This window comes from Acomys minous (genome assembly GCF_964271855.1).
Source record: "Acomys minous genome assembly, chromosome: 15".
Taxonomy (NCBI): domain Eukaryota; kingdom Metazoa; phylum Chordata; class Mammalia; order Rodentia; family Muridae; genus Acomys; species Acomys minous.
Window position 1 is genome coordinate 192,405 of NC_140497.1, and position 53,758 is coordinate 246,162.

General features: G+C 39.1%; 2 protein-coding genes across 2 annotated transcripts; one reads left to right on the plus strand and one right to left on the minus strand.

The window, feature by feature from the left end:
* Positions 1 to 7,483: 7,483 nt before the first annotated feature.
* Positions 7,484 to 26,520, minus strand: SLC10A2 (solute carrier family 10 member 2; the record flags this gene model as incomplete). The annotated part of the gene is made up of 6 exons (XM_084759251.1): positions 7,484 to 7,976; positions 10,043 to 10,200; positions 12,628 to 12,803; positions 13,982 to 14,070; positions 17,547 to 17,665; positions 26,144 to 26,520. The coding sequence occupies 6 exons, from the start codon at positions 26,518 to 26,520 to the stop codon at positions 7,849 to 7,851; spliced, it is 1,047 nt and encodes a 348-aa protein (XP_084615377.1). The 3' UTR covers positions 7,484 to 7,848.
* A 4,398-nt stretch (positions 26,521 to 30,918) lies between these two features.
* On the plus strand, positions 30,919 to 33,229 carry LOC311583976 (dynactin subunit 4-like). The gene is given in 2 exon segments (XM_084757964.1): positions 30,919 to 31,070; positions 31,073 to 33,229. Coding segments are annotated over 2 exon segments (1,377 nt in total). The 5' UTR covers positions 30,919 to 30,934; the 3' UTR covers positions 32,314 to 33,229.
* The last annotated feature ends 20,529 nt before the right edge of the window (positions 33,230 to 53,758 follow it).

The following is a 53,758-nucleotide window of genomic DNA, read 5'->3' on the forward strand; positions in this document are numbered from 1 at the left end:
GTACCTCACTGTGATTTAGTTCACACTACTGCATTGGTTAATATCTTTCCATTGTTTGTCACTGAATCCAGTTGCCAGTATTTGATGAAAAATTTATTCAAATATTCTTATTAATTGTAAAATTAAAGTTGATTGTTTTTCTATTATTGAACGTTGGAGTTATTCCTTATTGTGTGAGTTTTGGTTTGATATATACTTGTGTGTGCACATGGGCACACTCCAAAGTCAGAGGATGATGTTGCTGACCTATTCTATCATTGTCCATCTTATGGTTTTGAGACAGTGTCTCTCAATGAGCCTGGAACTCACTTTTTTTTAAAAATCTAGGTTGTCTGGTCAGTGACTTCTCAAGATCAACCTGGTTTTGCTCCCCAGTGCTGGGGCTATAGGCATGTACGGCCATGTCCCACTTTTATGTGTGTGCTTAGAATTTGGATCCAGATCCCTATGGTTGTACAGCAAGTTCTCTTACCTACTGGGCAATTTACTTAGCCCCTTTATGTATTTTAGAACCATTATTCTGTAATGTTCTTTTTATGGTATCATATCTTTTCTTTCTTGACATAGTTGCATGCATTCCAGACTGACTCTGAACTCACTGTACAGCCCAGGCTCTCCAGGATCCACAGCAAGCCTCATTCCTTACCATGCAGCTCCTAGCATTCTTCACACAATACAATACATGGTTTTATATTATACTATTATATACACACACACACTCACTCTCATGCACACACACACACACACACACACACCCACACCACACTTACAACTGCAGATTGAGCTGCTTTAATTTGTGCTCTTTTCTGAAGAAAAGCCGAGGAGCTGTAAATCTTGGGGCAAGGGAAAGTGGGGAGAGATGGACAGAGGGGATGGAGGGAAGGCTGCCATCAAGATTTATTGTATAAGAATAAAGAAAATGAAAAGTATGAAAAGAATGTTTTGTATGTTTTTACAAAAATTATATTGGTATGTCTTTTACTAATTCAGATACTTTTTCTTCTATGAGCCCTTAAAAGTCTTGTCTATGGCATATACTTGAGAGTTATTTTATACTATGCCTATAGTTCATAAATTTGTTCTTTTCATGGTATCTCATGGTTTTTGCTTGTTCATTTAGTATGTTTCATATTTCTTGATTGAATGGCAGAATTCCTCTACTTTATCCTCAACACTGGTATTTTGTCTTTATTTACTCTACTGGAACATTTTTCCAAGTTTTCTAGTTGGATTATTGAGTCTTTACCCTTATATTTCCCTTTTCACAAATCAAGGGATCTTGTCAAAACAATTAGCCACATCATATCTTTCTAGCAGAAAAAAAATGAATTCCATCTTCAGTTAAAAAAAAAAAGTCCTCCCTCTGGCAATGGGCAAAAGACACATTGTTGTTGGTGGTGTTCTTATATCAGTCAGGGACAGAGCAGACAGCAGTCCTAGATTGATGCCTGGCCTGATGGTCAAAGCTGTCTTACGCCAAAGACTCATAAAAATCATACAAAATCAAATCCAGGCAGTACAGCACAGGAGAAGGAAGACAGTCAGAGACTTGGGGCTGCTGTACCGCCCACAGACCTGTCCTCCAGAGCATGGCACAGGTGAGCCCATAGACACCCACATGCAGGTGTAATGACCCCCCTCCACTTGACTACCAGTAGTACCTGGGAGAGCTGACTGGAACTATGAGAGCTGAAGAGTTAGAACTGCTCCCTCACTACCTGTAACAGTCAGGAGAGAGGGCTCCACACCTTGCCTTGGCAATACAACGGAGCTGACCCTGATAGCAAAGGGACATGTGAGCCAGCTCAGAGGGTGTGAGAGCAGGAGAGCTGACCCAGCTCCTCCCAGGCCACAGCACTTGGGGGAGTGGGCCTCAAACCTTAACTGGGCAGCACAGTGGAGCTGGCTCTAGAGGCATGAGTGCAGGTTAACTGGCCCTGAGGCTATGAGAGCAGGAGAGCTGACCCTGACTCCTGCCTATGATGGCATTGGTGGCTTAACCAGAGCAACGCTGCAGAGCTTGTCTTGGTCCGGCAGATAAGGAGTGCTCCCATGCTGACCAGCTCAGCTACCACCCAGGCCTAGATTCAGGCCTCTGAATTGGCCCACCCTGAAATCCATATCATCTATGAATGATTAGGATATGAGAAAGGGCCAGTCCTGCTGTTCCAAAGATGAGGATCTCCATGACACAGGGCAATAAGAGGATAACTGGGAAGAGTCCTGAGAAGGATCCATTATTGATGCTGTCACAGAAGCCAGAGATCTTGATCAGGCCAATGACTAATTGCAATGAATATCTGTGAGTGAAGATGTGTGAACAGATGGATATATTGTGGGGTAAACTGTGACATACTACAGCTTCTACGATGAGATTTTTAAAAATGCTCTTTTGTAGCAGTTTGTTACTGTGTCTCTTATTCTGCAGGGAGATTGCAAAGGCAAAGGGCAGAAGTGAGGGCATGTGGAGATGAGTGGAACTGGCAGGAATGATATGAAACTCAAAAAGAATAAAAAGTTAAAAAATGTGTCAGTGTAGGTCACAGTGATAAACACCTTAAATGTAAATGCTGATTTTAAGAGAGATAAGGCTCAGTCATTTATTTGTTTTGTGTCCAGTCCACATGTCTATTTTCAGTGTCTTGCTGATGATTCTGTATCTTTGGAGGATTACAGCAGGTAAGCTCTGAATGAGTGTCTTCTACATAGTAACCTGAAATAGAATGGTATGTTTGAAGAGCTAAATAAGGTTGAGACCCCGAGTTTCTTCTCATTTTTCTTTTTAATTTATTCACTTTACACCTCAATTGTAGCATCCTCCCTTGTCTCCACCTGGTCCCATCCTCCCTCCATCATCCCCCCTGCCCCTCCCCTAGTTCCAGGAAAAGGGGAGCCCTCCTCCTCTACCATCTGGCCCCAGCCTATCAAGTCTCATTTGGACTGCTTGCACCCTCTTCTTCTATGGCCTGGTAAGGCTGCCCAGAAGGAGGAAGTGATCGATGAGTGGGCACCAGAGTCCATGGTAGAGGCAGCCCCTGCTCCTCATATTATGGAACCCACAAGGAGACTTTACTGCCTATTGAGTACAATTGAGCAGGGAGTCTAGGTCCTCACCATGCATGATCCTTGGTTGGTGCATAAGTTTATGCATCAACCTCCCACTCAAATTTGTTGGCTCCTTTGGTGTCTTTGCAGACCTTCTGTCTCCTCCAGGTCCTTCTATGCCACAACTCTTCTATTAGACTCCCTGTGCTCCACCCCAAAGTTTGGCTTTTAGTCTCAGCATCTACTTTGAGATCAGCCCCCCTTGGAGACTTTCAGAGGGCCTCTATGGTAGGCTCCCATCCGGTTCCTTCTTTTCAACCACTTCTGGTGTCTATTCTATTTGCCCTTCTAAATGAAAATTAAGCATTCTCCCTAAGGTCTTTGATATTTAGCTTTTTAGGTCTGTGTATTACAGTGTGACTATTCTTTATTATGTGGGTAATATCCACTTATAAGTGAGTATATACCATGCATGTCTTACTGGGTCTGAGTGTAGTGGATATAAACATGTTATTGTTTTGATCTCAAGTGTGGGATATGGAACAGACTTGTGTGAGGACACACAGTGTTTATCCACTAAAAGAGAAACTGCCTCTTGTGGAGCATGATCTTTGCTGGCTGATAACCATCCTAGTACATGCTCCAACCAGAGGCTGGGCTTTTTGGTTTTGGTATTGCTTCCCACTGTTTGGCTGTTCATTGCTCTGCTTCAAGACATTCCTACAAAGAAATGCTCCAGAGAACGCTTTGAGGTACCAAGTTTCAGCTGCTGCAATGGATTCTGGCTGCTGCATTGTAGTTACCTTTGCTGAATTGTTGATTTGCTGTTTAATGGGTCTGCTGAAATCTTGACAATGAAGTGTGGACTTGCTCTGAGGAACTGAGTCTAAAACGGTCTACCTCTCCTGTTCCTATTAACCTCTTTTCTCTCCTATCTAGGGTAGGTGTGTTGGAAGGGAGATATAAGCATTAAAGAACTCTAAATAATGTAGGTTTGAAAAAAAAGCCTACACTCAGTTACCTCACTCAGAGTGATCTTTGCTAGTTCCATCTATTTGCCTACAAATTTCAAGATTTCCTTGTTTTTAATAGCCGAATATTATCCTATTGTGTAAATGGGATACCACAGTTTCTTTATTGATTCTTTGGTTAAGGGACATGTCAACAGAACAAAACGACAGCCTACAGACTGGGAAAAGATCTTCACCAACACTACATTAGAAAAAGGGCTAATATCCAAACATGAAATTAAACACTACCAAACCAAATAATCCAATTAAAAATGAGGTACAGAACTAAACAGAGAATTCTCAACACAGGAATATGAATGACCAAGAAACACTTCAATAAATTCTCAATGTTCTTAGTCATCAGGGAAACGCAAATCAAAACAACTTTGAGATTCCGTCTTACACCTGTCAGAATGGCTGAGATAAAAACCTCAAATGACAGTACGTGGTAGTGAGGATATAGAGAAAGGGGAACACTTCTTCATTGCTGTTGGGAGTGAAAACTTGTACAACCACTTTGGAAATCAATCTGCTGCTTTCTCAGAAAATTGGGAATAGTTCTACCTCAGGATCCAGGTATATACTACTCCTGGGCATATATCCAAAAGATACTCCACCATACAACAAGAACATTTGCTCAACTATGTTCATAGCAGCTTTATTCATAATTGATGAGATATTTTAATACATGAGTAATTGATCTGTGTCTCTCTGTCTCTGTCTGTCTCTGTGTCTCTGTCTCTGCATCTCTGTGTCTCTGTCTCATTCTCTCTCTCTCTCTCTCTCTCTCTCTCTCTCTCTCTCTCTCTCTCTCTCTCTCTCACACACACACACACACACACACACACACATGCATGCATCTATCTCCCAAGGGTGATGGTTTTATTAATGTCACCATGAAGTACTTTTACTTATTTTAAATTAGCCATCACTGTCACATTGCTTTTAAGAGCCTTTGATTAATGTTTCTCCTGCATCATTTTCTTTGGGGAAACCTCAATTGGTATCACTGGGAGACTCAATTATTAGTGTATTTAATTAAGAGTTTCTTTCAGCCACTTTTCAAAGATCAATTTAAGATCTCAGAAATTCCATCTTATTTATATCCCCAGGATTGTGTAGTGAGGACCTCTTGACAGTATTTACAAAGACTCCACTAGCCAGACATTAAAAGAATCATTTTCATTTAGTCACGTCTTTAAAAATTATGCATTTAATATGAAACAAAGGCAAGAATATACATGATTTAATGAGCTTTAAAAATAGAGATCTGTCATTTTAGAAAGCTTAGCTATTTTTCTTCCATCTAGAATACTAAGGGAGAAAGTAAACTCACAAGCTACTACATTTGTAAGAAAGCAGTATTTTACGTCACTCACATTATTTAATCAACAGGGAAGAAAACCTGCTGTTGCAGCTATTGCCTTCCAGGCCGTCAAGTTTGGCTGTGTTGAAAACTTGATAGAAATTCACAGGGTACCTTTAGTGCATCTGTTTTCTGCTTGATGAGGACAGTGTAAAAGATTTTTAACAGTTAGACTTCCTTTTGCATTCTTGGAAGTACTCGATATTCCCAAGAGGAAAATCCATTCTTTCCTCTCCCAATCAATGTCCAATGCCTTAAGACATTTCTAGTCCAACTTACTGTATTTAGCTATCGACGGAAAAATGCTCCAAGTTGTTTGTTTGTTTATTTTTGTATGTATGTATGTATATATGGTCAATATCAGGTGTCTGCCTTTTGTAGCTCTTTACTTTAGCTTCTGAGACATAGTTTCTTACAGAAGCCAGAGCTAATTTATTGGCTATACTGGCTGTGATCCTCCTGGCTCCCCCTTTCTAGCTCTTGGATTCCAGGTACACATTGTCATACCTGGCATTTTCATATGCATGTTGGTAGTAACCCTCAGGTCCTCATGCTGCCAGAGCAAACACTTTACAGACTGTGGCATCTCTCCAGCCAAAATGCTTTAACTCTACTCCTGGAAGCCCTTATCTTGCCATAGGAGTCGCTGAGTTCCTATAATCCTTTCATGCATTAGTTCCATTTGAAGTCAGATCACTCAAATGCAATATATTCTTTGGAGTCAACACATTATAAATTAAATGAGTCTGCAAGACTATGGGAATATTCAAAGTTGTCATGGGACTAGCCACTAAGGTCTAGTTAAAAATATGTATGTGCTTTGAAATGAAGAAAAGTAAATCAAGTTGGATCTTGTAGATCTAAATCAAGTAGAAAAGCCTATTCAACATCTATGGCAGCCATAAAATCTTGCTGACTTTTACCAAATATTATTTGGCTTCAGTCATTATACTCGTCTGCGACCTCTGAGGAATGCTCTTCTTGCTTTTTTCCTTAGGTACTTGTCGTCATCCTTAAATTTCATTTCCTGACCTGAATCTTCCTGTAGCTACTTTCTGCCACATATCAGATTGGCCATATTAAGTGTTTTGACCATATTTTTTTAAAATCTGTGCTTTTCTTTATCATTTTCCATCTCTCTCTCTCTTTGTTATAAGTCATTTTTTGGACTGATAGCCTTTTCCTTTTGTAACTTCTGACACCTCGCTGCTTATGATGGCTGCTATAGTAATTTATATAAGTGGAATAAGTATTGTATTGGTCCATTTGGACCTGCTTCATACAGGTAATCCTTGAATAAACTTCACCAGAGTTCCAAATACTAATTGCCAAATTCAAACTGTTCTAAATGAGCTCTGTCTTGAAAAATAAAGTGGGCATCAGTGGATCCTAGAGGTATGTATGTGGGTGTAGAATTGACTTTAAGCCAATTCTAATTTGTTACTGAATTAATTAGTAACATTTTCTCTCACTTCTACTTCTGGAATGCAATTGGATGAAGCTACTTTTCTAAAATACAAATGGATATACTTGTCAGCGTATAGTGTAAACATCACAAATAAATAGGTTGCAAAATTTCAAACTCATAAGTCAAATGTCAGTGGAACACATTTACTTACATCAATCTTTTTACTATCATAAACACTGAGGAAGACAAACATATTACAGTAATAATGTGTTATCTTTTAACATACAAAAGTGCTTGAGTCTGAGTTCAGCTTACATATGACAAAGTTTCCAATTTGACCTATATTTAGTTAGGTCTATAGATGTTTTCTGATAATATATTAATGATAATTATCTATCTATCTATCTATCTATCTATCTATCTATCTATCTATCATCTATCTATCCATCTACCATCTATCTACTGACCTACCTACCTACGTACTTACCTATTATCTGTCTATCATTTATTTATATAGTCTCTGCACATGCATTTGGCCTCCTAAGGAAAAGTTTGACATCTATGGTTGTAACCAACTATGGCCAAAAATATCTGGAAAAATGATGTATATACTGAACATAGAATATCACAGACTTAAAAAAAATTATTTCCTAAACTATACAGTGAAACAACTATCTACATAGCATTTACATCATATTAAATATTTTAAGTAGGCTAGTATCGATCTGAAGTATATGGGACATTAATGCAAACCCTTTCCCATTTTATGAATGAAACTTTAGCTTCTGTGAATTTGATGCCAAGGGATATCCAGTCTTTTGTGGATACTGAGAAATGACTGAGAAATTTACACACTAAAGAATGGGTCACCAGTCCATTTATACCAAAAATAATAAAATTTGAATTTGAATTTAACTTTTAACATTTTTTCCTGCTGATCATTCCACTGAAGGAAATAATTGTAGTTGTAGTTTAATGAGTTTTGTTCTGTAAGTTTTCTTTTCTTTTCTCTTCAGTGCCTACTTCTCCTCTGGTTGAAATCCTTTGTTTGTCTCATGAAATGATGACTTGGGGTCCATCTCACTGTCTGTTTTCTCTACAAACTCAGCATCAGTTTTTCCATGGCATTTCTTGTATGTGAAATAAACTGTGGGGGAAAAAAACAATACGAGGGAGGTCAAATAAATTTCAGAATGACACCTTGAAAAATTACTTTGAACAGTGATTGCATTATATAGCTCAGAAAGCATTTAGTATTTTTAACCGACTGAATATATTGTGAGAAACCATTTTTTAAAAAAGTTCTATAATCATCAGTATGGCATGAGTTCATGATGTTCTCATGGCTTCAGGCTGTTTATAGTACTGAACAGTAAAGAAAAAATAATGTATGTTGTATATGTCCTATCCCAGACCCTTTGTGTGTGTTTATGAATATGTGCACATGTATGTGTGTTATGTTATATGCAGGTACATGTGTGTATTCAGATGCATTTCTATGCGTGTGCATAAGTGTGGAGGTGAGGCATCAACCTGGGTGCTGCTCCTCAAGAGCCATCTATCTTGCTTGTTGAGACAGTGGCTTTCCTCTGGCCTGAAACTCACTGATGACTGGTTAGGCTAGGCTAGCTAACCAGAAACCTCAAGCCCTCTATTTATCTACAGTTCCTCAAGGCCAGACCTCTAATGGATCCATGTGATGTTCATGATATGAGACTCTTATACTGGAAAGGAGACTCTGCTTGGGAAAAATCACTGAGATACTAGTGTGATGTGCAGCCACAGGCACATGGATGCATATTAGAGCTGGGGAGAAAAATAATGCAAAGACAAGAGAAACTATCTCTGTGCATTTCATAACTTAATCTTCAGTATTTTTGCTATGCACTTTCACTTTTAATTTTCTATTAATGTATGATGAAACTTTAAAAGGAAGTTTCTCTGTTTTAAATAAGCCTTTAAAATGAGGCTTTGGATAGTCAAATGTAGGAAAAAGTTCAAATTTGGTGAAGGCCATCTGGTATGGACCAAATAAGGTAGAATGACATTATGCTGTAACAGCGTAAAATTAAGAAACAGGAAAAAAATGGCTGGGTAGTAGTGGAGCATGCCTTTAATCCCATCCCTTGGGAGGTGGAGGCAGGGGGATCTCTGTGAGTTCAAGGCCAGCCTCAACTACAATGCGAATTCCAGGACAGCTAGAAATGTTACACAGAGGAAACCCTGTCTTGAAAAACAAAACAAAACAAAACGAAAAAAAAAAAGAAAAGAAAAAAGAAAAAAAAAAGAATTAGACTATTGGACCCATGGATTCTCACAGAGACCACTAACCAAAGAGCGTGCAAGGACTGAACCTAGACCCCCTACACATATGTAGCAGATATGAAGCTTGCTCAACATGCAAGCTCCTTAACAATGAGAGTAGGGGCTGTCTCCAAGTCAGTTGCCTGCCACTGGACCCCCTTCCCCTAACTGGGCTGCCTTGTTAGGCCCCGAGGGGGAGAGGATGCACTTAGTTCTGCTGCAGATTGAGGTGCCAGGGATGGTTGATACCATTTGGGGGCTCCCTCTTCTCCAAGAAGGAAATTGAGGATTGGGGCGAGGAGGCATGAGAGTAGGACTGGGAGAAGAGAGACGGGGCTGGGATCATGTTGTAAAAAGAATAAATAAATAAATAAGTAGGAAAAAATTGGACTATCTATCTCTGGTATGTCTTTGCTTACTCTTCTTCAGTTATATAGATTTTAAAAACTGATATGCGTGAACTTACACATACATTCACCTTATGATTTTGCATGATAATGTGGCTTGCCATTTTTCTGATAAACAACCTATTTACAAAGCATATCAAGACAAAGCTTTGGGGGAAAATCACTAAAACCTAGTTCCTTGGAGGCATTTAGAAAGGTGCACAATAATACGTTTCTCAAAGGTTAATATGCCTCTCTTACTACTGGAGAAGAGACTGTCAGCAGCAAAGATACATCTCCTTTGCTTTTCTTTTTTAAAAAGGCCCATCAAGACTTATAATAAAATTATAGTTTTTACATCAGCATATATGAAGTTATGATAAGTGACTTCTGTGAATGCATTTTCTTCAAATGTACAATTCACTGCCAGGAATGGAGAATCTTTAAAAAATCTGTTTTTATCAAATCCAGGATTTATCCAAAAGCAACATCATAGTAGAAATTTATTAGCATTATTCCTTACTTCCTAAAAATATCGCTGCAAAGACGAGCTGGAAAACGGTATAGATGAGTGGGAAGGTGAAGACAAGGTTGAGTTCCTCGGGGCTGAAGGAGAGCTGTACAATAGTAGAACACAACTGTGTGTTCTGCAACCCAGTTTCCAAGGCAACTGTTCGGCACCTGAGAGTAAGATGTAAATGCTTTACATGTTATTTGGCTTATTATGATATAACACAAAGGGAAGGTATAATGAGAGCATGCACACAGACTGTTGGCACTTTTGTCTTTTGTCTTTCCTCTCTCCTTCCCTCCTTCCCTCCTTCCCTAGTTTCTCTTCCTTTCTTTATCTGTTCTTTCCTTTTCTATCTCTCCATACTTTATTTTTTCTTTTCCTTTCCTCCCCTCCTCCTCCCCTCTCTCCCTCTTTCTTGTTTTCCTTCTTTCCCTTGCCTTTCTTTTTCTTTCATTTCTTTCTTCTTCCTTTCTTCCTTTCATGTTCTCACCCTCCTTCCTCCCTGCCTCCCCTCCTCCTTCCTCCCTGCCTCCCCTCCTCCTTCCTCCCTGCCTCCCCTCCTCCTTCCTCCCTGCCTCCCCTCCTCCTTCCTCCCTGCCTCCCCTCCTCCTTCCTCCCTGCCTCCCCTCCTCCTTCCTCCCTACCTCCCCTCCTCCTTCCTCCCTGCCTCCCCTCCTTCCCCCTCTTCCCTTCTTTCATTTTATCTTTCGGATAGGCCTCACACTATGCAGTACAGTTTAGGTTGTCCTCTAACTTGTGACAATCCTCTTGCTTCAGTTTTCCTATTGATGAGATTACAAACATGTACCTAGATTTTATCTCTGCTTTTAACATGCATATTTAGTGTATGCTTTTTAACATATAAGTTTACGTTGAGTAAGTATATTAATATATAAAACAATCTATCATATATTGTTTTAAGCTTCATTTTATCTTTAATCTTGTATATTCATCTGGGCATATGCATGTGAGTACAGGTGCACACAGTGACCAGAGGCATTGGGTGCCCATGAAGCTGGAGGTTACATGTGGCTGTGAGCCACCCAATATGGATGCTAGGGTGAAGACTCAGCTTCTTTGGAAGAGTACATCCTCTTAACTACTGGGCCTTTCCTCTAGTTTCAATACATCTATAATGTGAGAGGTAGAATAATTTATAATAACATTCCATAGATCACAAAGGAGGTTCATTTCACCCATTTCAAGTTATTTCCTTAGTAAAAATATAAAAAGGATCAGGGATCAGAAAATATAGAAGCCATTTATCATTGGCATTTATTTTAAAATAGATTTTGTTTTGAATAAGTCTTGATTATAAATCTTCAAGATAAAATTCATGTTCTTAATCATCAATAAGGAGAACTAAGATAAAGTAAATGTGTAACCCAAGGTCACACTAACTCCAGTGAGTGAATGGTGGGTGTAGAATAAAGCTTGCATCTGCCTGGCTCAAGCATAATGTGCCCCATGCTGTTCAAGGTTGTTCATCTCTTTCTCAACTGCAAACTCATACGTGTTTCTATACCCTATTTCCTGCTTGTCTATTGATTTAGGTGGACCATTTGCAAAGAAATGTTTTTAGATGATGACAAGTATACTTTAGTGTTCATCACTTTTGGGTCCATTTGGTGCTTGTATATATATATATATACACACACAAGGCTAAATTGACTATTTTCATGAAACTTACTATGCTTATTATATAAAAGTACATAGCAAAGGGAAGGCTTTAATTCGTGGCATAGGGACAAATGGAGAAAAACATCAGGGAGTTGAGGATAAAGGCAGCCAGTTTTACATATGGAAGATTTATATAATTTATGAAAAAATGATGCTATTCAAATGTTGTAAATAGTGATTTAAGGAGAAGGATTTTGAATTTGGCATCAATATTTTCAGCTCCTATGGGTTGAGTATGTCTCTCACCCAAATTCAAATGTTGCCATCCTATATCTAGCCCTCAGTATCTAAGAATGTGATCTTAAGCGTAAACAGGGCTATTGTAGATATAATTAGTTAAGATGAGATCATTAGGGTAGCCTGTGATTTAATGTGACTTGTACTTATAAAGGGGGCTAATTTGAACTCAGAATCATGCACAGAAGAAATAAAATGTGATGAGGTACAAGGAGAAGATAGGCATTAAGAGCCAAAGCTAGAGACTTACAATAAATTCTCCTCCACAGACCTCAGAAGAAGCCAACTCCATGCTGCCTTAATAATTTATGACCCATGAAATGTAAGCATGTGCCTTTTTGTTACCAAAATGACCCACTTTGGAGTATTTTATTTTTTAATTAAATATTTATATGAATGGACATTTTGTCTGCATATATGCTTATGTGCCGCATGTGTGCCTGGGGCTTGCAGAATCCAGAAAACGGTGTTGGGTATGCTCGCACTAGTTACAGATGATTGTGACAGCTTTTGGATGCTGGGAAGAAAATTTGGGTCCTCCGGGAAAGCAGCTTGTACTTTTAATTGCTGAGCCATTTCTCTATTTCCTATGGTTGGTTTATAATGGCACCCCAGAATACTATCGCAACAGCTGTTATAAACTAAAATGCTCAATCCCATTAATCTAAACCTCATACCTGTACCAGGGTTGACCAGCTATTCTAGCCAGGAAAAACCCCAGGCTGTATCCAGCTATAGGAAATATAGTTCCTACAATCCACAGCTTAGGTTCTATGATCCAAGCACTTTGGTACAGTATTCCTCCAACCACAGCGATGAGCACTATGAGGATTGCACCTGCAATGGATCCAACCTGGAAGAAAAGGTACAAGTGAACCTATGTATGTTAAAATGAGTCCAGAGATGTTTGTTAGGGATATTCAAAGGTTGGGCAATATGTTTCTTTGGGAAAAAAAGAAGAGATAGAGTTTTCTATGTCCTTTGAGCTTCATGGGAAGAAAAAAGCTTCTCCTGTGTTCTAGAGACTAAGAAAACACCAGGAAAATGGGTTCATACTTATTTGGCCTAAGGAAAATTTATGAGCTTGCAAAAAAGCCTGTACTTCTTCACAAAAGGAAGAAAATCTATGCTAGCTAGATTCTAGCAGACCTATCTTTTCAATATTTCTTTTTTCCTATCATATACCCTTTAGTAAACTATGAGTTTTTCTCAATTTTGACTTATTTTCACTTGTTATTGTGGATAAAATTTTGCTTAAGTCTCATTTTATGCTTGTTTTAGTCATAAAAAATAGATTAAAGTTTAATAAAAGTCAAATAATATTAACCATAAGCCACTGTCATTATTTTATCCTTTTAAAATAGGTTTTATATTACCATGTGTATGTTCATGTGTACATATATGCACATAAGTGTTGGGGTCAACATAGTTCAGAAGAGGGCATTGGATCCCCTGGAGCTGGAGTTGCCAGTGGTTTTGCACAGCCTGGTGTATGTGCTTTGTAACAGTGGTAGACACTTTTAATGTCTGAGCAATCTCTCCAGATTCATTTTTTTCTTTTATTAAGCTTAAGATCATCTGGAGATGAGAACTTTGTGTTTTTTCCTATAAAATAAGAAATTCTAACTCTTATTCCTTCATATCCCACAAGCTAATATCTACCACTTTTTGAGCACTGAATTCTAGGTTGTTCTAGATACTAGAAATATATGCTATTCCTTCTCAGAAGGCTGCCTAGATATATTTTATATCATAATCTCAGCCTATATAGCAGCAAGGTCATTTGAGAATAGACAAAGGCCAATTGGTAATGCTTGAATTGGTGGCTTAAATGATGAATGGAAAATTTCCCCTCAGATAGGTTCAGAAAGGACATTCTCTAAGAAAGGACTTTATGACTGACATGGCCAATATGCAAGAAGGCAGATGGAATGAAAACAGCATAGCTGAGGAGATGGCTGGACCATTTCACTCTAGTTCTTACTGCAGAGCACTGAGTTGTGCAGTCTGTCCCATGCATGGGGTACTTACTTTAAGTATGATCTTCGCTTTTTGGGGCCATTTATGATTCACAAACATTCCAATGGAAACAGGAATAACAAGAGCAACCAGAGAAATGCCTAATAAAGATGAAAACAACATTATCACAAGGAATAGAAAATATAATTGGCTTGGAAAAAGCTTATCAGTGGTCTCTGTCTGTTTTCTTGAATATTAAAAACAGAATATAGAATTAAGTGCACACAGATACACACACACAGATACACAAATTTATACACCCACATGTATATTTCTATACACATCCATTTCTAACAGGTAAAAAAATTGTGATATAAATAATTTATTTAAATCCAGAGATGACTATTTTAGGGTTCCTTATATTACCAACCTACTTTCATCCTATTTGTCAAAAATTTTGCTTCTTTAGTTGATTAGATACTTATATTATTAGAAAAATATCTTCCCATAGTTTGTGTGTGCATGTGTGTATATGCTCTTGTAGTATAGCTAGGTGATATTTTACACTGGCCCATTACTTCAAGTTGGTAGAAAATAATATTTATAAATTTTAAAATGGAAGAAAATATAAAAAATTAATAATATCCAAAGAAAATTTGAAGGCTAAGAATCCCTAGTTAAAATTCATTTCAGTTATTCAAATTTATGATAGAGACATGGGAAAGTAAGATGAAAAACCATGTCCTAAATTTTCTATGAGATAATATATCTGGTGACCTCTCATGTAATTATAATTCTTTGTAGCTCAGCGTCCACTCAAAGAGATAAAATAGTCATACTTCAACTTCATGATCTTTATTTACTGCCTTTCCCAAGACATGCTATTTGTATCTCTATATACTTAATGCTTGTTTGCCAATAGTCCCTTTGTTTAACAGAGCACTAGCGACTTCGGATATCTCATGCGCTGTTTGTTTTTCAAGTACTATTTTAAAGTGGTGTGAGGAAGTGAAACTAAATATGAAATTCTGAGAGAAGATGTTGGCCTATTGTTGGATAGATTGACAGAGGTCTGGCCAACAGAGTGTAGATTTAAAGCATATACCTATTAAGTTAAAATGAATCTTATAACAATTTCTTAACTATGTCTTAGCTCTCTTGATAATGTATAATAGTTATTGTTGTTCCCAAATTGCTCAGCAGAATTAACATAATAACTAAGAGAAAGATAAGAGAAAATAAAGAAAAATAAAGAAAGGACAATAAGATATATAAAGACTGTGCATACTCGGGAGATAAGGATATAAGAAGAGTTATGAAAAAGAGGTAGGTTTAGTGGTCAAGTCTTCTAGAAAATCCCTTTGGTTTTTCCTGCATCCAAAATTTTGAAAAGATTCTCTTTTTTTATTTTTAGACCACACCATAAATTTTATTAAGTTTCTAGGCTTTGAACTAAAATTGTCTTGATACAACTGGTTTGCTCATTTGACCTGTAGTTCGCCCATATTGGGTGAGCCTAAGGTGACAGGGCAACATGAAGAGGACTTTGGAGTGACCATGGCAGAAGAATTTACTCTCTGGGCAAGGTAAAGCCAATGAAGGTTGTGACTTCAAGGACCATTCTCGTTCTTCTTCACACCTAGCAGTGTGGGCCTTTCCCGTGATGAGAAGGTGCTATAATATTCGCTCTCCAGTGGATGGGGGATCTGGCGCTCTTCTCTCCAGACTTCTCAATTTACTGACTTATTGCTGACTTATTGTCTATGCTCTCTATGTAAGATGCATGTCTGTACAGATATAAAAAGAGATGTTTACACATATCAAAATAGTATGCACTCTTTATTTAAGACTACATAGTGGGAAGAGGAGGAAAGAAAGTTAAGGAGAAGAGGAAGGATGAGAAGATGGTAACATGGATGGAAAGATGTGGCTTCCTTAGATTTCCCTATACAACTGGATAGAATGATGCCTGCTTCACTATGCTGTAGTGATATGCACAGTAATGTTGACATCAGGCACTCACTGCTGACACAGTTCAGCTTTAGTGGCTCAAGCAGCACAGGGACTGATTTTCAGCACATGTCAGCATTGTCAGGGTTCAGCAGCACAGTTAGAATGGGAGAGGCGCATTGAACAACGTGAGGCACAGTCCTGCAGGGTAGGCTGGAGAATCTTCCTGTAACTACTATTAACAGCTGCCCAGTAATATTGGGCAAATTGAATAATGACCCCAAGCCTCAACAACCTCATGTATAAGCGATGACAACATTTCATGAGACTCTCAGCTCATTTTATATTCATTAAAAGACTAGAAAGACAAACAGAAGAAAGGCCAGTTTGGAGAACAGCTTAGGCAGACATGAGCAAAGAATTAATTTTTCTGTTCAAAACTCCTTTTGTTTTCTTTATTTTTAACTTTCTGTTTTGCTATTCTTACTTTCTTTTGACCTCTTATAAGGTCATTCTCCATGGATGTACAATCCATTTCTCATTTTATCCTTTTTTCAAAATTTATTTGTCCTTCTTGGCACCATGACAGACACCTTTAGTCACAAAATTCAAGAGGCAGAGACAGGCAGAACTTTGAGTTTGAGGACAGCCTGGTCTACATAGCAAGTTCCAGGACACCCAGGACCGCACTGTAATATTTTGTTACAAAACAAAGCCCAACTCAACATTATTTGTTTTAAATTATATAGTAAAAGTCACCCACATAGTAGTTTGGATTTGTAAATACTCCCATAGAACATTTAAAGAAGGGACTGAATAAGAAAAGAAGAATATTTTAAGGCTTAAATTATTTGTTTTGGCACTGAATAATTTCCAATCAAAATTGCTTAGTCAGCCCACAGCTTCTCTGAGATGCCTACCGTAATGTTCACTCTTCAAACAGATGGTATTATTTAACTCATCTTCTACCATTTCTTTTATTCCTAAACCTTAAAAGAAACTTCTTCAAAATGAGGAGCATGTAGGAGTTGAAATGAATAGAGGAAGAATCATAACTAACAAATTTGATTTCTAGGACATGAAAATATGGAGAACACCATTAAATTGACTTTTGTATCAAGATGTGGCACACTGTTGAGGAAGGAGAATATATTTCATTCAGTAATGTTCTTTCTGATACTCATCCACAATCCTGAAATCATGTCCTCTCTCTCTCTCTCTCTCTCTCTCTCTCTCTCTCTCTCTCTCTCTCTCTCTGTGTGTGTGTGTGTGTGTGTGTGTGTCCGTGTGCATTTCTTCAATTTGAATGTGAGGCACAAAGACCCATTACCTGTATAGACCAAAGGAAAAGTGGTGCCTCCCATCTGCCAGCAACCTAATTATCCTCAAGCCAGACTGCTAGGCTAAGGCTGGATTTTTAAAGCTGTTTCTTTTCCATGTTAATTTGAACTGGGGAAAATTTAGCTTCTCTTCATGGAGTCAACTTTTAGAATTTATGTTGTATCAATACTCTTATAAGTTCCAAGGTCAATTCATAAAGAAATTATATCTGGGGGGAAAAGTCTAGCCCTAGTTTGAAGAGAAATGATGCTTAGGTGTGAGCTTGGAGCCTGACTTGAGATCTTAGCTGGAACTTTTGTAGAGAGCTTAAGGGTAATATGAAGCATCCTGCAGATAAATTACTTACCAATGCTATCATAGGGAATCACAATTGTTCCCGAGTCGACCCACATCTTGGTATAGATGAAGAGGCAAAGGGGCATCATTCCAAGGGCAAGCAGTGTGGAGCAAGTGGTCATGCTAACACTGGAATGAAACAAACAGCTTGAGGAGGCTACCTGTGTTTTCTAGGGAAGATGTTCTTTCAGTTTCAATTGACTCAACCACACATGAGTTTGTATAGTAGAAATACACATTGGTTATATTTTTAAAGGGGCTAGCTCTTGGCAGGGTCACCTGAACTTGGTGTCTTCTCATGTAGTCTGCACCATCCTTCATTGAATATCTGTTCTCAAAGGTCACAGAGGGTAGTCAGTGTTGCTTAAAAATAGTGATGGAAAGGGGTACCAGGAGTATGGGCTTGTGAACTGTTGCATAAAACTTTTTCCTTCAAGTATAATCTATCGTACTAGGTTGTCACTGAATAGAAATTACCTTGGCTTTGTAGCTATGACAATGAAATAAACAGAATAGTATGATGACACTTTCCCATAGCAAGGACATGGGGAGGGTCAAAGGAACCCATCTAGAATTCCAGTCTGAAACTCATTTCCTACAGGAAGTGGAAGGTTGACTTCAGGTGGGACTTTGACCATTATCAGTTGGACTTTATGGTGATGTATCTGTTTGGGGGTTATTGACACTTCTAGGCCTGACTTCTTCCCTGCGCTTTGTAAATAAGTTCAATAAGCTCACTGGTTCACAAAGTTGGACTTGGGTGAAATCCTTAGTTTTGTCTCTCTTTTTTAATTTACATTTTAAATTTTAACTTATTCATTTTACATACTGATTGTAGCACACTCCCTCATAGCTTCCAAGTCCGACCCTCCCTCCTGTAGCCTCCCTCCCCACTCCTCTAGTCCTCAGAAAGGAGGAACCCTCCTCCTTTATCATCTGACCCCAGCCTATCATGTCTCATCTGGACTGCTTTCATTCTCTGCCTCTGTGGCCTGGCAAGGCCAGCCCTCCAGGGGTAAGTGATCAACGAGTAGACACCAGAGTTCAAGTCTGAAGTAGCCCCTACTCCCCAGACTGTGTTACCTACTGACTCCATCTGAGCAGGGGATCTAGGGCCTCACAAAGCATGGTCCTTGGTTGTGGCATCAGTCTCTGCAGCCCCACCCCCTCCCAGACCCAGATTTGTTGGCTCCATTGGTCTCCTTGTGGAACTCCTGTCCTCTCCAAGTTCTTCTATCTATCCCTCAACTCTTCCATTAGAATCCCTGAAATCCACCCCAAAGTTTGGCTGTAAGTCTCAGCATCTGCTTCTATTCCCTGTTTGGTGGAGTCTTTCAGAGGACCTCTATGATAGGCTTCCATTCTGTTCCTTCTCTTAAGGGTCTTCCTTGTTATTTAGCTTCTTTAGCTCTGTGTATTGTAGTGTGGTTATCCTGTAGTATGTGTCTAATATCCAATTATAAGTGAGTATATACCAAGTGTTTCTTTCTGGGTCTGGGCTACCTCATTCAGGATGATCATTTTTAGTTCCATTCATTTGCCTGCAAATGTCAATATTTTCTTGTTTTTAATAGCTGAGAAGTATTCTATTATGTAAGTGTACCACAGTTTTTAAAAATCCGTTCTTCAGTTGAGGGTTATCTAGGTTGTTTCCAGATTCTGACTATTATTAATAAAGCTGCTATGAACATAGTTGAGCAAATGTCCTTATTGTACGGTGAAGCAGGATTTTGGTATATGCCCAGGAGTGGAGTAGCTGGGTCTTGAGGTAGCACTATTCCCAATTTTCTGAGAAAGCACCAGATCGATTTCCAAGTGGGTGTACAAGTTTGCATTCCCACCAGCAATGGAGGAGTATTCCTCTTTCTCCGTATTCAAGCCTCCATGTGCTGTCATTTGAATTTTTAATCTTAGCCATTCTTGGGTATAAAATGTAATCTTGGAAAAGATTTTCACCAGTCCTACATCTGACAGAGGGCTAATATCCAAAATAAATAATAAACTCAAGAAATTAAACATTGCCAAACCAAATAACCCAATTAAGAAATGGAGTATAGAGCTAAACACAGAATTCACAACAGAAGAATATCAATGCCTGAGAAACACCTAAAGAAATTCTCAAGATCCTTAGTCATTAGGGAAATGAAAATCAAAACAATTCTGAAATTACTCTTGTCTCTTACCAGGGTAAGTAGATGTTGTTCACATCTTCCCTGGGCAAGTTAATGTAACATTACTTGTTGAATCAACAGAGTGCCTGACTGAGTAGGAAGATTTTGGTTTTCTATCTGGAAGAATTTCTTAAATTAAATTATGCTATTTCTAGCACTATGACAGAGAATAAAAAAGAAGTTTTGAGCGTTGGTTCTTCCTGGACCTCTTCAAAATGATTTGGACATAGGGGTACCTTCTCTGCTTATAGAACAGAGGGGTTTAATACTTGTTCTCTGAAGGCTGAAACTGGATTGGAAGAATGTGATGTCCCTTTTTTTGTGGGTCTGAGCAATGCATTGGACTTCTTTTTGTCAATGTTAACTCACAGACTAAAAAGAATTAAACAGCCAACCAGTGGTTTCTAGAGCAGTACCAAAAGGAAAGTAAGTTGTAATTACCGTACATGTCCCCTCCTCCACAACAAATAACTACTGTAGTAAGCAAAGTACATGAAGATAAATGACTTTATCTCAACGCATCTGATAATAAATTTGCATAAATTTGGAAAAATAATGGGTATTAAGAAAGTCTTTACTTTTAGAAATATTTTTAAGTGAACAAACTTAAAATTAAGTTGAAAGATTATGATTAAAATATGTTAATAGAGTTAAAATACTATGACAGTAAACAAATACAAAAGATGCATTTAGTCAAGCAGGATGTCCAACTTTTAAGGCATCAGTCTCATAAACAAAAATGCATTTAAAAGACCTTTTGAAGGCAGGGAGAAGTGAAAGACTAATATCATATGCTCTTGCCAACATATAAAACCATCCCTGTCCATCTGTCTATCTGTCTGACTCTCTCTCTCTCTCTCTCTCTCTCTCTCTCTCTCTCTCTCTCTCTCTGTGTATGTATATACATATACATATAGTTTTAGACACAATGTATATATGTATATATAGTCTTACATACACACACACACACACACACACACACACACACACACACACACACACACAGTCTTAGACACAATGTAACCATTTCCCTCTTGAACTATCAGCATCTGTGATTACCAGAAGGAAACATGTATAAGATTGGGCCTATTAACTTTCTGTCATGGCTGGGTATGTGAACTCTCAAAACTGTTCACCTTCCATGGATTTATACAGCCACTGGTTGTTTGATGATGAGACATATTTTCTGTAGTAGGGTAGCTAGCCATGAATTGTACATCCTCCTGTAATTAACATTTCTCTCATTATCTTGTAACCCCAACTAAATTTGTTTGTTCATTAACCTAGATTTTTGAGTAATCATCTGTTTGTTTCTGTTGTTGGTGTCCTATCTATGGTGAGTAACTGTTTATTCACATCTCCTCAGAAAAATGTCACACAATGACATATAACAACCTGAAAGTAGAGGAGGACTAAGCACAACGAGGCAGGACAAAAGTGTCGGGAGGACATTGGGAAGTGAATCTTTTCTTTGGGGGAGGGGGTGGAGTTAATCTTAATGAAGCAAATAATAATGTATGAACTTAAGCATAATAAAATATGCTATTTTACATACTAACATCACCCTGTTTGTAACTAGTACACTGGAATTTGCATCCCCCTTTATTCTTTCATTGTTCTGACATTCTTTGTCTTAACCTGCTCCATAATAAAATCCCCTTGTTGCAGGGCATTTAGTTTATTCTCAGAGTGAAGAAGGAATTCAGGGGAACAGGATTCCTTGTCAGCTCATGATAAAGAGGAAGACGAAAATAGTTTTAACTTTAATCTACAAAACCAGATATTATAAGGAAGTCAGAATTTTTCTCTCTTGTTTTACTTTGAAATATCCTTGTACAAGTTTGTGTGAACCATTTGCTCACTTGATTTTTGACAAAGAAGCCAAATCTATTCAATGGAAAAATGATAGCATCTTCAATAAATGGTGCTGGTCTAACTGGATGTCTACATGTAGAAAAATGCAATTAGATGCTTATTTGTCACCATGCACAAAACTCAAGTCCAAGTGGATTAAAGACCTCAACTTAAAACCAGAGACATTAATTCAGTTAGAGGAAAAAGTGGGGAAAAGCCTGGGACACATAGGCACAGGAAACAACTTCCTAAACAGTACACCAACAGCCCAGGCCTTAATGTCAACAATTAATAAATGGGACCTCATGAGGCTGAGAAGCTTCTGTAAGGCAGGAGACACTGTCAGTAGAACAAAGCGACAGCCTACAGACTGGGAAAAGATCTTCACCAACCCTTCATCTGACAAAGGTCTAATATCCAAAATATGTAAAGAACTCAAGAAATTAAACACCACAAAACCAAACAACCCAATTGCGAAATGGGGCTTGGAACTTAACAGAGAATTCTCAACAGAGGAATATCAAATGGCCGAGAAACACTTAAAGAAACGCTCGTCCTCGTTAGTCATCAGAGAAATGCAAATCAAAACAACACTGAGATTCCATCTTACACCCATCAGAATGGCTAAGATCAAAAACTCAAATGACACCACATGTTGGTGAGGATGTGGAAAGAGAGGAACACTCCTTCATTGCTGGTGGGAATGCAAACTAGTACAACCACTTTGGAAAGCTATCTGGCGCTTTCTCAGAAAAATGGGAATAGAGCTTCCTCAAGACCCAGCTATCCCACTCCTGGGAATATACCCAGAAAATGCCCTACCACACAACAGGGACATATGCTCAACCATGTTCATAGCTGCTTTATACATAATAGCCAGATCATGGAAATAGCCTAAGTGTCCCTCAGTAGAAGAATGGACTAAGAAACTGTGGTACATTTACACTATGGAATACCACTCAGCTATTAAAAACAAGGAATTCCAGAAATTTGTGGACAAATGGATTGATCTAGAAATTATCATAATGAGTGAGTTCACCCAGAAGCAAAAAGAGACAAATGGTATATACTCACTTATATCAAAACACTAGTCCAAGGGATACGTACCATAAAAAACTTTACTTACCAGGAAAGTGGGTCAGAGGAGAGGACATCCTATTGAGATGTTAGGCGAGAGTAGCATGGAAGAATGGGAAAATAGTAGGACCCACAGGGTCCTGGAAATCTACAAGAAGAACTTTATGACAGGCAGATCTGGGTCCTGGGGTCCTCCTCAAACTAAGGCACCAGCCAAGGAGAATATAGGCAGTAAACTTCGAACCCCTACGAAGACCTAGCCGATGAACATGATATTCTCTACCATTGAATGGAGAGTGAGATCTGACTCTCACACGAACTCTGGTGCCCCTTTTCTGACCATGTCCCCTGGATGGGGAGGCCTGATGGCACTCAGAGGAGGGATAGCAAGTTACCAAGAAGAGACTCGATATCCTAAGAGCATATATAGGGGGAGGAGGTCTCCCTCAATCACAGACATAGGGGAGGGGAGAAGGGGGGAAGTGGGAGGGAGGGAAGAATGGGAGGAAACAGGGGAAGGGCTGACAATCGAGATGTAATACGAATAAATTAATAAAAAAAAGTTTGTGTGAACATTATTGTGCAACGTAAGAAATTGTATTTTGTCTTTAATCAGTTATTTATTTGTTTCATTTGTTTTATTAATATTGATTATTGAGTTGTACTTGAGAAATTTTGTAGTGAAACTTTATGGGAGAGAAAAGATGGAAGTTGAAAAATGAAAGGCTTTGTGAGAATCTTGAAAATAAGATATTGAGGCATAAGTGAAAAGGGCTAGAAGTTGCTGCTATCTTAGCTAATAAGAACAAAAAAAAAATCTGTTGAAATGGTTCATGGAGAAGTTTTTTTTTTTATAAACAAGGAGAACAATAACTTCACAAATCAAAATTGTATTTTATGTGAAAATTTTAAGTTCTTTAAAGGACACAGGTGTTGAAAATATAAATACTTCTGAGAGATCACATTGGAATGATAAAAATCTGCTTTATTCAAAAATTAAAATATAATTTGGCTTTAATTCTTCTCAAGTATGCCTATTAACTACTGAAAAAGTTTCATGTATATGGAGGAAAGACGTTCATAAGTGAAGATCTGGCACGTGTTGAGGAACTGAGTGGGTGTGTGAGTGACACTCAGGTCATACACAAACCAGAGAGTACTCTTAGCCGCCCCGGGACAGTTCTCTAGCTCCTAATGTTATTTTGCATTATAACATTACCACCTCTTTATGACAGAGGCCTATTATAATTACTGTGGTAGATCATGGTAATATCTTCTGCATTATACTATTGATTGACTTATCCTTAGAATAAGTGATATAGGGGAATTAATATGGTACCATATACAACTGATCTTATGCTTAGCAATAATACATGGCATTATGTTCAGGATTAGGTTGTACTGTTACAAGGTTATATTATTTAAAACTTACAAATATAAATAATAAGAAGCTGTTTAGTGTAGGTTCCAGGATCATTCCCTGAAGTCTGGTAGTTATGAGTTCCTGGAACTCAAACTCTATGATTGTGTGTGTGTGCGTGTGTGTGTGTGTGTGTGTGTGTGTGTGTGTGTGTGTGTGTGTGTATGTGCAGGTCATGGCCACAGAAGCCTAAAGAGTCCTGATTACTATATTGTGGTTCACAGATTAACTAAACAGCAATTATGCTTACCATCCTGTGCTCATTCACAGGTCTTTCCTTTAAGGGAAGGAATATCTGTTGCTAGGCAGTAATTCTATGTCCCAATGCAAAAGTGAACAATGCATATTCTTTGTTTTCTAAGGCATCAGGAAAATAGCACCAGGTGGGAGTTGATGGCTAGTTCCCAGCAGCTTATCAGGCAGAGCTGATGGCAGGTTGTTCATTATTAGTAAGCACCTGGTTCTGGATCAGCTCAATGCTTAGATGAAATGTATGTCTTTCACAAGAGAGGAGGAAAGTCACACTTGGCTATCCATCATTCAGCATCAAAACTCCTACATTAATCCTATAAATTTTTCTAGCTTCTGTTAGCTACCAGTCCTTTCTACCCAGTGCTAGTTCATATTGGCACAAGTAGGATTGGACAAACATTACACTTAAATTATTCTGTTGAAAAACAGAGAAATAATTTTGTCTTTATTTTATAAGAAAGTTAGTATAATTAAATAATACTGCTGAAGAATGTTTTTCCTTATAATTTCAGCAGAGATAAAATGAATTTATGAATTCTTTATTAGCTTTTTAACCAAGAAGTATTTTGTCCAAAGAACAGGCTCTTTGATGGGGTTTAAGATTTGATGAGAAAGTTGAGCTTGTATTTGCATTCAGAACACCTTGTCATCCACAAAAAGTTCATCCTATTCTGGGTAGGGGTTTAAGGTTTACCATCTGTATTGTCCTTGGCTGGTGCCTTAGTTTGAGCGGGACCCCTGTGCCCAAATCTGCCTATCATAATGTCCCAATAGACAGAACACTCTCCACAGTAGAGTGGAGAGTGGGATATTACTTTCTCACATACTCTGGTGCCTCACCTTTGACCATGTCCCCTGGAGGGGGAGACCTGGTGGCACTCAGAGGAAGGACAGCAGGTTACCAAGGAGACTTGATACCCTATGAGCATATACAGGGGGAGGTAATCCCCCTTAGGAACAGTCATAGGGGAGGGGAATAAGGGGAAAATGGGAGGGAGGGAAGAATGGGAGGATACAAGGGATGGGATAATCATTGAGATGTAACAAGAATAAATTAATAAAGGAAAAAAAAGTTCATCCTATTCCATTCCAACAAGACTTTCTCAGTTATGGCTTGTAGACTGGGGAAGAATTATTTAATGAAAAAACTTTGAATGTTTTCCCAGAAACAATAAATTTCTTGTTAACCAAATTAAAATTCAAAGTGCAAGCATGATAATCTTGACTATGAAAGACTGAAAGACACATATCAAGGCTTCCTCTCAGAGTCTGATCTTGATTTAAATCTATAGATACACACACACACACACACACACACACACACACACACACACACACACACACACGGGATGATAGAGAGGTAACTATCAGGGCAGAGTAGGAAGCTGCAAGGAAAGGAGGAAACAGAGAAGATAATGGAATGTATGTGATATGAAAGCAGGATAGGAAGTGGAGCAGCAGAAAGGAGAAGGGGACTAGGATGGTAATGAAAGATGATTAGGAACAAAGTATATATATACACATATACAAATGTCACACTAAACCAACTACTTCAAGTGCTAACTAAAAATATTAAAGATACAAAATTAAAATCTAAATTACTATTTTGTTTCAGAATGATAACTACAAAAATGCACAGGCACAAAATCAAAGTCCCCACTTCTAACAGCAAAACTACTGTCCCAAAAGACACATGGATGCACTTATTCTTCTAATTTAACTCCTTAGTCAGACATTTGGACAGTGCAGTAAATCAAATGGATGTTGGAAAAGATACAGGTTTTCAAGTTTAATTCCAGCTGACTGCAGGAGTTGCAGGTGCCTCTGTCTTACCTGAGGTCCATGTCTCCATCTACCCAATAGGCCAGGATATTGGAGCCAGTTCCACCAGGGCAACAACCCATAATTAGCACCACCACAGCCTGTAGAGGAAGGATACCAAAGGCCACAGACAGGATGAAGCCCGTGAGAGGCATGATTCCAAACTGACAGAGGAAGCCCACGAAGATACCCCATGGCCGCTTTATGTGTCCTAGGAACTTCTGGATTTCCACGTTGCATCCCATAGAAAACATCACCATGGCCAGAAGGATGGTGAGCACAGTACTGAGCACTGTACTGAGGGTGGCATTGTAGTTGCTCTCAGGTAGTAGGCAGGATTCACCTTCACAGAGAGTTGCGTTTGGGGAACAGACAGAGGAGCTATCCATCACTGTCTGTGCTGTGCAAACGGCCAAGTCCAAAGAAGCACCAGTCCTCTGGTTCTGTCTCTACTGCCAGCTGAATAACACCTTCAACACGTCAAACTTTTAAACTCTTTCTAAACATATGGTTCTTAGTGTCTCTTTCAAAAGCCACGTTAGAGAAGCAATAAAAAACAATAAATGCTAGTATGTCAGTTTCGAGAGGCTGGATTACAACCTAGCACAAATAATGAATCATAAAAGTTCATAAAAACTACTGGCCAAGACAGAAAGTTATAATTAATCATTTATTGGCATGATAATGAACAGTGTCACATAGAAATAGCCATGTTAATGTTTAATCCCAGGAATGTTTTCTGGGAATAACTTTAGTTAAATTGAGCTCTGAATTGCACAGAACATTCTAAGGCTTGAAGTGTAGAAAAATGTGTATTATTCCTAAGTATAGTGGGAAGGATTAGAGTTTTGAAAATTACACACAACACAAAAATCAATAACTCTGTAGCAAGCTACATTACAAATTGACAACAGACTGGCTGGATTTTCCAGCTTTCTTACAATAGCTCTCACATGGTCACTCTTTCTTATATGTACTATGGTGTTCATAAAACATATATGTGTTTCAGAAACTTCTAGGGATTGGAAGAAAACTTAGTGGAAGGTGATTAACACTTGAGGGTACAGAATGTTTTCTCTGGAGAGACTCTGTCATATGGAGCCATCTTCAACTAGTTATGCATGTAATTATGCATGTATTGCCATGGCAACAAAGTACATTATAGATAGAGACAATACAGTTATTTAGAAGTATGAACTCTAGATTAGGTCAAAGTGACAGTGTAATTTTTTGTGCTTAGAGTCAGGAATTAAAATTGTGTGTGTGTGTGTGTGTGTGTGTGTGTGTGTAAAATGGGAAGGATTCTAAGACATTATTGGAAGCATTAAGTAGTTACTTTTGTGATGGATGTACAGAACACTGTAGTTAGGTATATAGGAAGACCCAGAAATAGGCAGAGAAGAGATGATTCAATTCTCAGGTGTTTAAAACTCAACATTAGAATAGGCTGGGTTTTAACTCATGCCTGTAGTCTCAGGACTAAAGAGAATGAAGAATGGAATGTGAAGTTCAAGGCCCTCATGGACTTCAGAATGAAACCCTCTTTCCACCTGTCTTCCACAGGAAAACAAAGACACTAAAACAAACAAATAACTAGAACAGCTTCTTAGAATGCAGTGTGCTCAAGATCCTCAGGGGGATTGTTGAAATGCAGATTCTGACTCTGGGCAGAACTTGGTTTTCTATGGAGCTCACAGTTGATGGTACTGATGCTGAACAAGGCATCCCTCTGAGATTGGCCAGGGCTTTGACTGTGTCACCAGTTGTACCAGGATGGTAAATCCGACTACTCACACTCAGAAGCTGTCTGTGAAGAACAACTCTGGATAGGAAGGATGACCTCCTTATCACCACTGGGTCACCATAGCCCAGCAGTTGGGGGCTTGGGGACACTGTCTCTTCTGTCTATGATTGAGGTAATGCCATGGTCAGGGCCATTTCCATGACAGATAACTGATTAATTCTCCTTGTTGTAATAACTTCTGTCCTAGGAATATCCTCTTTATGTGTTATGTTGCTCTGTTTGTGTTTTCTCCCATGGGTGGTTTACAATTGGCTCTGCCAAATCCATCCCCAGATTGCTTTGACTGGATTTACTTGGCTAGAGGATAGTTTCTGGAAGATCCTTTCTTCTCTCTCACTACCTGCCCCACCTTGTGGCTAAATGATTAGTTAAGTTTTCCAGCAAGGCCTCTCCTCCCACTCCTGCTGTGCCTCTGCAATCACCTCCTGGGGAATGACCTCTGGTTCACTTCCTTACCAGGTTCCAGGCAGCCACAACACCTGTGAGTCAGGTGCACCTCCTGCTGCTGCTTCTCTCTGTGTACCTGTCAGCACTAGCTTCACTCCACCCTTGCCTTTCTGGCCTGCTTTACCTAAATCTTCAACTTAAGTAAAAGTCAGAAAGGTAACTTAGGGCTTGTTTCTATAATAGCCTACTTATTTCATCAGGAAGTGTCTACCAAGGAAAATTTGAGCCCTCAGCTGAAAAGATTTAGATTTGTAAATTTCTCCAAAATGGAAAAGCTTCATTATTAGGCCAAAGCACCTAATGTTCAGACCTCCTCCTTTGAATACCATGGCTAGCCAAGGTTGTGACATTGCTTGTGGCTTGGCTGGTCATCTGCAATCAACTCGCTCCTGATCTTTCTTCTCTTGTTATATAAATGTGTTTATTTAGCTTAATGACCATGTAAGAACAGACAGTTTATTTCTAATAAAGAAGCATTCTAACTGTGATTTGTTTTGATGGCTACACATTTGTCAATATACATACATATATATATATACATATATATATATATGTATATATATATTTTGGTTTTTTGAGACAGGGTCTCTCTGTGTAGCCTTGGCTGTCCTGGACTCACTTTGTAGACCAGTCTGGCCTCGAACTCACAGTGATCCACCTGCCTCTGCCTCCTGAGTGCTGGGACTAAAGGCGTGCGCCACCACGCCCGGCTTGTCAAAATATTTTTAATTGGTTCATATTTGTTGTCCATGCTGACAGGCTTCATAAAAACATTTCCTTTTAAGTAAATTAAGATCTTTGGTCCCACCACTCCCCTATCTTTTCTCAAATTTCTCTCAATCTTGCTTCTGTTTTTTTGTCATATAATTAAATGATTTTATGTATCTATATAGACTCTAGCATCTACAATGAGACAGAATATGTGATGTTTCTCTTTCTGAATCTGGATTATTTTGTTTAATATGATGATCTCTACTTGTATCTATTTCTGGAAAATATGTAATTTTATTCCTTCCTTTCTGCCTGAATAAAGCTCCAATGTGTAATTATACTACAGTTTCTTTATCCATTACTCTGATGATAGACACCTAGGCTAACCCATAACTGGGGTATTGTGGGTAATACTGCAATAATCATGGATGTGAAAATGTGGGGTGGTATTACTTGGAGTCCTCTGAATATCCACCCAGGAGTGACTAGCAGGGGCATAAGGGAGTTCTAATTCCTAGCTCTTGGAGGAAGTTCTCCACTGGTATTTTCAGCCACAGTGTTGGAAGCAGAGAAGAAAAAGTGAAGAGTGCAGAAAGCAGGACCAGAACAAAGCTGTTACCCAATTTGAGATGACTAGATGAGGGAATATTGAGTTTCCAGGGGTAGAATGCTTTGCATGTAGACAACTTGCAAATGAGCAATCTGTCTGACTAGACATAATGCTATAGTTCTGGCTTAAAAATGTGTCAGTGCATAAGTAATTTTCATATTGTTTTTACATAAATGTTCACATTAGGCTTGAGAGGCCTTATACTCAGGTGTTGGAATGATTCACAATTAATGAATATCTTTAATTTTAGAGACACTAAGTTACAAAGCACTGAAAATGTTTAAATACACAGAAATAACTGATTATGTACAGAATGAAGGGACAGGTATATACTTGACAGGGCAGGGTGGCACTGTTGAAGATTGGTTTTCCATTGCTATGATTCTCAGATTCCTCACATGAAGCTCAGTTTCCAATGATTTTAAAGAAAGCAGCACCTTGGGGGCATTGGGAAGGTGGTTTAGCAGTTAAAAGCCCTGGCTGGTCTTCCAGAGGATCTGAGTCCAATTCCCAGCACTGAAGTGGCAGTTTATAGCTGTCTGCAACTCCCATTCCAGCACATCTCAGGTCCTCTTTTGGCCTCTGTGGGTACTGCAGATGTGGTCCAGAGACATAATTGCCCGTACCCTTCCCCAACACGCACTACATACACACAAGAAAGGCAGCAGCATCCCACTGTCCTGGTGTCCTGAGTGAGGACCTAAGAGTTCCTGTTGGATCCATTCCCATGTGTCAGTTGACAGGGCCTGGGCTTTACACTGAGCGATCTCTGTATTACAACTACTCAGGAAGAAAAGGTAAAAAAAACCCTCAAGGTCAAAGGCTCAAAGCCTCTAGATTCAAAAGCTAAGGAGCTGAGGAGCTCAACAGCTAGAGAGTGGGGGGATAGCACTGAACGCACACTGTGCCTGACCAGCAGGACAGCAGTGGCTGCACAGTGACTCAACTGAGAACTACCAATCACCAGTGCTGGTTGTTCCCATGTGAGAGGGATCCACACTGTGTGGAGCACAGATGACTATGGCCCAAGGACACCCAGCTAATCCACAGAAAAGTCTCTGGGTCCCTGCAGGCTTGTGTGCAGTCTCCAAAGTCTAGCCACTCACCTACAAGCATATGGCAACTGCATTCTTTGGTTATCAGACTGAACTGAATGTGTGGAGCCATGCTAAATTCAGCGATGTTAGAAATCTGTGCTTAGGGCGCCGGCGTTGGCTCCTCCCTCCCCAAGATGGCGTCCCTGCTGCAGTCGGAGCGGGTTCTCTATCTCGTCCAAGGAGAAAAGAAGGTTCGGGCCCCGCTCTCGCAGCTCTATTTCTGCCGCTACTGCAGTGAGCTGCGATCGCTGGAATGTGTGTCTCACGAGGTGGACATTATTGTCCCAGCTGCTTAGAAAACATGCCATCAGCTGAAGCCAAATTAAAAAAGAATAGATGTGCCAACTGCTTTGACTGTCCTGGGTGCATGCACACCCTTTCCACCCGGGCAACAAGCATCTCCACACAGCTTCCAGATGACCCAGCCAAAACCACCATGAAGAAAGCCTATTATTTGGCCTGTGGATTTTGCCGGTGGACATCTAGAGATGTGGGCATGGCAGACAAATCTGTAGCTAGTGGTGGTTGGCAAGAATCAGAAAATCCTCACACACAACGGATGAACAAGTTGATTGAATATTACCAGCAGCTTGCTCAGAAAGAAAAGGTTGAACGAGATCGCAAGAAACTGGCACGGCGTAGAAACTATATGCCGTTGGCTTTTTTGGACAAATACAGTCTTGGAACCAGGCTTCAGCGACCACGCGCTGGCGCATCCATTAGTACGCTTGCTGGACTTTCCCTTAGGGAAGGAGAAGACCAGAAAGAGATAAAGATTGAACCAGCACAGGCCGTCACTGAAGTGGAGCCTCTGCCTGAAGACTACTACACGCGCCCGGTGAACCTCACAGAGGTGACCACCCTTCAGCAGCGCCTCCTTCAGCCTGACTTCCAGCCAGTCTCGGCTTCACAGCTCTATCCTCGACACAAGCACCTTTTGATCAAACGGTCCCTGCGCTGTCGGAAATGTGAACACAACTTGAGCAAGCCAGAATTTAATCCAACATCTATCAAATTCAAAATCCAGTTGGTTGCTGTCAATTATATTCCAGAAGTGAGAATCATGTCAATCCCCAACCTTCGCTACATGAAGGAGAGCCAGGTCCTCCTGACTCTTACAAATCCAGTAGAGAACCTGACCCATGTGACTCTGCTGGAGTGTGAAGAGGGGGACCCTGATAGTATCAACAGCACTGCGAAAGTGGTGGTGCCTCCCAAGGAGCTCATCTTAGCAGGCAAGGATGCAGCAGCAGAGTATGATGAGCTGGCAGAGCCCCAGGACTTTCAGGATGACCCTGACATTGTAGCTTTCAGAAAAGCCAACAAAGTAGGCATCTTCATCAAAGTCACTCCACAGCGTGAGGAAGGCGAAGTGACCGTGTGCTTCAAGATGAAACATGATTTTAAAAATCTGGCTGCCCCGATTCGCCCTATGGAAGAAAGTGACCAGGGCACAGAGGTCATCTGGCTCACTCAGCATGTGGAACTGAGCTTTGGCCCTCTTCTTCCTTAAAACAAAGTCTCCTGGTGGGCAGATCCTACCTACAGCTCTGTCACCACAACTCTAACAGTGTGGAAGCTGCTGCTTCATTAGACATGTTTATAAAGATGTACCCATCGCTACTGTATCCTGCTCCTAGGAGTGGTGGAAGACAGGCCAGGGTCAGGAGCACAGGGTAACTGCTGTTCACGTAGTCTCTGTTGACACCAGGAAGCCTGTGTGTTCCTCACTGAGCCCTGCACGTTGAGTAACAGCATAGGTCCATTGCAGTAAAAAGCATGGTGGCTGTTCCTCAGAGGGGCATTAGATCTACTCCCTGAGAAACATGCCGTGCACCTGTCACAGTTTGACAGGAAAGACTTAGGTGGTAATCCCGAGCAGACTGCTCCCCGTGCCCCAGCATTGGTCTCAGCCTTCCAACTGCTTTCTGCATTCCATTGAGGATAACCCAGTAATCACCACCCTTCACGTGCCATGGCTCTCACTCTGCCATTGACTTCCTTTTGACAGAGCAGTACGACTGTCAGTGTCTTTAACTTTGTGGTGCCAGGGACATCCTGTTACTGTCTTAAGGCACTCCATTTGTCTCTTCTAAAGGAATACAGTATATGTGTCAGTTGCTTGTCATTTTCCTCAGTAGTATATGGGACTTTCAGGAATTTGAGTTGCAAGCAATTACATGTCATGCGATTCCATTTGTTTTAATATTACCAGAATACCCAGGGGCTAACGCTGCCATGGGGAGATAGCCTTTATATATCTCACTACCTGCCCTTCTCTACTCCGTTTGCCATTTGTTCGTTGTTGTTTTGTTTTGTTTTTCAAATAGGATTTCCTCTATGTAACAGGCTGGCCTGGAACTCCCATGTATAGACCAAGCTAGGCTTGAACTCACCTGCTAGGATTAAAGACACTTGCCACCATAAAAAAAAAAAAAAAGAAATCTGTGCTTAGGCTGCGTGCTGTGACGTTTGAGTTATTGACCTTTGCTGAAGGAGGTCTCGAGTTTAGGCTATCTTTAGATTGTTTACCTTTGAAAGAAATAGGGAAGTTCTTATAGGGAACTACCCAGAGAACTACGTAAGTTCTTACAGGGAACTACTTAGAGGATTGTATTCTTGCCTGGGAGCTAGGGGAAGAGAGATTGTAATAGAACTTGTGGAGTCCTTGTCCTTGATATATAATCCATACTCACTTTTTAATAAAGTGGACCTTGATTGAAACCCATCTTGGCCTCATACCCCGCATGTCTCTGTCTCTTCCAATTCACATCCCCTCTTTTAGGTGAAGCCTAGTTTGATATGTCCCATAGAACAGGACAACTAGAGATTACAAAACGCCAGTGTCCACTGTCCTCTGCCTGAGGAAGCTGTCAGGGCCATCAGAGCAGCATCAAGCACTCAGAGACTGAATCCAGAGGAAGTGACTTGGGCAGGGGGCCAGAACCCCATTGTTGCCTGCCTGGGGGTGGCCTTCCAGGCCACTGAAGTAGTTCTCTGCTTGGATATCTTTCTACCTGCTCCCCAACTGCCTGAGCTACCTGTGCCAGGAACAGCTAGAAAGCAGAGACAGTGAACCTAGAGAAGGTGGCTTCTGTGCAAGACCAAAGTCCCAATGTCCTCTGCCTGGTGGAGACTGGCCAGGATACTGGAGTAGTTCTCTTCTGGGATATATTTCTGCCTGCTCCCCTGCTTCCAGGCCTATCTTTGTCAGAAATAGCAAGCAAAGGTGACCCCAGAGGAGGTGACTTGGGTGTAGACCAAAGTGCCATTGTCTATACCTATCCCCAAACTCAGAGACCACCAGAGACGACCAAATCTGCTAACACGAGAGATATCACAATGGAAAGAGGTCAGTGTAACAACACAAGCAATAATTTCAAGGGCCATTTGACATCACCAGAAACTAGTAGTCCTACCACACGAAGATCAGGAGATACTATCACACCAGACAAATAAGAGATAGAGAGTTCAAATCTGAGGTTATGAAAATAATAGAGGCCTTAAATGATGAAAACAAATCCCCCAAACTAGAACAGGAATATACAAAAAAGAGGTGAAAGAATTGAACAAATTGCTTATAGAAATTACTGAAAGACAGGAAACTACAATCAAGCAGGAGAAGGAAATGAATAAAAGCATCCAAGACCTAAAACTCAAAATAGAAGCAATGATGAAAAAACAATCTGAGACAATCTTGGAAATGGAAAACCTAGGGAAGAGGACAGGAACTACAGACACAATCAGGATACAAGGGACAGAAGAGAGATTCTCAGGGGTAGACCCAACCCCAGGGACCCCAGGGACCCCAAATCCCCCAATGATCCCAGTTGCTTGACTAGAACAATCCCATGACAGGCTTCAGTTTTTCATTCTGCCTAACTAAGTCAAGTTTCTAACAATTCCTGGAAAAACCCCAAGTTATGGACAGTGTATGGACAGCTCATGGGCAGTCAATCATCTTGATTAGATACCATGTTTTTTATTACTTCCTGGCCTTGGTAAAGAACACAGCTGTCCCCATCCAATCAAATTAAAGGTCAACTCTTGAGTAATAGCCAAAACTTCAATGACTCAAAAGTCCCCAATAACCAAACAAACAGTCAATCTTGAATCCTCTCGTACACTCTGATTCATTCTGACATCACAGATCCCTCCAATTGTCTATAAATTGAGCCTGCATGCTCATTTTGCTCTCAAGAGGAGAGAGGCGATCCAACATGCTAGAATAAAAACACTCTTTTTTTTTTTTTGCATACTGCCATGGGGTCTTTCTTCAGCAGATTACCTGAACCCTAACATTATCATTGTTTCTGTTTTCATATTCAGATCTTGAACAGTTTTGTTGATTGCCTTCACCTGATTGTTTGTGTTTCCCCAAAATTCTTCCAGTGATTTTTTTTCATATCCTTTCTTAAGGCCTCCGTCATTGCCATTCTAAGGTCCTCAATCTCTTTGGCTTTGTTTGTAGATTTTATTTGTTTCTTCCAGCATCATCTTCATTATGAAGGATTTGAGGTCACTCTCTTGCATTTTAGTTGTTTGAGTTTCCAGGAATGATTGCTTTGGGATAACTGGGTTCTGGTTATGCCATATTATTTTGGCTTTTGTTGTTTGTTTTTACACTGACCTTTAGTTATCTTGCTGTTTCTGGCATTGGGTGGTAGTTTCTGGTGTCCTTCACTGGCTATTGAGAGAATCTCCTATGTGAGCAGCTATAGGTTGAGACCCCTCACCTGTGGGGATCAGTGGATCCTTCCATAGATCAAGTAGGTAAGCTAGGTTTGGATCCGAGAACTTTCTGTTGATTGGATGAGTGGCTTGAGGTCAGATCCACTTGTGCTCTATACCATGGGGTCTACTCTAGGCTCTAAGATCCAGACACTGTTGCTTTATGGCCCACAGTTCTGTCTGTGTTCCACATGGTATGGACCCCTCTCTGTCCAAGGTACTCCACTTCTGGTGCTCAATAGATCCCAGCTTGATTCCTCAGCTCAGTTCTGCCATTCAGACACAGTGCTTGTACCATCTTGTATCTCTCTCACGACTGCTTTCATGGTGTAGCATAAGTTTGGGCATGTTGTACCTTAATTTTCATTGAATTATAGAAAATCTTTAATTTCATTCTTTATTTCTTCTCTGACCTCAACAACCTAGTGGTCATTGAGTAAAGAGTTTTTCAGTTTCCATGAATTTGTAGGTTTTCTCTTGTTTGGCTTATTATTGATATCTAGCTTTAATTCATGGTGGTCAGATGAAATACAAGGGGTGATTTCAATTTTCTTGTATCTGTTGAGGCTTGCTTTGTGACTGAGTATGTGGTCAATTTTGGAGAAGGTTCCATGAGGTGCTGAGAGGTATGTATATTCCTTTGTGTTTGGGTGAAACATTCTATAGTTATCTGTTCAGTCCATTTGATTCATGTAATCTGGTAGTTTAATTACTTATCTGTTAATTTTTGTTTAGATGACCTATCCTTAGGTGATAGTAGGGTGTTGAAGTCTCCCACTATTAATGTGTGGGGATTAATGTGTGATTTACATTTTAGTAATGTTTCTTTTAGAAATATGGATGCTCTTGTATTTGGTGCATAGATGTTCAGAATTGAGATGTCTTTTTGTGGAGTTTTTCTTTGATGAGTATCAAGTGCCCTTCCTCATCTCTTTTCCTTACTTTTGGTTGAAAGTCTATTTTATTAGATATTAGAATGTCTACTATAGCTTGCTTCTTGGGTCCATTTGTTTGGACAAACTTTTTCCAACACTTTACTCTCATATAATGTCTATCTTTGTTGCTAAGTTGTGCTTCTTGCATGCAGCAGAAAAATAGGTTCTGTCTACACATCCATTCTGTTAGCCTGTTTCTTTTCATTGAGGAATTAAACCCATAGTTGTTAAGAGATATTAATGACCAATGATTGTTAGCTCTTGTTATTTTGATTTTGGTGGTTTTAATGTGTTTGTCTGTTTCTCTCCTTTTGTTTTCAGGATTGGAGTTTTCTTTCTGTTTTCTTGGGAGTAGTTTATTTTCTTTGGTTGGAGATTCCTTCTCTTTTCTTCAGTAGGCCTGAGTTTGTGGCTAGGTACTATTTAAATTTTGTATTGTCATGAAATATGTTGTTTTCTCTGTCTACCATGATTGAAAACTTTTTTGGATATAGTAGTCTAGGCTCCCATCTGTGGTCTCTTTGTGTCCATAGGTTGTCTATCCAGTCCTTTCTGGGATTCAGAGTCTCTGTTGAGAAGTCATGTGTGATTCTTGCAGGTTTGCTTTTATATGTTACTTGGCACTTTTCCCTTACAGCTATTAATTTTTTCTTTGCTCCATACATTTGTGTTTTGATTATTATGTGGTGGGAAGAATTTCTTTTCTTGTCTAATCTATTTGGTGTTCTGTAGGTCTCTTATATGTTTATAAGCATTTCTTTCTTTAGGTTGGGGAAATTTTCTATGATTTTGTTGAAAATATTTTCTGGGCCTTGGAGCTGGGAATCGTCTCTTTCTTCTATTTCTATTACTCATAAGTTTAATCTTTTCATGGTGTCCTTGATTTCTTGGGTGTTCTTGTCAGGAATTTCTTAGATTCTTTAGATTTCTTAGCATTGTCTTTATCAGATGTATTGATCTCTTTGATTGTATCTTCCTTACATGAGACTGTTCTCTCCATATCTTCTATGCTGTTGGTGATGCTGTAGTTCTTGTTTCTTCCCCAAGTTTTCCATCTCCAGGATTTCCTCAGTTTGTGTTTTCTGTATTGTTTCTATTTCCATTTTCACATCTTGAACTGAAGGGACCAAGGCATACTGCCTTGGGGTCTTTCTTCAGCTGATCACCTGGACCCAACAGAACCACTTTATTCATTTATTTCACCTGTTTGTGTTTTCCTGTATTTCTTTAAGTGATTTATTCATTTCCTCTTTAAAAGGCTGTCTATTTGATTGTATTTCCTTTATTTATTATTTTCCTCTATAAAAACCTCTATCATCTTTAAAAGCATAAATTCAAGGTCATTTTCTTGTGTTTCAGTTGTGCTAGGGTATCTAGAGCTTCTTGCTGTGCTATATTGCCCTGGATTTTGTTGGTTGTGTTCTTACACTGGGCTTTAGACATCTGGTTATCTTTGGAGCTGGCTGGCTGTTCCTAGTGTCTGCTGGATTTTTAGAGGGTGTGGGAAGAACCCTGATTAGGAGAGTGTATGTTCCTCAAGCAGCCCTCCTCACAATGGTGGGTATGGTTGTGGACTGGTTTCTGGATTTCAGGGAATAATCCACCATTCTCCTCAGGTGGCTGTGTCCCAGTTATACAAACAGGCAGGGGAGTAGAATGGGAGTGTTTAGCCTATATGTTCCTGAGGAGCAGAAGTTCCCAGGAACCCTGGAGCCTTCCTTTCTCTGGGTTACTCCCAGAGTTAGCAGCCCTCTCTCTCTCTCTCTCTCTCTCTCTCTCTCTCTCTCTCTCTCTCTCTCTCTGTGGTCTCTGAGTTCAAGTAGCCCAGACACTTTGTGAGCTGGGTGATGCCATCTTGGAGTGAGGTCCTGTTTATTTCTGAGGTCTGGCTGGTCTCCTCAGGGGAGACACATACAGGAGACTGGAGGCTGGGAATGTCTCCCTGGATTCTGGAAGTCAGATGACCAGAGGCTGGAACCATGTGCCCCTGGAACCTGGGAGCTTACCTCAGGATGGTGGGAATAGCCAGGTGGTCAGAGGCAGGCCTAAGTATCCCTGGTATCTGGGAGCTTTCTCTGGACCTGTGGGAATAACTAGGTGGCCAGAGCTGGAATTGCCCATTCCCAGCATGCATGGGCTCTTCCCTCATTTGGGAAACACAGACATGAAGATTTTGGAATCTCAGCAGTCACTCCAGTCTTGCTACTCAGAAACTATGGATGCTGGGCACTGTCATCTTGGGTCTCCCTAGACACTAAAATCCAGTTTTTTAGGAGACAAATTTTACCTTAGTATTTTAATAGGTGATATCTTAATTTTGAGTTATACTGATAAATATATACAAGAATAGAAACTTTTGAACATATTTCATATTAAATGCCCGAAACAATAGTTTTTCTTTAAATATACATTCCTGTCTCATATGAAAAGTAGAAAAACATTTATTGAATGACTTGTGTCTTTGTCCCTGGTAGCTCTTACTAAATCATTGAAACAATAATCAGAGGTGAACAGAATTATTCCTTGCCCCAAGGCACTGGGAGAAAAATAAATGGAATGAGCATAATATCTGATGATGTGGAAAGAGAAGCACGTAACTTGCATTTTTTGAAGGAATCAGTAGGAGGCTGCTCCCAAAGGACCAGTGCATAAGGGCTCTTAGCTGTGAAGCCAGAGTTGGAACAACAGTGAGGTGGAAAGAATGAAACTAAAAACCAATTCTCTAAGAGATGTTTGCATATCTGTGCTCACTTTTCAATATCATTTAGAAGTAGTATCAGCCTGAATGTCCATTTGTAGATGAATTGGTGAAGAAATGTTATACATATGGAAACACTGGATATCACCCTTCAAATAGATACAATGTGTCACACACTACAGTGTAGATGGGTCCTGATGACACTGTGTTGAGTGAATTATCCAGGTATAAAAACCACAAGTGTTACATGTTTCATTTGCGATAGGCTTTCAAAGTAATTAAGCCTGAGACATAAAGTTAATGACAGGTATCAAGAGCTCAGCAGGGGTGGGTGGTGAAAGTGTAGTGTTACTATTCTTAAGAACAAGGAGTTTTAGTTTTACAAGTTGTGGCAATTATAGAGATTGGTTGCACAAATATGTATTTATCATTAACATGAATGAATTGTACAAAGTATATAGTGGTACATTTTATGTTATATCTTTTACAAAACAAATTATTGGTCATATGGTTTTTATACAGCTCTACACTGTAGGAACACTTTTTGGGGCTACTTTATTGGGTTCCTATATCTATCACCCCTCTCCAATGCAGTCCCTTCCAACCCTGAACATTAGGCAAGCAAGAAAGAAGGTTAGAGGGAAATAGTGATTAAGACTTCTTTGGACTATTTCTCACTAATCAAGGGTGCTCTAGGGCAAGTCCAATCTCTGTCATCAGAATATCCAACAAGATAGCAATTTATCAAACAAGCAATAGCAAATATATCAGCAGAACTAGCAACAGCAGGAGCCACCAGGAGTAGGAGTAACAGACCCCACAGGCCCTCTCAGGGCTCTCTTACTTAAACATTATCCAGAGTCCCCAGAATTAAAGTATCTGCAGCTGAAAAAATCACATCCCTCTTATAGTACAAAACAATAATAATTGATATCTATGGACCATCTGAAGCAGCTCCATATTCCACACATAACATAACTGTATTTCACAAGAAACCAAAATTCTCATTGCACCACACTGGTCCCTATCTCTCAGATGATGACATTGTCTCAATGACCCACACACCACTTCCAGACCTTGCTCTGACCTCTGTGAATTACCTTGTCCATGGTTCTCAATTCAAAAAGTCTTGTTTCCTCAAGTACCTGTATTGAGTAAGGGTTGAGAAAAAGTTTTCAAAAGTAAACACTGTGGAAAAGGATCTTACTATTGCAAGAGAGGTAGGAGAGGTATTTTATAAATTGCTTTCCATCATTAGCAATGTTCTTTCCTTATTTGTTAATAAGTTAGTTCTACTGATGAGTGTTATATAGAGATAGTCTATTGGATCCTTGGAAACTTTGTATTCACAATCATCCTCACCCAGATGCTAGCCAGATTCTGAAGACATTACAGAAAGTGTTTGACTATACTAGGTGGCATTTAAATCCATTCAGTCTTGGGACTCTCTTACTCTACAGAGTTCATCTACCTTTTTTAAAATAACCAACAGGCCTTTGTGGCCTTTTGATGTTTCTGTTGGCACTTTATGTTTTCCTAAATGCCATACTTCTATCAACTATATATACAGTTTTTATTAAGTTATATGTAGAAAATTTACCCAAAATAAGGTTTTGAAAAGATTTTGGAACTTTTGATTTATATGACATTAAGCACAACTTACTCTGAGTTTCTATCTCCTTATCTTCTGATTCTGAAAGTTGGAGACCATAAATTATCTTTTATATTTAATAGTATTTAGAATACACTAATAAGGTTTTTGTTTTGATGTCAGTATGCTTTCTGGGGATAAACATTTTTTCTTTGACAATTCTTTTCTTAACCACTGATACTACACTAAACCACAATGTTCTATGTAATGAAGGAGTCTAAGAAGAATGTGAACTTGGAATCCAAACTCTGAAGACCTTTACTTCTTGAGGAACAAATCTATTTGGTCACTGTCACTCCTTCATCTTTTCTTATTTTGTGAGAATAGTTTTCATCTGGTCTCCACTGATATGCCAGTTGGCTGACACTTATATTATGAAATATTTTCTAGAAATATTATCCATCAATATTTGAGAACAAGACATCTGCTACAGAATAGTGGTGTTATGTCCTTTCCCACCCACTCATCTTTATGTTTTAAGTATATTTACTAGACTAGTGGAGAAATGAAGACTTTTAATATCCATCATAGTTTACAAGAGAACCATTTTGGAATTCACCTAGACTCTAGGAATATTTAGGATACTTTGTCTTTTACAGATCAAGACTAAAGTGACAATCCAAAACCCCAGTGCTTTTCTCTAGCCTCTCTCTGGTTTTCTCAAAAAAAAAATCTTACCAAGTATTTAAAGATGCTTTAAATGTTGAAAGAAAATTATCGTTGTTGTTCTAATAATTGTGCAGCCCTGACTAACTTCAAAGACAAGGTCCTCTTGGGTTCTGGGATTACAGATGTGTGTATAACTTGCCAAACTTTTAAGTTATTTAGCATACCAAAATAACTCATCTTAAGTGAAATGATCCCCAAGAAAGGCCTTGTGATCCTGCTTTCTCCAATTGCTCTGATCTAAGGTGGTCCAGTAATCATAGGTCTGTGTACAATGTTCATGCTTTAATTAGATCCTGACTATGCCACAGAACTAAATTATTTGAGTGAGTAACAACAACTGTGGCATAAAAAATAGAGTGTAGTTAAGTTATAAAAGATGGTTTGGCTTTAGTTTCCTTCTTTTAAGATTTTCACTTTCTAAAATTGTATTTGATCATATATGGCTCATCTTTGAATCTTTAAAACATAATAAAAACAAGGTTTTACAAAATAAAAATAGAATATATTAATAGTCTGTGGAAGATTTTAGAAGCCAATTTAATTTTTTATATCATGTAGGCCACTGTATTATAGAGTGTCAACATAATGTTTGGGAGGCAGAATTTTGACTCTAATCTCCAATTTTGCCGGTCTTGCAATTAGCGTGAGTAAATCAAACCATTTTATGCCTTAGTCTTTATACAAAAAATGGAAATAAAATGTAGTGAGTTCATTGAGATGGTGTGAGGATTAAACTATGTAAAGTTGTAGAAAAAAGCCTGCCACATTTAGTACATTGTGAAATCATAATTTCTCACTTTTGTTGAAGTCATACAAATCAAATCAACTCCAGTGAAGAGTCAGTGATCTTCATTACATGAGATCAGATAAATGTAAGTGTTAAAGCAAAGCTCTTCACTACAGACTGAGAGGTGCTAGCTGAGTTTCATAATGCTGGTAATAGATACACTGGTAGGTGACGAAAGGGTAGACAGTCTGAACGTCTACAAGGAGGCTCACTGGGGATCACATGTGCATCCCTCTACATCCTTCCATGGTTCATGTGCCTGTATCATATTTGTTCTATACTTTCTATTCTCTGCCTTTGAACAGGGGGCTCCTGGTTTAAACCCCTAAGACTGATGCAGTTTGTGGATATGAAATATATTCAATAGTATAGGATGAGTTAATAAATACTTTAATCTTCTTGAAGAATGATTGGTATAAGAACATTAATCAGTGTAAGATATCAAATTTGATGAGGGCTTCAAATAATAGATGAATTATGTAAATTTAGTTGCCAAGTAGAATATACAGATGCATTAGAATTTTAGATAAACAACAAATGATTTCTCAATGCGAACAGTGAAGACATTTGGGAGACACATCATATGTTAAAAACATTTACTCCTAAGATTCTCAATAAGCAGTGCATTTTTGCTGTAAGTCTGTACAAAGTATTGCACGTATTTTATTTATATTAAGACTATTTATTAGTTATTTGAAATTCATATTTGTTTGCTGATTAGCAATTCTAACAGCAAGAAGCGAGAAGAGCAGCTTAAAAAAAGCTAACTAAATGTCAAGTGTAAAATATGTAGGCATTCTACTTTTAAGTATATATGAATCATTTAAGTAAGAATAAGTTAAATAATAAGGTGGGCAATGACTAAAATACTTTCCCAGCTCGCTGACATTTTAAAAAAGATACATGTTTCAGTTTCTCCATCTTTCTCACTCCCAGTCTGTCCTTTCACCTTCCTCTGTGGAATGCACTATGTGTGGTAAAGGTCACAGAGTTTCTGACACATTTAGTCTTTTGGCCATTGAACCTGCACAGTTTCCTTAAATGCCACTGCCTTTATAACAGACAAATATATGACTGTGTTCATGGAAACGCACACATTTGACCATGTTTAAGAGCTTTATTGGAGCTCTTCAATGTACAAACTGCCCACATCACTTTCTTTAGATATACTTAACTCTGTACCTTGACCAGTGTTATATAAGTTAGTTCAAAGTCTCTTTTTTATTACAGTGTCAGTGTTTCCCAAACTCCCTCACTCTTTCCTTCAATAGTTTCCTCTCTTCTTTCCTCTTAAATATTTTCTAAAGTATTTGAAAAAAAGAAGTATTAGAGTTTTCCTGTTTATCACATTGTCTTTAGTCCAGGCTACATAGTGGGTTACAGGACAAACTGGATTATAGACTGAGACTCTGAACCAAAAATTTAGCAATTTATATAAATGGAATAACACATTATTTAAAAGAGACTCCTCTTGAAAAACAAGCTAAATTATCACACATATCTTTTAAATTAATATTATCTAGCTTTCTAGTTAAAATATTGACTAACGTCCCAGGATACAATTTTATTAATTTACAATATATCTCATGCTTTCCAACTTCCAGCTTTAAGGAAAAATCTCAGATTAGGAAAAGAAGTTACAGAGACCAAGAAACAAGTTGGGTAAGACTAAAGAATTGTTAACTTTCTGCCAGCATTCATAATCTATGATTATACCATATTTCATTACTAAGCTTTAAAAAATCATTTACAGTGAGTCAGTAGAGCATTTTAAACTTTATGTTAACTATCTTAGTATGGTATTAGTATAATGACGAATACTAGATCACAAATAGTTTACAGTGAAAGCAAATTTGCCTCTTGAAATAGACTGGGAAGTTCAATTTCTGGTAATACCTGTTTAAGGCTTCTTGTGTCTCACATGGTAGAACATGAGAGGTCAGATGAGTGAGTGTAAAAACAACAGCAAAAGGAGCAAGATTCTTTTAACCCTGTCCTAGCATAACTGATTAACCCACCTCAAGGGCTTTTCTTGCATGTTGCTACCCAGTGCCCTAATTAGGCACTTTCCAACATAGTGGCATATGGAAATAAGTTTCTCATCCATCATTTCAAAGAGAACAATCAAGATTTATTAGAAATGAAAAATTCAAAAAATAAGGAATGAAAAATTCATTCAGAAATAAGTCAATGGAAAGGTATAGTGCCAAAGAATAATAAAATAATTTTGGTTTTATTTCCATTTTATTTCAACGGTGCCATAACCTGGTGCATTATGACAGTCACCAGAGAACATGAGGTTCCATTGAACTTTCATCTGAAAATACATACTGTGCTACCTAGTTGCTTTTTTTCTCTCTGTCATCACTTATATCTGGCTTTCAGTATACAAACCCAACCTACTGAGAATATTGGTTACTACCATCAATAGGAATGCAAATGGGAAGGGAAAATATATGACATTGACAGTAGTAATAAAGTTTCAAATAAAAGAAATACAAGTTATGGTATGTCATCTAGCCAACAGGAGAAGAGCAAGGTCACTCATAGGTTCAAAGATCCTTCAGTATCATTTAAGTTGAAGAATGGATAAAGAAACTGTGGTACATTTACACTATGGAATACTACTCTGCTATTAAAAACAAGGAAATCCGGATGGAACTAGAAATGACTCACATGGTCTATACTCACTTATAATTGTGCATTAACCCAAAAGGCATGTCCCATGAAAGTCTTCACTTACCAGGAAATTGGGATAGATGTGAGGACATTCTACTGGGACTCTAGGTAAGAGAAATATAGGAGATGGGGAAATAGAAGGACCCGGAGGTTCCTAGAAACCTACAAGAAAAACATTGTGACAGATGGATCGGGGCCTAGGGGTGTCTGCTCAAACTATTGCACTAACCAAGGACAATACAAGTAGTAAACATTGAACCCCTACTCTGATCTACTCAACAGACAGGACATTCTCCAGTTATGTGGGGAGCAGTGTCTGACTCTGACATGAACTCTGGTGTCCCATATTTGACCACTTTCTCTTCGTGGGGAGGCCTGGTTGCACTCAAAGAAAGAATAAGCAGGCTACCAAGATGAGACTTGATAGCCTATGACCATACAGTGGGGGAGGAGGTCCCCCTCAGTCATAGACCTAGGGGAGGGGAATAGTGTGGAAGTGGGAGGAAGGAAGGAACGGGAGGATACAAGTGATGGGATAACAATTGAGTTGTAATTTGAATAAATTAATTAAATAAAAAAAGAAAAGAAAAGAAATACAAGTTAAATATAAGCTTATTTCCTTACAATATAATTTCCACTTCAAGCTGAAAAGTATTTATGAATGGTTCTCATTGCCAGTCTTTCCTGATTCACATAACACAGAGTAGCACAGTCTTTACCCTCAAGTGAACATGATTGGATAGTTGCAGAGAAACACAGAACAGAATGTGATAAGGATTTGTGATGGAGAAGAGATTAGTTATACTTTGTTGTGACAGAGGATGTGGTGACTGTGGTCAGGAAGGCAGTAGAATTTGACATGGAAAATGAACAAAAACGGAGAGAATTGGTGTGGGAAGCCATGCCAAATTCTGCCATGTCAGAAATCCTGTGCTTAGGCTGCATGCTGTGACCTTCGAGTTGCTGACCTTTACCTCACCACGAGGTCTTGTGTTCTAGGCTATCCTTGGACTATTTACCTTTGAAAGAAGTAGCGAAGTCTCAACTTGGAGCCACCCAGAGGATCTAGGAAGTTCTTACAAGGAACTACTCAGAGAACTAGGAAGTTCTACAGAGAGCGATTTAGGCTATTGTATTCTTGCCCAGGGGCTATGGTGAATGAGATTAAAGTAAATCCTATTGACCTTGCTCTATATATGTTCCTGCCAGTCGACAATAAAGTGAATCTTGATTAGAAATTTCCTGACTTGATTCGTTATTTCTCGCGTCTCTGTATCCTACTTTCAATCCCCACTTCCTCTTTCAGGTGAACCCTGATTCAGTTTTTTCCCGTGGGCTGGGACCAGACATTTGGCACCTGAGCAAGGGACAGAAAATGAGGGTTAAGTGAGGGATGTTGCACGGAAAGAAGAGTGAAAGATGAGTGGACCTTTTGCTCCAAAGTCATCAGCTTTGCAGAGAAACGGCAAGGTAAGCAATGCAAATATGGGACCAAGCAATAGGAAAGATTTATTCAGAGAGACATTAGAAAAGAAGTTTCAAACACGAGGCATAAGGGTAAATAAAGGACAGTTGGATGAATTTTTAGATTTTGTCAGTGAAGTATGTCCATGGTTTCTTGAGGAAGAAGTGGTTAGCTTAAAAACTTGGGATAAAGTTGGTAAAAGATTGCAGGGTCACTATGTTACTGATGGATCTGAAGAGACACCTGCCATGTTTGTTCCCTTTGGGTTTTGATCAGGTATGTTCTTGATCCCAGACATGAGAGGGACAAAATGAGAGATTCATTATCGCAAGCTGAAGATTTCTTGGAAGGAGATTAAAGAGAATCCAGGAATAATGATAAGGAAGATATAGAAAGGGAAGCTGCTTGCTCCAAAGAGCATGTCTGGCATCCCCCATCTACAGCACCCCCAGAGCAACAAGATCCCATTGAAAAACTTCAGGGATGGGTTCAGGCCCTGGAGGAAGAAGTTAACTTAGCTAAGAGATGGAAACAATTAGAGAGAGAATTAGAAAGAAAAAGGATTGATGATGATGTTGAGAAAAGTTAGTTTCAGCCAGTGAGAGATGGTTTGCTGATTTTTACTGACGAGTCTTCCAATGGAAGAGCTAGTTACGTAGCAGAAGGACAGGCATACATTACTCCTACTACTGCTAAGTCTGCTCAAATCGCTGAGCTACAGGCAGTGGCTACTGTTTTCCTATGCTATGCCTTCTGTTCATTTAATCCATATTCAGATAGTGGCTATGTGACAGAGGCAGTTCCTTGCCTAGAAACTGCAGGACAATTCCAATACCAATCACAGGCTAGCAAATTATTTTCTCAAATCCAGACATCTATTCAAAAGAGAAGACATCCTTTTTTTTTTTATCATAGGACCTTTAAGCTCACACTGATCTACCCGGACCTTTGGCTACAGGTAATGCATTAGCAGATAGAGCTACAAAAAAGGCTCAAAAAGCTCACGATTTATATCATATTAATAGCCGAAGTCTAAGACTTCAAAATACGATTAATAAAGAGCAAGCCCGAGCCACTGTGAAGGCACGCTACACATGCCCCCAGTTTCTTTCTGTACCACATCTGGGAGTTAATCCCAGAGGACTGGTCCCTAACCAACTTTGACAAATGGATGTTACTCATATACCTGAATTTGATGAGTTAAAATATGTTCATGTGTCTATAGATATTCTGGATATTTAATTGCTTTTCTCCAATTGGGAGAAGCCACAAAAAATGTGATTGCTCACTGTCTGTCTGCCTTTTCCCACATTGGGATAATAGATCAGGGTATGTCAACAAAGCTTTTCAAAAATTTTGTGACTCTTTCCATGAAGCATATTACAGGTACTCAAGGCCAAGGTATGGTGGAACGAGCTCATTCTACCATAAAAACCAATTTACAAAAAGTAAAGAAGGGGAACTTTACCCCCAATCACCTAAAAAATGCTTTGAGTCATGTTCTCTTTATTTTAAATTTTTTACTGCTTGATGCCAAAGGAAATTCCATAGCCGACCGATTCTGGCACAAAAGTACTCAATCATCCTTCTCTAGAGTGAAATGGAAGGATCCCTTAATTGGACAATGGAATGGACCTGACCTTGTATTAATATGGGGCCGAGGCTCTGTTTGTGTTTTCTCACAGGAACACGCTGGCTACCTGAGACGCTTGTGCATCAAGTGGATGCTGACATGGATGAGTTTGCTGATGATCCTGAGGTCGGAGGTGAAGCTTCACTGGACACTGATTCCTGATCCTTCTCCTCTCCAACCTTCCTCTTGAGATAACACTTACTGCCTGATTTCTCTGTGTTTGAGGAGGAAAGGAGGACTCAAGTATTCAGGTACCTATGAGGCATCCTCCTTATGGACCTGACTGAACTTTGGAGTTAGTGCTTTGCAGGGACTCCTGGAATATTTTCCTTCTGAAAACCCAGATTTCAAGCTTTATAAGTACTTTTCTACCCTAATTGTTAGGGTCAATCTCATCTGCAGGATTGTGAAGAACTGAAAAGGGATTTATGGTGTGCTATTGAATGTTAAAATCTCTGTTATAATTCTGTTATTATTCTCATATCTACTATTGTTTGTGCCATTGCTTTACTAATATTGTTTATGCCTTAACTAAGCAGTTAGAGATGACTGAGCAAGTTACAATGTCATGCTAGACTTCCCTAGACTCCTTGTGAGTAGAATGCAGCTGCATTCATTCAATATAGTCTCCTTAGCATTAACAAAAATCTATGGCACGGATTAGCCTTGGCGGGATGGCAGGGCTCAGGATTGTAGCCTGCACCTGCCACCCTTTCTAACACAGCTCATGTCTCAGCAGTTGCAGCCTATACTAGCACAAGCACATGGCATAGAGCTCAAAGACATTGCCCTTCTTCATGTGTTGATATGGAGGCAAGCCAGAGACGGGCAACAGTGAGTCTGAGCCTTATCGATCCTAAGACAGGCTATGAATGATGGAATTCATAAGGCAATGATGGGCAACCATAAGTGCCTACTCGCCGTCCTAAGACAGGCTCTCCATAATTTTATTTTTATAAGGGGCATATGTGGGGACCCATGCCAAATTCTGCCATGTCAGAAATCTTGTGCTTAGGCTGTATGCTGTGACCCTCGAGTTGCTGACCTTTACCTCACCATGAGGTCTTGTGTTCTAGGCTATCCTTGGACTATTTACCTTTGAAGGAAGTAGAGAAATCTCAACTTGGAACCACTGAGAGGATCTAGGAAGTTCTTACAAGGAACTACTCAGAGAACTAGGAAGTTCTACAGGGAGCGATTTAGGCTATTGTATTCTTGCCCAGGGGCTAGGGTGAGTGAGATAAGAATAGATCCTATTGACCTTGCTCTATATATGTTCCTGCTAGTAGGCAATAAAGGGAATCTTGATTAGAAATGTCCTGACTTGATTCGTTATTTCTCATGTCTCTGTATCCTACTTTCAATCTCCACTCCCTCTTTCAGGTGAACCCTGATTCAAATTTTCCCATGGGCTGGGACCCAACAAATTGGGAGAAAAATTTCAGGAAGAAATAACATTGCAACCCCTGGTGAGATTTCACTGGGAAAGAGCAGCTAATGCAGTGTATAGTGCATGTATGTACGCTAAAGGGATAGGGCAGAAAATAGGGTGGCACTGAAAGTCTTAAGGGCTTTACACTCTGGAGCATGAAGTTTCTACATTTTGTGACAGTCATTAAGGAGCCACTGGAGACCTGTTGCTCTAATGATGTGAGGAACACATAGGTTTTGAGATACTGTGGGTTATAAAAAAATAAATTAGTTGAAAGCTATTTGAAATCCAAGACATATGAAGGTTAGTGGCAAAAACCGTTAACATGAGGAATGTCAAGAATATTGATTGCTTGTGGCCATCTTCAAAGACCTACTACATTGAGATGATCAAGTCATGTCTCTACAAAGTGAGTCCAGGACAGCCAAGCATACACAGAGAAACCTTGTCCTGAAAAACAAGACAAACAAAAACAACAACAACAACAACAACAACAACAACAACAACAAAACCCAAAAAAATCATGTCTACTACTAGAGTTAGTTATGCTTCATTGCTCCTTCAGATAATTCCTCTACACTGAGATCTTTGGGCTTGTGCAAAAGAGATAAAAAGGATTTGTACATGCTACATGTGTCACATAATTGCTGACAATTATTCTCACCACTTGAATATAAGTAATGATTACAAATGTGGTTTAATCTCTGTTTGAGCCACATAGAGCTCTATGACTAAGTAAGCCAAATGTAGAATGATCGTTAAGGATAACTCTACCCAGAATCTAAACTTGAGCAGACACTTCCCATTATTCAGGTTCTTGGCTTTCATTGTTTACTTACAGAAATAATGTTCTGAGGGAGGCACTAGAAGGGACATGATGCACAAATCATTCATCCAAGGCAGTTAAAATAGATTGGACTGAGGAACAAACAGAAAACCATACCTGTATGAAACTTGGCATGGGACCACAGAAAGCAAAACATCTAAGGTCAGAAGTCAGCTAATAACAGGAATGCCATTGATGAAAGATTGAATGAGAAAAAGATGTTACCAATCCAGATAATTGGAAAAATTTCCCTGTGGGGTAGTAAGTAATGATAACAAATACCACTTACCTAGTATTTAGTTCATGATAATCACACTTCTGATACTATAATACCAGTAAAACAAAATTGCAAGCTGATCTCTGTCATGAACTTGTATACAAGTTTTATCAATAAAATAATTGCAAACCAAATGCAAGATCACATCAGATGGTCTTATTCACTATGACCAAGTTAGCTTCATTGCAGAGATGTAGAGGTATCTTAAATACCTCTGCATCTCTGTAAATAAATAAAAATTAATCATATGTTTGTTCACTTTACATCCCAATTGTAGCTGCTCCCCCATCATCTACTGATTCCACCCTCCCTTCCCCATCCCTCTCCCCCTTCCCCTAGTCCTCAGAAAGAGGGAGCCCTCTTCCCCAAGCATTTGATCTCAGTCAATCAAGTCTCATCTGAACTGTCTGTATTCACTTCCTCTGAGTCATTGCAAGCCCACACCACCAGGAGAAAGTGATCCACAAGTGAGCAACAGAGTCCATGTCAGAAATACTCCTTATTCCTCATATTATGGGACATACAAGGAGACAGTTCTGTGCATCTACTACATCTGAGCAGATGGTCTAGGTCCTCACCATGCCTGATTGGTGCACCAGCCTCTGCAGCACCTTCCTCCCAGGCTCAAAATGTTGGCTATATTGGTCTCCTTGTGGAGCACCTGACCACTCCAGGTACTTCTATTTTTAAACTCTTCCATAAGACTCCCTGAGCTCTACCACAGAGTGTGGCTGTGTGTCTCAGCATCTGCTTGGATCTCCTGCTGGATGGAGTCTTTCAGATAACCTCTATGATAGGCTCTCTTCCTGTTCCTTCTCCTCAACTGCTTCCAGTGTCTATTCTATTTGGCCTTATGAATAAGAATTAAACAAGGTCCTCCTTGTTATTCAGCTTCTTTAGGTCTGTGTGTTGTAGTGTGGTTATCCTGTCTCATGTGGCTAATATCTGCTTATAAGTGAATATATATCATAATTGTCTTTCTGGGTCTTGGTTACCTTACTCAGGATGATTGTTTCTAGTTCCATCCATTTGCCTATAAATTTCAAGATTCCCGTTGTTTTTAATAGCTGAGTAGTATTCCATTGTGTAAATGTACCACAGTTTCTTTATTCATTTTTTGGTTGAGGGACATCTAGGTTGTTTACAGATTCTGGCTGTTATGAATAAATCTTCTATGAACATAGTTGAGCAAATGTCCTTATTATATGGTGTAGCATCTTTCGGGTATATGCCCAGAAGTGGTATAGTTGGGTCGTGGGTAGAACGACTCTCAAATTTCTGAGAAAGTACCAGATTGATTTCCAAAATAGTTGTACAAGTTTGCACAAGTTCCTCTCTCTCCACATCCTTGCCAGCATGTCCTATCACTTGAGTTTTTGATCCTAGCCAATCTGATAGGTATAATATGGAATCTCAGAGTTGTTTTGATTTGCATTTCCCTGATGACTAGGGACATTGAACATATCTTTAACGGTTCCTCGGTTGTTCAATATTCCTTTGTTGAGAATTCTTTGTTTAGTTCTCTATCCCATTTTTTAAAAACTGGATTATTTGGTTTGATGGTCTTTAGTTTCTTGAATTCTTAATATATTTTGCATATTAGCCCTCTGTCAGATGTAGGGTTGGTGAAGATCTTTTCCCAGTTTGTTCTGTTGATGATGACCTTTACTTTACAGAACCTTTTCCGTTTCATGAAATGCCTTTTATTAATTGTTGGTGTTGGAGCCTGAGCTGGAGGTATCTCCATCCCTGATCTCAAGCTCTACTATAAAGCAATAGTAATAAAAACTGCATGGTATTAGCATAAACAATACAGGTGGATCAATGGAATGAAATAGAAGACACAGAAATAAACCCACATACCTATGGACACCAAGAAGTCAGAACCCTACAATGGAAAAAAGATAGGATCTTCAACAAATGGTGCTAGTCTAAATGGATGTGCACATGTAGAAAAAATGCAAATATTAACCTGCACAAACTAAAGTCCAAGTGGATTAAAGATTTAAACATAAAACTAGACACACTAAATCTGTTAGAAAAAAAGGGGAAGAGCCTTGAGCTCATTTGCACAGGAGACAACTTCCTGAACAGAACTTCAAATATATATTAATAAACACTATCCATCACAAAATAGACTCAAATGTAGGTATCACTTGTTATTTTGTTAGAAGCAGAAAAAAAATTTGACAAAATCCAAAATACCTTGCTGGTGAAAGTCATGGAGAGGCTATGGATGGAGAGAGTATATCTAAACATAATAAATTTTATATATGATAAACATATGTAGCCTGAGATTTTTGTTTCTCCTGATAGCGATACTACATCTGAGAACAGTGTAGGTCTATGCTCCCTTCATGAAGTGTCTTCCAAAATATGAACACAAGCTCTAAGAGGCAGTATCTGTAGTAGCTTCATTTTATAGGTAAAAGAAAAATCATCAGGTAGAGGAGGTGAAGTTACTTGATTAAAGGTACATAATCTGAGAGTGAAGTTAGTTTTGGCTTATAAAATAAAGGCAGGGAAAGAAATGTATGAAGGTAGTTAGTTTAGGAAAACCTAAAAACAAAGCAAAACAAAATCAATGACTTAATATGCAAGTCACAGATGTTTAGGCAAAACTTAGACATAAATGTCACCTAAGACCATTAGGCAGGCACAAATAAATGGTACTTAGAATGTATACAAGATACTGAGATTCAGTCTTTAAAACAGACACTTAAAAACAGACTGCTGTATGTACAAAAATATCAAAATCACTTTAGTGAATTTATTTTGCCTTGTTATTTTGACTGGAAAAAACCCACAGTATATAAGATAATTAATCTTATTTCTTTCTGTTGCCAAGTTGCTAGACTTTGCCTGTAGCTCTACAATGGTAGCAAAAAATGCACTTTTCTCCACAATAAATGGGCTGTGTGATACTGGGCATTTGTTAGGAAGAACATTCAAGATCTAGGGTACATCTGGGGCTGCATGCAGTTGTCTGAGTTAGCTCTGCCTGGGTGAAGTTATCATTAGTGAAATGGATTTTGAAGGGAATCTGTAAGTACATTCTGTTTGGGAGCTCTGCTGAGCATGGGGCTGAACTGCTCCTTCAGGAATACTGCAACTTCAGTAGCTATGTGAGAAGCAATTGTCAAATTGTATACTTGTTTCTTGCAACATAATATTG